General features: G+C 36.9%; 5 protein-coding genes across 10 annotated transcripts; 1 reads left to right on the plus strand and 4 right to left on the minus strand.

Annotated features, from left to right (window-relative positions):
* Positions 1-22,732: 22,732 nt before the first annotated feature.
* LOC131163516 (uncharacterized) lies at positions 22,733-25,424 on the minus strand. Its single transcript, XM_058120108.1, has 4 exons — positions 24,704-25,424; positions 24,320-24,549; positions 23,725-23,998; positions 22,733-23,487 (listed from the first exon to the last, which is right to left on the minus strand). Exons 1-4 carry the CDS (start codon positions 25,422-25,424, stop codon positions 22,733-22,735), a joined length of 1,980 nt encoding a protein of 659 aa, XP_057976091.1.
* A 1,571-nt stretch (positions 25,425-26,995) lies between these two features.
* Positions 26,996-27,451, minus strand: LOC131163517 (uncharacterized). The gene has a single exon (XM_058120109.1). The coding sequence runs from the start codon at positions 27,449-27,451 to the stop codon at positions 26,996-26,998; it is 456 nt and encodes a 151-aa protein (XP_057976092.1).
* A 5,714-nt stretch (positions 27,452-33,165) lies between these two features.
* Positions 33,166-35,812, plus strand: LOC131164445 (DEAD-box ATP-dependent RNA helicase 47, mitochondrial). Of its 2 annotated transcripts, none has more exons than XM_058121629.1 (2): positions 33,166-33,305; positions 33,783-35,812. In XM_058121629.1, exon 2 carries the CDS (start codon positions 33,917-33,919, stop codon positions 35,597-35,599), a length of 1,683 nt encoding a protein of 560 aa, XP_057977612.1. In that variant the 5' UTR covers positions 33,166-33,305; positions 33,783-33,916; the 3' UTR covers positions 35,600-35,812. The 2 variants fall into 2 exon arrangements, with proteins under 2 accessions (XP_057977612.1, XP_057977613.1); XM_058121630.1 differs by having other exon boundaries at positions 33,184-33,305; positions 33,901-35,812.
* A 7,473-nt stretch (positions 35,813-43,285) lies between these two features.
* Positions 43,286-48,121, minus strand: LOC131163821 (bifunctional UDP-glucose 4-epimerase and UDP-xylose 4-epimerase 1). The gene is made up of 9 exons (XM_058120595.1): positions 47,603-48,121; positions 47,155-47,204; positions 46,688-46,823; positions 45,332-45,433; positions 44,950-45,177; positions 44,590-44,671; positions 43,983-44,065; positions 43,779-43,870; positions 43,286-43,665 (listed from the first exon to the last, which is right to left on the minus strand). Exons 1-9 carry the CDS (start codon positions 47,795-47,797, stop codon positions 43,581-43,583), a joined length of 1,053 nt encoding a protein of 350 aa, XP_057976578.1. The 5' UTR covers positions 47,798-48,121; the 3' UTR covers positions 43,286-43,580.
* Positions 48,122-51,584: 3,463 nt separating this feature from the next.
* Positions 51,585-60,076, minus strand: LOC131163822 (uncharacterized). Of its 5 annotated transcripts, none has more exons than XM_058120601.1 (10): positions 59,958-60,076; positions 59,154-59,338; positions 57,912-57,966; positions 57,514-57,571; positions 57,011-57,105; positions 56,801-56,904; positions 54,983-55,111; positions 53,116-54,191; positions 52,832-52,992; positions 51,585-51,953 (listed from the first exon to the last, which is right to left on the minus strand). In XM_058120601.1, the coding sequence occupies exons 2-9, from the start codon at positions 59,276-59,278 to the stop codon at positions 52,853-52,855; spliced, it is 1,782 nt and encodes a 593-aa protein (XP_057976584.1). In that variant the 5' UTR covers positions 59,279-59,338; positions 59,958-60,076; the 3' UTR covers positions 51,585-51,953; positions 52,832-52,852. The 5 variants fall into 5 exon arrangements, with proteins under 5 accessions (XP_057976584.1, XP_057976583.1, XP_057976581.1 ...); XM_058120600.1 differs by having other exon boundaries at positions 59,154-59,341; positions 59,958-60,063; XM_058120598.1 differs by having other exon boundaries at positions 52,832-54,191.
* Positions 60,077-71,579: the final 11,503 nt, after the last annotated feature.

Below are 71,579 nucleotides of genomic sequence, written 5' to 3' on the forward strand. Positions count from 1 at the left end.
TTCCATCATTCATACTGTTAATATCATACTATGTACAACAAAGCTGTAAAACTGTATACATATACATAACTGTGTTTTATCCCTGGAACTCTGTATGCTATGATTTGACCCCTCATGATAGGATTGTGCGGCCCTTAGGTGTGACTTAGTCTGGTCGGTCCTCCAAAAAAGTCATCATACTCTACACTACCTTAACCTGGCCAAACTGAATCCACTCCTAAGCTCGGGACTGGCTACTACCTCGTCAAACTGGCCCCCTCAACCTAGGGAACTGGGGAGCTGCATCCTCTCCGAGCATAGTTTGACGGGTTCCACACACTATCTAAGATATGTGGTTGTACTCTATCTGTATTAGCAATGGTATCGTGCTCTATATTTTGTACCTGTATCTGTCTGTAATCATTCCTCAGGGATCTAACACTATATATATACATATATACTCTTTTACTGTATTCATCATGTTTCCAAAATTATCATAACGCTATCTTTTTGTACTGTAAATTCTATAATCTCTATATTCTGTATCTGTAGCATCTTGATGCTATCTCTGTATATCTGTCTATAAAATATATATCTATATACTCTATCTGTACACTCTGAATGTTATGGTGATAGGAAACATGGCATACTGCAAATGCTATATATGCTGATCTGAGTAAAACTGTAATATACTATTCTGGATAAACATCTGTAATATACTGATCTGTATAAAATCATAACATACTGATCTGAGTAAACATTTGTATACATATATATATATATATCTATATATATCTATTTTGTGAAATTATTTGAATAAAAGCTATATATGTACGTATATCTATCTGTATAATCCTTGTGAATATCTTACTATATCTGTATGTTCTGTATAACTTCATATACTGAAAAAACTGTATAAAGTTCTACATCAAATATTATCTACTCAGGCCACACATACTTTAAGAACACATATTTTGAAAAACTACATAATAACTGGCATACATATATGTTGGTAAAATTTCTATTAACATATTCAAATTTTCTAGCATAGCATATTTCCCTTACCTTATCTCTAAAAAATTCCTACTATACTCTAGCCCTATACCTGCAGGGTTCTTCACTCAACACCTTGAAAACAACATCCCTCATAACAAAACATCAGTATTTTCCTACATACAACATTTCTTATAACTGGAGAGAAAGCAGATTCTGAATAAAACACCTTATCCTGAATTTGGGACGAATTTCAAACTTCTTCCACTGACGATCCGCTCCTGCAGACTTGCAGAGAACTTCGTCAAGAGCGTCGTGGTGGCCTCGGATCTTCAATCCGGCGAGCAACGGACCTGAAATCGAAGAAAGAAGGAGGAAGAAACGTTGAGAGAGAGAAAAAGGATTTCTTGCACTGAATTTTCATCAAAAATCTGGTTTTTCACTATTTATCATCGACGAGTCCTTAAGAAATTTCGTCGACGAACTTCCTTCCTCATCAACGAATTTCAAACTGCCCAAAAACCTCTCTCGGTATTTTCTCGTTAACTAAACCTGACCTCATCGACGAGCTCCTTTTGTATCCTCATCGACGAATCCCCTGTGTTCATCGATGAAGCCTACTGCCTCCTTCTATTTCTGTTTCTAATTCCCTCCCTCTTTACTATTTAAATATCATTATTCTTTGGGTCATTACACTCTCCCCTCCTTATAAAATTTCGTCCTCGAAATTTACTATTCATATAATTCATCATTCTTTAAAGACAAAACGGTCTACTTATTTTATTACCTGCTCTCACTTATGGTGGAGGAATACCGTGGTTACATTTTATGTTCTGGGAGATTACAAAAATAAAATTAAAAACTACTTACTAACTAAATAGTGCATGTACCTGCAAAAGAAACATTACCTAACTATTTACATTACCTAATTACTCTTGAAACAAATGTGGGTATTTCTTTTTAATTTCATCCTCAAGTTCCCATGAGGCTTCTTCTATAGTATGGTTCCTACACAAAATCTTCACTAGATGAATTTCTTTAGTATGCAGTTCTTGTGTCTTTTTGTTTAAAATTTGTACTGGCATCTCTTCATAAGCTAGTGAATCCTTGAGTTCTATCTCTGCATAGCTGATTATATGGGACGAATCTAGGACGTATTTCCTTAACATAACAACATGAAACATGTCATGAATTCCAGCCAAAGTTGGTGGCAAAGTTAGCTTATAGGCAACTGACCCTATTCTCTCTAGTATCTCAAAAGGGTCAATATACCTAGGGCTCAACTTGCTCTTCTTTCCAAACCTCATAACTCCTTTCAGAGGAGCTATTTTCAAAAATACTCGATCTCTCACATCAAACTCTAGTTCTCGATGGCGAGTGTCTGCGTAGCTTTTCTGCCGACTCTGTGTTGTACTGATTCTTTCTCTAATTAATCGGACCTTGTCGGACGCCTGTTGTATTATCTCTGGACCCAAAACTCGCCTTTCACCTACTTCATCCCAGAAAAGAGGAGAATGACATCTCCTGTCATATAATGCCTCGTAAGGTGTCATGCCGATGCTAGTCTGATAACTGTTATTGTAAGCAAACTCAACTAACAGCATAAACTGAATCCAACTGCCTCCAAAATCAAGCACACAAGCACGAAACATATCCTCTAGTGTCTGAATCATCCTCTCAGTCTGACCATTTGTATAGGGATGGAACGCAATGTTGAATGCTAACTATATACCCATAGCCTCTTAAAAGCTCGTCTAAAATCGTGAAGTGAACTGAGGATCTTGGTCGGAGACTATGGATACCGGCACACCATGAACATGAACTATCTCTTGAATATATATTTCTATCAATCTATCCATGTATTAACCGAATTTAATCGGAATGAAATGAGCGGTCTTCGTCAAACGATCAACAACCACCCAAATCGCATTCAACCCTTGCCGCGCTGGTGGTAATCTCATAACGAAATCCTTCGAAACGTGATCCCATTTCCACTTGGAAAAAAAAATGGCTGCAACTGCCCTGTTGGTCTCTAGTGCTCAGCTTTAACCTGCTGGCACGTCAAACACTACTATACAAATTCAACTATCTCTCTCTTCATTCCACTCCACCAGAAGTACTCCTACAAATACCGATACATTTTAGTGCTACCTGGATGTATAGTGTATAGGGATCTGTGAGCCTCCTCTAATATAGTTTTCCTAATCTCAGTATCTGCAGGAACACAGAGCTTAGTACGAAACCGTAGGGCTCCATCATCTGATATGCTGAATGTAATAATCTCAAAAATGGATATAGAAGATTAGTGGAGTGATTTCCAAAAAAATAAAATAAAATAAAGTTAATTAATTAATTAATTAATCGGATTTATAAGAAAAGAAAAAAAATTAAAATTTATTTTTATTTTTATTAATAAAATATATTATTATTAATTAAATATATATTATTATTATTATTATATTAATATATATAAATTTTACATCCTGAAGCTTGAAGCTTCAAGATGCATCTACAAGATCCGCAGACCCCCCCCCCTCTTTATTCCTTCTCTGTTGTACTCTGCGCAGAGACCTGTGCAGTCTCTCTCTCTCTCTCTCCTCAGTTACGTGGCGGATTCTCGTCCGATTGAGAATCAAAAGATATCGTTGAGCTCCATTCTCCGCTACCGTCATTTCTACGGGAGCGAATCGGTGGTAGGAGCGGCGTAAGCGTATCTCCTGGAATAAGCCAATTTTCCTTTTTTTTCTTTAATTTCTTGCAAATTATAAGCCCGATTGACGAACGGACACCACCACAAGAATTTAAGAATGATTCTCTACAACTCTAGTGGGACGAAATTCTCGTGGGGTCGTCATGGGCAAAATCCCAAATTTGGGGTACAGGGGTTATTAAGTGGCTTATTTTTAATTAATTAGGATTAATTTAGAAATGCTAAAATGTTGAGCATTTGGAGTTGAAGTAGAATTTTTAAAATTTAGGACCCGAGTGAGCGTCGCGGGTGTAATTTTGGGACTCATAGGCAAAATTCAGAAAATTAAGTGAGGGTGTTTAATATTAGTTTAATTGTTAGTTTGAGGTACATGGAGCCTAGGGAAGGCTAGATGGGTATTATTTTTGGAAAATGAATTAATTAATCTAGGGAAAATGTAAATTGCAGGAGTTGAGTTTCGGGCGCCAAGGGCTTAGGATCTGGGTGTTAACAAGACTCTTAGTAAGCCAGGTAAGTGGAATAAATTATAACAGTATTTTTAGAATTACCGTTTGAATTAATATATGAAAATGAGTATATTGTATTTTGGCTGAAAATTATTATGATATAAATATCAGATAAATTGTGTGGCATTTGAGTAATATTTATTTGTGATGCTTTGGAGTCTGAAATTAATATATTATAAATATTAGATAAAAATTGTGTGGCACATGACATGTGTTGAAAAATGTGGAATATAACGATGAGTATTTTCTGAGAAAATATTGAAATGAGAATGATTGATGTGATTAGTGGAAAATAATGAAATGTGGTATTTATATGTGAGTGGACATTATTTGCATGAGAAATGAGTTTGTACAAATTACTGATATGAGTATTTTTAAAAAATGTGAAAAATATGTGAAATATGATATATGTTATTACGAGATGATGAAATGTGCACATAAAATGATGAGAATATTTATATTGAACTGAATTGTCATATACTGTAATATGATTGATGAAATGCCAATACTGCATAATGATTGCGGGTATGTGGTAGTGAACCCTGATGGGTGGTTATGATATTGAGCACGGTACCATTGCTAGTGGTGTTAGTGCAACCACACAGACTCTTGGAGCGTGTGGCGTGACAGTCGACTGTGTCATTTTGTAAGGTTGTTGCTGGCCAGTCATACTACATACACGATATGTGATATGATATTTTGATCTAACCGGGTCGGCTAACCGCGATTAGATCCAACCTTTGGGCCGTACAACCTTGACCATGGGGGGAAACATGGAGTGGATAGAAAAATCCTCAAGGTGACCATGAGTTACAGACACGATGTTGGTATTTGATACCAAGGATACTCATGAGTCGGAAAGTAAAATGGAAACGGAAAATGAAAGAATGATAAAATTGGCTAAAATGAGAAATAAAAGAAAGAATGAAAATTGAGAAACAGAGAATGACAAAATTGAGAAACGGTATTGTGTGAGTTAAAAATATAATTAATTGAAGCGAAGTGAAACTCTCCGCCTGAAGGCTTACTGAGTAAGGCAGGCGCCCTGATAGGTATCAGATGTGGCTATTCCTGATTGCATAACGTGTTAGGGCAGAGGGAAGCAACCTGTATGGGCGGGTAATCTTCCCAATTCTCAAGAACTTCGTAAATAAAAATGTGTTGGAATGATTGGTTTGGAGAAATGGTTTTTAAGCTTATAAAAGCTTGTGTTGTATATCTATATGACTATGAGAATATATTTGCTAGTGTATTTTCTCAGATGAAAGGTTATTTTGAAAAGTAAAGCATGTTATAACTGGACTCATATGACCACACACTGCAAATAACTTATTCCTTCTTACTGAGATGTGTCTCAGCCAAATTATCTAAATTTTTCAGGGGATAAAGATAGGACAGGCGATAGAGTTTCGTGATCATAAGGAGCTGGGACCCTGACACGCAAGGTGAGTTTTTGGTGGACTAGGGAGGTGTGATTCCCTAAGGTTGTATTATTTTTGGGTATGAGATAGTATTGTGTATATGTGTATGTTGATACTCTGAGTATTGTATTTCGGATGATATAAATATACTGTCTTCCGTTGTTAGGTTATATAAATAAAATAACTTTTTACCCGGTACCCAGTGCGGGTCGGGTTGTATGAATGATAGTAGGATTGTTGACGTGGCCAATTTATGGGTGTTATTTATGACGAGTGAAAATTCATTTATTATTGGAAAAAAATGTACGAAAATCGGGGCGTCACAATTTGGTATCAAAGCCTAGGTTGCTAGGTACTGTAGACTTTAGTGGACAACGGAATACAATACTAGAGTATAGGAGTGGATTTTGAGGGGAATGGGAGATGGGTAGAATGAAATGTGAGTTAGTGATTGTTAGAGGATGAGGTGAGAATTTAGGATTCTATCTTACGACCTAGAGACAGGAGTATCGGGGTTGTTTCTGTATTTTTCTTGGAGTGACGATTTCAAGAAAATCATGGATACTATCGTTGGGTCTTATTTCTGAGTGGTAGGACTAAGTCTTAAATGGGGATTAGGGATGTGGATAGAAAAGTAATTTATGAGTTATAGTAGTGTATGGGTTGTGTGATAGTAATTGTACGCTGAGATTAGTTGTTTCCTTTGCAGGATGGATCCGAAAAACAACAACACGAATGCGAGAGGTGATGGAGTAGGGCCTTCCAGTATGGGTGGTGCAGACCCTGACGCAGTGTTGTGTAGCGTTACTCAGCAAGTGATGGCTAAGATGGCCAGGAGCTCGGGAGAGCGGAGCTGCACGATTGAGCAGTTCACACGTATGCAACCCCCGTATTTTGCTGGAGGAGTGGACCTACTAGTAGCAAAGAACTGGGTTCAGGACATAGAGGATATATTGACAGTCCTCTCATGTACAGATGAGTAGAGGGTGTTATTTGCTACATTTAAATTGACCGGGGAAGCAAAGCGCTGGTGGAGGTTAGTGAGATTACTTGAGGAGCAGAGGTTTGACCCTGTAGCGATGACGTGGAGTTGCTTCAGAGAGATTTTCTTCGAGCGGTGCTTTCCCGCTATGGTCAAGAGTGCGAAGGCATCAGAGTTTCTGTATCTGACACAGGGGTCTATGACGGTGCAACAGTACGCAGGGAGGTTTGTTGAGCTGATATTTTTCTACCCCAAAAGACTCACCCTTCTAACAGGACGATACTGTAGCCCCCTTCTATCTACAAGTCTGATCTGTTCGCCTAACTGGATCACTTGGAAAATGTAAATTTAATGAGATAAGTCGACGCTCAGTAAGACGAAATATGCTATTGCTAGTGTGTGGCAAATGAGTTACAATTATATAAAAGTCTGATTTTATATAATCATGTATAACTGCATCTATAAATATAGTACAAATAATATAAACCACCACCTATATCCATGTTGCTTAACTTATCCATATTTTAGGTTTCTACTCATAAATCTTCTAACGTATATAAGTATATTCTCTATTTTTATAAAACTATATAATAATAATAATAATAATAATAATAATAATAATAACTGAAAAAAAATCCCTAAATGGATAATTGTGTGTCATGATTTAACCCCTAATGATAGGGTTGTGCAGCCCGTAGACGGGATCTATCACTGGCTAGCCTACCAAGATAAACCACTATACTTCATCAGTCAGATCAGCCCTCCTCAACCCATATATGATGGGGATCTTGTCCACAAAATAGGCATGATTGACTTATCTACCACGTATTATCTGAATGCATGGTTGCACTCTGAACTGTATATAGCTACGGTACCGTACTCTGTAAACTGTATCTGTAATGGTCCATCAGCGTCTGATACTATATAATACATCTATATATACAACTATCTGTTTTACCATGATTCTGTTATAACTGTATTAACCATGACGCTATAGTAAACCGTAACTGTATTAATTGTATTTTTGAGATTAACTGTAAATTTGTATGCCATGATACTGCAAAACTGTATAATCATGGTATACTATAAAGCATGTTCCCTGTCTGTATATTCTGTAAAACATAATCCTGAAAACACTGTAAAACATGCTTCTGTATAAATACTGTAAAACATGATTTTGTATTGTATCCATATTCTCATGCCACATGGTAATTTAACACATTTTAAACATAACTGATAAAATGTATAAATTCATGCTCTGAATAATAACCTGGTAAAAACATATAATACAAAAAAAGAACCTTGTACAAAAAAGAAAAGGTTCATATGCCCCCACCTTTATTCCATCACCTGCACAAGCCTAGCCAAAGCCCCCCTACTCCTCCAAAATTCAAACTCAATTCCTCCAAATTCCCAAAATTTAAGTTTAATTGAATCTTAATCTTCTAGTTGAAGTCTAGATAGATTTCAATTTCTAAAAATAAAGCTTAATTGGGCTTTAGTTGTAAAGCTAAGAATTAAACCTTAATTTAAGTCTACTTTCATCGTTGGAACATCTAGTCTCACTTTAAAACATCCTAATCACTACTAATCTAAATTTTACTTTTTACCATGTGTTCTTTGGTAGGATAAGGCTACTTGGCTTAATGTGCTTCCTCTACGTACTCTAAGTGGTGGTCATCCCTTATTGGCTAAAATTTCTTTTTATCTTATTCACTAGGACACTTTTCCCAATCTCCCTAAAACCTCAATACTCTTCCTCCACATGCCCTAAATGGTGGTCACATCCTATTAGGAAAAATTTTCTTTCGTTTTATTCATTGGGGCACTTGTCTCATTTTTTCAAAACCCTAATGCCCAATCAATAAGCTTCTCCCAACACACTATCTCTCTTCCTCACTCTTTCACTTATAAATATTCTCTTTGAGGGTTAGGGTAAGGACACATACACACTTTTCAAAGTATTATCCTACTATTATCTTCTTCATTCTTCTCTCTACTTTCACTCCCAACACCCCCCCCCCCTCCCTCACTCTCCTAAATAGCTAGAGAAAAGAGTGAGAAAACAAAATATAGAAAAAAAAAAAGGAAAGTGGGAGAAAGATTATGTGTGGGAAGGAGATTTTTTTTTCTACTTAAAGTTCTCACTCTTCCACCTTTTCTAATTTCATTTTCGATGGATAAGAACATCATTTTTTTTTTTTATGCAAGAAGTGAGAGAAAGTGAAAAAAAAAAGAAAAAAAGAAAGTGAGACAAAGATTGAGTGATGGAAGGAGGATTTCTCCACAAAAGGGAGAAGATGAGTAAAGAGGATTGCAGGTATTGTTTTTTCTTCTCCTTTCTCTTTTATTTATTTCTTCCGTTATCTTGTTGGTTCCCCTCCTACACTTTTCTCGTTATCTTTTGTTCTTAAATATTATTGTCATGTTGATGTGAAAATGCCTATGAAATTTAAAAAAAAAAGACATGACCAAGACATGAAGTGAAGTGATTAAAAAGGTCTTCGTATCTTTTATCAATCACTTTATAATCTTGCATTAAGTTCATGTGCTTGAATTTTGGAGCTTAAGATGAGTTATTTTAAGGGCATTATAGTTTTATTTTTTTTAGGGTACATCTCATGCACTTGGACTTATTTCCCACCTAACCAAAAGATGCATAACCACCTCCTAATTTGACCAGAGTTTGACCATATCACATTTTCTCACCCCTTTGAGTTGTTTTACAAATAATATGCCATTTTAAATCTCTAAATATGCTTTTTGATGGTTTTGGTCGTGCACAATTTAGGTTCTTAAAACTAAAGTTATGGCTATTTGCATCGAAACTGACAGTATAGACTCATCTCTCATGGATAATTTTTGAGACTCAACTTTGGACTTGTATTGTGAACTCATATAATTGAATCACGTGACCTAACACCTATAATTTTGAAGCCCTATGAGTCTATGTCCAGGTGGTGGTACTTTTGCTTAAATTAAAGATTTGTGGAGTTGGGTATCGTGTATAGATGTTCAAATGGAGTTTATGTCCTTTTTTATTAAGTTCACATTTTGTCCTTGACCTTTAATTTTGGGATGATGAATTTGTTTTGTTTTAGACCATTTGAAACCACATTTGGTACCTAAGGTTCAAGGGAGTAACCTCCTTTTTTGAATAGAAGATTTATTTAAACTCTCTCCTTTTTCTAACATGGATCTCGATTAAAGTAATAATTAATCACTTAAAAAATTTTGACTTCTCTAATTTCCAAAGATAGATGTTTAAAAAGGGAGTCAAAACCTTTTTCATAGTTTCAATAAAAAAATGTATTTACCAAAATAGAAGGGACCCTAAACTTGAGATTTTGCTTAATCCATAAGCATAAACCATGGGATGAAAATAGGAGCCTAAAGCAAACTCAACCTCTAAATCACTTTATTTTTCTTTTTCAAAATATAATTTGAATGTCATATCCTTATCTTTTTATGTTTTCAATGAAAAACAAAAGAGAAGTTTTATTTCTAAATTAAAGCATTTAATATCACTTATTTCATTTCTATTGACTTGAGGAAGTATTGTTTTGATACATAGTGTGCACCTGACTAGTGTTAATGTGTGAATATTATTGTGTGATGACATGTATATATTATTAATGTCGTTACTATAATGGAGTTTATCGTATATGCGCATGTATTGGTAAGTGTATTGTGTGAGTTACATTATGTTATAGCTATTTGTTAGTATGTCATTATTATTAGTATAATTGTTGATATTTAGTTATTACTTTTATTGTTATTGGTTTCTAAAAAAACTATAAAAAGAGAATATTAAAAAACCTAAAAAAGGAAAAGTCATTCTTTTGTCGCTCTAATATATCTTATTAATGTATCATGTCTCTAATTGCATGACTTTGGTTCTCAAAATCTAATCCTAACTTATGATGAGATAAAGGAAAGATTTTATTGTATAGTATTTTCTCCCCCTTATCCCTAGGTATGATGAAATTTTTTAACTTCCGAAGACCGTATGGTTGAAGGGAATTATGGTCTAAATCAACGGATTAGATTAAATCAATCCAAGAACACCTAATTAGATGCTTGTTGGTTAGGAGCCTCCACCCAATAAAATGTTTTCAAAAAATCAAAAATTGTCTCAAAAGTCTTCTTTATTTTAAGCAAAAAGGTCAATGATGAAGTTCTAGATTTCAAAAAATCATGCATTCCATCAAAACATATTTCGAGACTCACTCTTTTCATTCACCTTCTTCAAAAATCAATAATACAAATCCGGTCCCCTTTTTCTAAACTTTGTTTTTTAAGTCGAATACAAACCCAATGTTTTTCAAACCAAATATTTATCATCATCACAATCATCACCGTCCTCATGTTTTCTTCAAAATTAGGGTTTTAATTTCAAACCCCCTTTAAAAGCTATATTCTGAGTTTCTAGAAGTTATATTAGAGTACTCATAGATAGTAATGCTTACTAGATGATCAGAAAGGGTGTTTTTCCTATCATTTTCATAATTTTAAAAAATTGGAAGAAACACACACACACACACACACACAATTGCGATTATTGTTCTATGAACGGGTGCCATTAAGGTTGCTGATTAGTTAACCATCACCAAGATGGTTAAATATTCACCTTCTCAACGCACAAATGTACTCCCAAGCTCGATCTCCGACTTTTGTAGACTTGGGATTTTTTAAAAAAAAAATTCCTATTTTTCAAAAAATAAGGTGGCAAATCCGTATTTTGTTTATGATTGTTTATTTATTCTTTTCCATTGTTTTCTAATTTGGGGATCACCATGCATATTTTCCTATGTCGATACCCTTGATAGAATTCGACGTTAACATGCATGATCCCTTCTATAGGCATTTAGGTTCTCCCTCTAAAAACTAAATTTTCTAAATTTCATTTTTAAAATTTCAATGGAGCCATCTGCGCTCATAGAGTTCTATGTAGATCCACCACTGTTAATAGAAAAAATATAAAAAAATAATAATAAAGATGGTTTAGAAAGTTACAATATATATATATATATATACTAGTAGAAGAAAAGCAGTCTAGTAAATATTAGGCAATTAAGTTAAAAGGCCTTCCATCTCCTTTGTTCTGCTCTTCTAATTAAGGAGAAAGAATGTCATAAAGTGTGGCTAAGTAAATTCAACTATACTCCCACACAAAGAGGAGATATGCTAATGGAAAATCTAAACATTCGTACAATATAAACTTGATTCCATATAAAGAAAAAGTTCTATTGAAAATTAATCAGCTATTTCTGGGATACTCAACGGAGCAATTCCACATAAGAGACATCTAATTCAAAAGGAATCAAACCAAGATCATGATTGACCTTAAAGTTCAATGCTATTGCTAGATTACCTTTTCAAGGTCATATGATATAGACGTTGACTTTTTTATAGTGAATATTGTCGCAGACTTTTTTATAGTGAATATTGTCACAACATGCTAGATAAGGGTTCCAAATGACGAGTAATAATAATATTATAAGTTCGATGAAGTCATCACTAACCTATTATTTTTCTAGGTACGGTTAGTTCACCTAATTACTTTTAGTTGATTGGCCTTTAGAGTAAACCCAAGTCAAAGAATCAGTAGTCTTGGTCTGCATTTATCAGAGTTGGGATTAAAAGTTCAGTCATGTAAGGGGAAGGTACTAGCACTCCCTGCACACCCGTTCTACAAATGATACCTAATTAACCATCAATTATCTCTAAATTGAATATAATGATCTTTAATTAATTCATTCAAAAATAAATAAATTTTAAAATTTTAAAATAAAATATAAAATATGAGTGATTTAGAAATATCTAATAAAGCTTCTAAATGAGGTGATCTTATTAGATAAACTCTGCTCAGAACGAATATAAATGAGGTCTGAAATACCTCTTTACCCTTTGTTTAATCATTAGGACGCACACACACAAAAATAAAATACATACGGATAATAAATTTATCAAATTTGATATTAAAAAAAAAAAAAGAGTCTTTCAAACATTCTCATAATTTTCCAAAATCCTTTTAGAATTTTATGAAAATTTTTCAACATTTTTTCTGTAATTTTTTGGGATTTTAAAAAACTTTTTCCTTCATTTTTGATATTTTTATTTTATCATTTTTTGCTATCCGAGTCAAAATAACTCAAATAATTTTTTATTTTTTTTATTTTTAAAATATTTTTCCTGATTTTTCTCATTTTTTACTTTTTTTAAAAAATTAAAATTAAAAAAGTAAATTAAAATGAATTTTAAAATTAAATAAATTGAATAGGCGGTTCAAAAGAGTCAAATCGGTTCAACCGGTCTAAACCGAGTCAACTCTAGTTGACCCGATCAAGTTGACTCGATTAGGAAAGGCTGGCTGCATGTCAGCCAGCAATGGCGATACGTACATGGCATCTATTCATTTTATTTTATTTTATTTTATTTTTAAATTTTCTGCAACAAGGTGACGTGAGTGTGACATCACCCGCCACGTGACAGAGCACGACTCGTCTTGGAGTTTGACACGGATCATTGTAAGTCTATTGAGTTGGCCTAGATTTCATATATCTTTGTAAATCCACACATTTTCTTTTATTAGAGTTTTGTTATATAAAGTCCGGTCAAAAATTCGTGTCTTTTGTCTTTATAGATTTATTACTTTAGGAATCCAAGAGACAGATATTCCTATCATCCTAAGTAACAAACTTATAAAGAGATGTAGCTATAGATACCCTATTTTTTTCGGGAATTATATACAAAAGATTGGGCAAATTTTCTTTTTATTTCAATATAGTAAGAAAATACAAAAAATAAAATAAAATACAAGGAAATTGAATTTTTTACATTGAAAATAAAAAAAATCTATAAAAATAAAAATAGTAAAAAGGGGAAGGCCAAATGCTTCAATTCCATGATGCCACCTGCGCATAGGCACAAAAGAGTAACAGTTAAGAAATCAAAAATAAAAAACTAATTGATATGATTGATCATCTTAAATTGGATAATTAATTTGATTAACCAACTTGTTTTAAGTTTGATTGATCAATCAAATTTAATCCAAATTGCTTTTCTTAGACCTATAAATAGAGGTCTTTTGAGGGTGAGAATGACACATAGACAGATAGACACAAGACAATTGAAAGTGGGAGCCAAAGAATTGAGAGTTTGAGAGATTTGTGAATCTGGAGAAAATTCAAGAATTCAAAGGAGCTTAGATAAAGGTTACGATATCAGAATTTAGAATAAGAGAAGTTGTAAGGAAGAGTTGCAAAATTTGAGGCTTAAAGATTGATAAGCAGAGGGCTAGAATCAAAGAAGTAGTGAAGGATTGATATCAAGCTAAAAGATTGGAGGAATTTGAAGATAAAGGTTGGTTCCTTTAATTTTAATTGTAAAAATTTAAATTCAAAGTTTTGTGATTTGAGTGCAAGTAAGAGTTTTAATTCAGACTGATTAGTCATCCGGATTCAAGATTTAGATCATTACTTCACATCCATACCTGATTACCCTAAGTCCTATAACCCTTATTTGACTACCCGAGATCCGACCCAATCAATTGATTCGAAGACCCAAGACTCAAGTCCAATTTAGACCTAGGTCCATTGACCATTGACCTTTGACCCTAGCCCATAATCCCATTTAATTAGACCCGAAACCTAATTGGGTCTGAGACAGCTCAACTTAATCATATAAAATTAGACCCATAACTCAATTGGGCCTAATACATTTCAAGCCCATTTAATCCAAGTCCATACCCATCAAATATGTATGACCCATCAAATCTAAACCAACTAACCCAATCTTAACTAACCTACCAAGTCAAAATCTTACCAACATTAGAACCCAGGTCAACCCTAATTCTTGTTTGGTTCATGAGAATTGCTAAGAAAATTCAAAGGAAAATCCAAAAAATAGAAAAATATAAAAAAAGAACCCAAAGTTCTCTTCTAATCCAAATTTGCAAAATAAAAAGATCTAAGATGAGATAAGGTATAATGAAAAAGAAAAAAAAAATAGACAGAAAGAAAGAATGAAAAGAATAAAAAGAGAAGAGAAGTAGATATGTGTGAGAAAGAGAGATATGAGGGAGAAAATAAAGTGTGATGGGAAAAGAAAAGAAAGGAAGAAGAAGAAAACAAAGAGAGATCTGAGAGAAAAAAAACAGAGTGAGAGAGAAAGAAGAAAGAGAGAGAAAACAGAAGAGAAAAGAGAGAAATGTAGGGAGATATGTAGGGAGTGTTAAAGCTTTATATACATTGTTGGCCCACAACCTAATAGCTTAACCTTTTAGGTAAAGTGGTAATCTAATATGGCATCAGAGCTCTGGTTACCAGGAGGTCCTGAGTTCTAATCTTGTCGTCCGTCTTTATTCTGTGACATAATTTGTCATCTGTTTATCTCTTCACGTGCTATCGGGCTGCACGTGCGGGGGAGTGTTAAAGCTTGATATACATTGTTGGCCCACAACCTAATAGCTTAATCTTTTAGGTAAAGTGGTAATCTAACATGGAGAACGAGAGAGAAAGAAGAAAGAAGGAGAGAGGAGAGCAAAAAGAGAACGCAAGAGAGAAAGAAGGAGAAAGGAGAAGGAAATGGAGAAAAGAGGAGAGAGAGAGAGAGAGAGAGAGAGAGAGAGAGAGAGAAGAAAACTTTTATACATGTGTTAATGGAACACGTGTCACTGTCTATATGTTGACTCGTGACACAACTAGGGTTGTGTCTTCAGAAGGCGACGTGGTGCAACTTTGGCCGTCCAATCTATGTTTTATTTGGACGATCAGATTAATGTCACGTGAGTAACTCATGTCAAATAGTAAGTAATATGTGTCAAATATCCAAAGCCAATCAGAAATTGCCACGTGGTGAGTGACATCAAGTTGTCTTGTTGGATACTCCTTCCTCATTAATAGGAACATCAATAGATAGTTTTTATTTTTTTATCATTATTATTGGCTTCCTTTTGATATGGTTTACCGGTTAAATAAAACATATATATATATATATATATATATATATATATATATATATTACTATAGGTTATGTGGAAGGAATTGATGCTAACCAAGGTTTTTGGCTATGCTCTTCCCAAAAACACTATTACCTCTTATCCCGAAAATATTTTACTAAAACGTGCCTTGAAGGAGTTCATACAAAGGATGAGGGAGAAAGCATCATCCCTCCCAATTACACCCTTTTTTTCCCAATGAATATTCATTATATTTTGGTTTATATTGTTTCATTAGTTTAGGAAATTTTTTGTTGCATTTTAATTGTGGATTATTAATTGGTTTAATAATAAAAGGGTTTTCTGCCTGCCCAAATCATATGACAGACATCCAACGGCTGTGATCAACTGCACTTCAATGCCCAATTCAGAGCAGAGCAGAGCAGAGGCAGAGATCAGCTTCATTTATGTATCAGATCAGCTTCATTTTTGTATCAGGGAATTATACAACCAGGCAGTCCCCTCCCCTACCCTCCCCTGTTCTGCATCTCCCCTGCTTCAACTCTACCACGCCAGTTAACAATGTCCACAAACCCAAACCCTCCATTGACAAAATATCCTTCCTTCTTCAAGGCCTTGATCGGCGATGCTTTCCGTCAACACCCGGCTCTCTTTCCGGTTAAAAAAAAAAAAATTAAGAAAGTTAGAGAGTTATTTTTACTAAAAATACTCATTTCCTCTCATTCTCAAAAGCAACAAACATAAAATCAAAACTTCATGATAATTGGTAAATAATACTATTTAAAACAATCATTACTAGTATTAATCAATAATGTATGAGTTCCCTAATTACTTGTCTCGGGCAATACAAAAAGTATATTTGTATCATTTTATGTCGGATCAAGATAAGATCAATGTAAACCGCACGATAAGGCTAGTAGGACCAATTAAGGGGCGTTCGTAAAATTAAGTGTTAAGTCTTGTATACTGAATTCAAATATGATTTTGTCAATCGATTCTAAATTAAACTTGAAGCAATCGCTTAATTTAATATCTAAATTTCTTTGACATCTAATATTTGAATATGTGTTGCTTTTTAGTTTTAACCTTTTTAATACTTAGGAGTTTATATATTTGATTAAATCAACAAGCAATTGAATAAATTAAACTTTTTAATTTAACATAAATAATATTTTCTTATAATATATTTAATTAATAGTTGTAAATAAAAAAATATAATTTATTGTTGTACAAATTTTTTTTTATTTAATCACTGGAGTGTTTAGGTTTTTTTTTTTTTTTTTGGTATCATTTTCAATTTTAATAAAGGATAAAGTCGAAAAAAGAGACCTCTGAATTCGAATTTAGTATGTTTCCATATCTAATTCTATATAGGAATTATAAGAAAATTGAGAGTTGTCACCAGATGCTCTGATGTCTAATCGATTCACTTATTCAGAGTTGTAATTTTTAATTAACCTTTTTAGATTTAAGATTATGTGAACGCAGAAATTAATAATAAATTTTTTTAACAATTTTTAATATTTTTAATTAATTTTGCCTTAAATTTTTGAAACTTCACACTCAAATTTCTGAATTTTCATGTTCTAAAACACTCATTAATATTTTTCAATTTTATATTTTCAAATTAAGGATTACAAAAAGAGTTATGATAAATTTTTTAAGTTGTGGAGATAATTAATTTTCTATTCTTATTTTTCAAATAATTATAAAATTATCACCTTATTTTTCTAATTTTATAAATTTACATAAAAAGTGAAAAATATCTTTTGTTTTCTATATTTTTAATTTCTTACATAGAATTTGAATTTTGGATTTAAATTTCACCCATCCATTAACCACATCTTCTTGTTAAAAAACAAGTTAATAATATGAAAAATTAAATTTTATTTGTTGATATGTTATAAATTTGATTTTCTTTTTTAATTTTTTGATTACCAAATTAAAAAATAAATAAATTATATATATTTTTTCTTTTTTTCTTTTTTAAAGGAGTAGAACAATCTTTCCATTCCTTCAAGATTCATCACTCTTTTAGCTTGCAAAATAGAACCAAATTCTCATTTATTCACCTCTTTCACCTCTCTCTCTCTCTAGGCTAAACATTGTTCTCAAAACCAAATAATTTTTATTGTACTTAGTGTAAAAAGAGTCTTTTTTTCTTTGATGTCAAAAATTATAACATAAATGCATTATAAAAGGCTAGCATGTTAATCAAAAGTCTTAAATAGCCAAATATGTAAAAACTCTCCTTTAATTTAGGTATGCTAATACAGATGGAGTTGGAGTTTTAATTTTGGGCTTGTTTGGTATCGTTGTTATTTTCTATTTTCTGTTTCTATTTTTCCACAGTGAAAAAACATACTATAAAAATATGGTTTTTTGGTTTCTGTCGCCGATTTTTCAGTTGTTTACCAAAAAATTGAAAATCAAATTTTAAGATTTTTAATTATTTTGTCAACCTGTTGCCAAAAATTTTAATGTCAAGAAATAATTTTTTTGGATTAAATTATTCTTTTTATATACTTTTAAATTAAAATCAAAATTAAATGATCATATGAATTTAAATATAATAAAAATACATAAATTTCAAAAAAAAAAAAAAACCAATTACAAAATACTTTTTCCTATTTTTCAATTGTCATGTTCAGTAAAATTTTTATTGTAATGTAAAACTTGAAAGTAGTACAACTAAGAAAATTAATTATAATAAATTTTATTTTTACTATAATAATTTTTAAACATGCATTATTTGTAATTGTTGCGGGATGAAAATAATGGGGATGCTACTTCGACTCCCGTTGATCTGAAAGAGGAAGAAAAGAAAGGCTTGGAGGACCCGGGGTGTACTCTGGGAGATCTCTCCGATGCCTAAGTAAGAGGAACGCTTTTAGGAAGGCTAAACGCAACAGTAGAATAGTATTTTGTCACTTACCTTTGACTTTTCTCCAACTCCCTAATTATAGGGGCTTGAGTTGACCGCCGGTTGGCTCGGATTTATTGCACGGAGGCGTAAATCGCTCTCCAGCAATAAATGTGTGCGTCTATCACTCGGTTATTAAGGGTGTCGGCGTGGATCTCTCCTCCTCTTTATTAGGTCGGAGCTAATCACTCGTCAGAATGTCAGGCCCGAAGAGAGTGCGAGATAAGCGTTGACCTGCCCTCATTAGTGTGATTTATTATGGGCATATCAGTTGTCCCCCCCTCAGTTTCAAATTTCTAGATAGAATTTTGAATAATGGTTTTATCTGCATCTTTCCCCTTAGAGGGTTTAACGCTCCATTGTGTTCCTCTCTTTTTCTTTTTTTTTTTTGGTAGAATAGTTGAGCAGCTCGTACCGAGCTGTTTTGCCGAGCTGTTTGTGCCGAGCTACTCGTACCGAGCTGTTTGTGCCGAGCTGTTTCATCCGAGTTCTTTGAAGAATTGATCGGGCCGAGTTGTTTTGCCGAGCTATTTGTGCCGAACTGTTTCGTCCGAGCCCTTTGAAGAATTGCTCGGGCCGAGCTGTTTGTGCTGAGCTGTTTCGTCCGAGCCCTTTGAAGAATTGCTCGGGCCGAGCTGTTTCGTCCGAGCTCTTTGAAGAATTGCTCGGGCCGAGCTGTTTTGCTGAGCTATTTGTGCCGAGCTATTTCGTCTGAGTTTTTTGAAGAATCACTCGGGCCGAGCTGTTTCGTCCAAGCTCTTTGAAGAATTGCTCAGACCGAGCTGTTTTGCATAGCTGTTTCGTCCGAGCCCTTTGAAGAATCGCTCGGGCCAAGCTGTTTCGTCCGAGCTCTTTGAAGAATTGCTCGGGCCGAGCTATTTTGCCAAGCTGTTTGTGCCAAGCTATTTCGTCCGAGCCCTTTGAAGAATTGCTCGGGTCGAGTTGTTTTTGCCGAGCTTTTTGAAGAGTTGCTCAGGCCGAGCTGTTTCTTCCGAGCTCTTTAAAGATTTGCCGAGCTGTTTCTTTCGAGCTCTTTGAAGAATTGCCCAGGCCGAGCTGTTCGACCTTTTCCCTGGAGTGAAGCTTGGACGACCTGTTCGTCCTGCTTTATGAAGGGGATTTGTCAATCTGTCCCATAGAGGGAAATTGGCTGTGCTCTTCGACTCCATGAAGGAAATTAGTCCGACCTGTCCCATGGAGGGAAATTAGCTAAGTTGCTCGACTCCATAAAGGAAATTAATCCGACCTGTCCCATGGAGGGAAATTGGCTAAGTTGCCCGACTCCATAAAGGGATTAGTCAGACCTGTCCCATGGAGGGAAATTGGCTGAGCTATCCAACCTGCTCGGCTGTTTGGCCTTATAAGTCATGCTCGTTAGTTGGGCCTTTGTGTCTATTAAGCCATGCTCCTTTGCTAGGCAATTCTGGCCTTACGAGTCGTGCTCTTCAGTTTGTCCTGTCCGCCTGATGAGTCGTGCTCATGTGTTGGTTGTTCTAGCCTCACGAGTCGTGCTCGTTAGTTTGGCCTATCCGCCTGATGAGTCGTGCTCATCTGTTGGTTGTCTTGGCCTCACGAGTCGTGCTCATCAGTTTGGCCTATCCTCCTGATGAGTCGTGCTCATCTGTTGGGTTGTTCTGGCATCACGAGTCGTGCTCGTCAGTTTGGCCTATCCGCCTGATGACTCATGCTCATCTATTGGGTTGTTCTGGCCTCACGAGTCGTGCTCGTCAGTTTGGCCTATTCTCCAGATGAGTCGTGCTCATCTGTTGGTTGTTTCACCTTTCCGAGGCGTCATTGCATGCTTCTGTCCTGCGAGAGATACATAAAAGCAGGTTTTAAATGCGTTCCACCTTGGGAAGTAGGATGGAGGAAAGTTCTCATTTATGGTCATCCGTCTAACGTTATGTCCGAGGCGATGTGTTTTTTCCGAGGTAGCGTTTGTCCTTGGGAAGTGGGTAGGAGGAAAGTTCTCATTTATGGTCATCCGTCTAACGTCGTGTCCGAGGCGATGCGTTCTTTCCGAGGTAGCATTTGTCTTTGGGAAGCTGCATCCGTGCCATTTGTCAGAGATTTTTTGTGTTCTTTTCCTCCCTCGAGACGCAATCTTTTTTGTAAATAGAAACTCTTGAGATTCCCGCCACAGGGATTCGTGCCCTCCTCTCTTTATAAAGGCCAGTGGATTCTTTCATTCCATACTCGTTTTCATTCTGAGAGGACTCCTTCTTTCTCTTCTCTTCTTCATTCCACAAGTCCCCCATTGGGTGCTAGGTACGCTTTCCCTCTCTATAGCATTTTTGTTTTGTTGTTCTTCATGTTCTTCATTGTTCTTGCGTTAGCTTCGTATGTTTGATCTTTTCTTGTAAGATGGCCTAGATGTTTGTGTGTGAAATTTTACTGTCTTGATCTGTCTTGACATCTTTTCCTCTTTGTTTTTGCTGGTGCTTGCTCGTTTGATCCTTAGGTTTAGGTATTGTTTCGTTTAGGCTTTGTTTTCCCTATAGAGTCTTCCTCACAGCCTTTAAGGGTTCCTACTACAGTTCGGAGAGCTCGTTGTGACCTCACCTCGTTCGACCTGCAGAACGTTCGTCATTTTTTTTGCTATACTATTAAATATTATTGTTAGGTTGCCATCTGCTTCTGAGTCATCTCTTGATCAAAACTCCGAGGAGCTCTGCCTCTATACCGATTATCTAGATTTGGGTCTTAGGCTTCCTTTTCCCTCTTTTGTCTTTAACGTATTACGTTTTTACCGCATAGCACCTTCTCAACTCGTCCCGAACTCTTATCTTTCGCTCACCTGTTTTGCCTTGCTTCTGCTCCGCTTGGGCCATCAGCCTACAGTTCCTCTTTTTAGAAGTTGTTTCCAAATGCAATCTTATTTTGTGGAGAAGGAGTTATATCATTTCAACTCTCTACCAAGCTATAAACTTTTCTCACCATGCAGTTCTTCCATCCATAACTGGAAGACTCGTTACTTCTTTGCCTCGGGAGAGTTGAATTACACGGGCTCTTTTGTCTAGTCTTCTCCTCTTGATGGTAACGTTGTCTATCTTTTTTTTCACCCTCTTTTGCAAGGCTTACTAGTAGGTTATCCGTCTAACTCATCTTTTCTTCTTTCACCCCTTTTTCCTTTGTAGTTCGGGTGCGCCATCTCCTCCCCAGACTTTCCCTCGAAGAGCAGGCCATCTTGAAAGAACTTCGTGTCCTCGGTGAACAGGGTATTATCCCTCATGAGGAGCTGCTCGAAGAGTGTGTCCTCGTGCAGTGGGGGATCAGCCCCGTTTCCTCAAGTCATTCCTCCCCCTAATTATGTATATGTGTATGTTTAGATATTGTCTCTAGTGTTGGTGTTCTTACTCCTTTTCTCTTTTATCCTTGCAGATATGGACTTCACTAGGTATGAATCTCTTATGGGAGAAGCTAGGAAGCAAAGGGTGAGTAGGAGTAGGAAGAAGAGAAGGGAGATCGAAGGAGAATCCTCTCAAAGGGATACACCTGCGGTAGGTGATTCTGGCGCCCTTACTGATGAGGTCCATGCTGCTCCTCCTCCAACCCCGCATGCCCAAATTGAAGCGATTTTTCACAAGCCGACCCGTTCTGCCTCTGCTCTCCGTCGTGCTGTGCACGCTGAGGATTTTGTGCAGGCCCAGTGCACCCTTCCTGACGCTCTCTCAGTGAAGATTCGCCATACCTCGTACCAGGTATCTACTTAACTGGCTTTATTCTTCTGGACTTATACATAGTCTTGCTAACTATTCCTACTTTGTATTCTTCCACAGCTGGCGACGATGGCTCTAGCCCAGGAGGAGAAGGTTGCGGAGATGTACCGGCAGACACTCGATGCCCGAGAGAAGTATGTTCTTGCTTAGAACGAACTACACGAGGCCGAGGTCCGCGAGCGGGCTCTACAAGTAGAGGTCGATCGCCTTCGTAGGGAGGAACTACCTGCCAGAGAAGCTGCTGCTGCTGCTACTGCTTCCCGAACTGCAGTAAAGGAGTATAAAGACTCCAACCAGTTCGTTATTGATACCTCCAAAGCTTATCGAGTGGGATTCAGGAGATGCCGGGATCAAGTAAGGACCAAACATCCTGAGCTTCCTCTTGATGGTGTAAGCTCTCATGGTTATGGCAACGAGAGCCCTGAGTCTATGGAAGATCTAGAGGAGGATGAAGAAGGGGAGGAGGAGGAAGTTGGTGAAAGGAGTAAAGCCAACTAGTTTGTAGGAACCGAACTTGTATTTTAAATTTTTCAAACTTTATTGATGTAGCGCAACTTTTGTAATGGATACTTTTATTACAGCGCTGCAAAAAGCGGATTTTTTAGAATAGTATTTTTTTAGCATTCCCGAGTTCCATGTGTTCTTAATTTCTTTCCCCCCTACATCTTCTAACTTGTATGTCCCTGGTTTTATCTCTATTGTGACCCTGTAAGGGCCCTCCCAGTTGGGCTTTAACTTGTGCGACCCTGACTCAGATGGGTTGTTTCGTGTCTTCCTCAGGACTAAGTCTCCTGCCTGGAAATTCCGTACTTTGACGCGATTGTTGTAGAACTTTGCTACCCTTTGCTGGTACGCTGCAACTTTTAAACTCGCCTGATCCTGTCTCTCTTCCAGCAGGTCTATTTCTGATCTGAGTTCCTTATTGTTGGTCTGCTCGTTGAAGTACTGTCTTCGCCAAGAGGGTATCCCTACCTCTGCTAGGATGATTGCCTCTGCGCCAAAAACAAGCATGAAAGGGGTTTCACCTGTTGCTGCTCTCTTGGTGGTGTGATATGCCCATATAAGGGAAGGGAGTTCCTCTGCCCATCTACCTTGCATGGATTCGAGTCGCGTCCTCAGTCCATGCAGTATCGTCTGATTCATGTTCTCTACCTGTCCATTGCTCTGGGGGTGCGCCACTGACGCGAAGAGGAGCTTAATTAGGTCCGAACAGAACTTTTTGTAGCAGTCGTTGTCGAACCGCTTCCCGTGGTCTGTAACTATCGCCCAGGGGATGCCGTAACGGCAAACCACTGATGTACACACGAAGCGTGTAATGTTCTGCTCTGTTATGGTGGCTAGAGGTTCAGCCTCTACCCACTTAGTGAAATAATCTATTGCTACCAATAAAAACCTTCTTTGACCTGTCGCTTGCAGTAGAGGTCCAAGAATGTCTATTCCCCACTATGCGAAAGGGCAGGGACTGGTTAAAAGGGAGAGTAAATTAGAGGGTACGTGTGGTACAGCTGCACATCGTTGACATCTGTCACATTTCTTGACGAGCTTGACCGCGTCTTTCTTCATTGTAGGCCAGTAAAACCCCTGCCGCATGGCTTTGTGAGCTAGGGCCCTACTGGCAAGGTGGTTTCCGCACACTCCTTCGTGGATTTCTCTTAGTACGTATGTCCCTTCCTCATCGTTTAGACAACGAAGGTAGGGCAGTGTTAGAGATCGTCTGTACAGCTCCCGGCCTATCAGCGTATACCTTGCCGCTTTCCTTCTCACTTTTCGAGCTTCCTTATTGTCTTCTGGTAAGGATCCGTCCTGGAGAAAAAGGAACAAAGGCGCCCTCCAATCATTCTTGTTGATTTCGGACTTTACTGAGTTAACTTTGTCTTCCTTGTATGATGGTTTCCCTATTCGCTCCAGATAAATAGCGTCTTTCCATTCCGCCTCGGTCACTGAGGCCAATTTCACGAGTGCGTCGGCCTTTTTGTTTTCTGCCCTCGGTACGTGTTCTATATCGAACCGAACAAATACTTTCTCGTATTCTTAGGCCTTAACGAGATATTTCTTCATTCTTGGATCCCTAGCTTCAAATTCTCCTTTCAGTTGCTCTACCACCAACTGAGAATCACTCAATACCTTGATTTGTGCCACCCCTAATACTTCTGCCAAGCGCAGGCTTGCTAGCAAAGCTTCATACTCCGCATCGTTGTTGGTTGCTGTGAACTCAAGCTTCAGTTCGAAAAGGGTTTCAGTGCCATCAGGGGCCGAAAGGATGAATCCAGCTCCCCCTCCAGCAGCGTTAGATGACCCATCAACATGTAGTGTCCATACGTCTGACTTAGTGGATGAGTCGGAGAACCTTTCTGCTGTAAAATCAGCGAGCACCTAGGCCTTGGCTGCGGGCCTTGGTTGATATTGTATGTCGAACTCACTTAACTCAATTGACCATTTAGTCATTCTTCCCGAACTCTTCGGCTGCTGTAGAATTTGTCTCATCGGGAGGTTTGTTAACACTATTACTTTGTGGGCCTGAAAGTAAGGCCTCAATTTTTCGCACTGCACAAACGATGGAGAACGCAGCTTTTTCGGCTTTGCAGTAGTTCTTTTCGGCTCCGCTGAGCACCTTGCTAGTGTAGTAGATGGGTTGATGCTTCCTGCCTTCTTCCCGAACCAAGACAGAGCTGACGGCACTTTCTGTGGATGCTATATAAAGGTAAAGGTCTTCCCCATTCTTTGCTTTCGTTAAGAGTGGAGGGGATCTGAGGTACTGTTTGAGTAATTCAAAGGCTTTGGCCTGCTCCTCCCCCCATTTGAATCCTCCCTTCTTCTGTAGTGACTTGAAGAAAGGTAAGCCTTTGTCCCCTGAGCAAGAGATAAACCTGCTGAGGGACGCTATCCTCCCTGTCAAAATTTGGATCTCCTTTTTTGTCCGTGGGGCCTCCATCTCCAGTAGCACTCTTATTTTATCTGGGTTTGCTTCTATACCTCTACGAGTCACCATAAAGCCCAGGAATTTTCCTACAGAAACACTGAACACACACTTCGATGGGTTCAGCTTCATGTGGTACTGTCGAAGGAGTTCAAATGTTTCCCTCAAGTCTTTGCAATGTTGCTCCGCTACCAAGCTTTTCACCAGCATGTCGTCCACGTACGCCTCCATTGTTTTTCCAAGCTGGTCTTTAAAAATCCTATTCACCAATCTCTGATATGTGGCTCCTGTATTTTTTAGCCTGAAGGGCATCACCCGATAACAATACAGACCCCTTTCGGTGATGAAAGACGTTTTTTCTTCGTCTGCTCAACTCATGGGGATTTGGTTGTATCCTGAGTAGGCGTCCATGAAGCTGAGGAGCTCGTGCCCTGAGGTTGAATTTACTAGCTAGTCGATTCGGGGAAGAGGGAAGCTGTCTTTTGGGCACGCCTTATTCAAGTCAGTGAAGTCTATGCAAGTGCGCCATTTTTCGTTATGCTTTCTTACTAGAACCACGTTACTCAACCACTCCGGGTAGTCTACCTCCCTGATGAAGTTGGCTTGTACCAACTTCGTCACTTCTTCATCGATTATTCTGATCCAATCCATTGCAAAGCTCCTCTTTTTCTGCTTCACAGGTCTATGGTTGGGATCGACCTGCAGCCTGTGCTCTATGACTGCAGCGTCGATGCCAGGCATGTCTGCAGCCGACCATGCGAACAAATCAGTGAATTCGTTTAATAGTTCGGTCAGCTCCGCTTTCAAGGTTTCGGGCAATTGATCCCTGATCTGTATACTCCTCTCTTGGTGGCCCTTCAATGGTATGTGCTTGATATCTTCATCTACCGTACTAATCTGAGGATACTCTCCCCTCACTTCTAGATCTTCCACCGTTAGAGCTTCCCTAGCCTCCATCTTCCCTTTCAGGGCCATTACAGAGCAACTCCGAGCCACGGCCTGATCTCCCTTTGCAAACCCTATCCCTTGTGGTGTAGGGAATTTGATTTTAAGATGGTATGTTGACGTTATAGCCCGAACTGCGTTAAGGAAAGGGCGACCCAAGATGACATTGTATACCGAAGGTCTGTCGACCATCAGGAATTCTGTCAATGTTGTTACCTGCTGCGGGGTCGTCCCTATTGTTACTGGTAACGTGATTGTACCCAAGGGGTGAACAGTGTCTCCTCCGAATCCTACCAAGGGGGTCGAGACCTGCTTGAGTCGTTCCTTGCCGATCTTCATTCAAACTAGGACTGACCAAAACATGATGTTGGCCGAGCTACCGTTGTCTATCAATATGCGTCTGACCATGTAATTGGCCACAAGTAGAGAGAGCACCAAAGCGTCATCATGTGGTTGCTGCACTCCTTCTTCGTCTCCACTGTCAAAGATTATGACGTCATTTTTCTGTTTCGTTTGCTACTGGTTTCCCCCTTTTCCATCATCAGCACCTGTTTAGCATAACTTTTGCGTGCACTCCCGCTATCTCCTCCACTAGCGGATCCTCCGAAGATCACCGCAATTTCCCCAATGACTTGCTCTTCCTTCTCTTTTGCGCCATGCCTTCTCTGCTCGAGTGGTTCCCTTTGTGGATTTTCTTTCTTTATAAATCTTGACAGATGTCCCCTTCTAATTAGGACTTCAATTTCTTTCTTCAATTGAATGCATTCTTCTATGTCGTGGCCGTGATCCCTATGGAATGCGCAGAATTTGGACATGTTCCGCTTATGTAGAGGCATTCGCATAGGTTCAAGCCACGAGATGTAGTCTTTCCTTTTGATCTGCATTAGTAACTCTGAGCGCAGTACATTTAGGGGTGTGTAGGTGGAAAACTTGTTGTGCTATCCTTTCATCCTTTGACCCACGTGTAGCACACTAGTCTCGTGTCTTTTTGCGGATCTATGGGGATCTCCTCTTTCCCTGCTACTGTTTTTCCTTTTCCGCTTGAGGCGACTTCCTCTCGTATCCATGTCTACCGGTGACTTTTTCCCCAGTGAGTATAAGAAGCTTCCAGGCTGGAGAGCCGTTGTCAGGGCTGCTAGTGCAACTCCCATGTCTAAGTTGCGAATCTCTAGAGTTGCCGTGTTGAAGCGATGCATAAAATCTTTTAGAGTCTCATGCTCTCCTTGCGCCATACTCATGAGATGGCCAGTTGTTTTAGCAACCCTCCTGCTGCTAAGGAAGTGGCTGGTGAAGAGTTGTTCCATGTCTGAGAAGGAACCGATGGATTCGGGTCGTAGTGTGCGGTACCAATCTCTAGCAGTACCCTTAAGGGTGGTTGCAAAAGCTCGACACATGATTGCGTCTGGAGCTCCTTGCAACTGCATCAATATTTTAAAATTATCTAGGTGATCAATTGGGTCTGATAAGCCTTCGTACCGGTCAAAAGTAGGCATCTTGAATCTACTTGGCAATGGAGCCTGTTAGGAATATACGAACAAATTCCCGAAACCTGTGAGAAACAAATTGAGAAAGAATGACACCAAAGAAAAAATTCAATCACACGCACAAGACAATATTTACGTGGTTCGGTAATTTTGCCTACGTCCACGGAGTTGCAGGGATTTCAATATTATCAGGAAGGAAGCACAGAGAGTGCGGCGATACAATTCTCTCGCTCTCGCTGTCTCTCAAGAATACAACCACACAAACCCTAATCACCCGAAAGCACCCTTTTTTATGTTGCGCCTAGCGTTCCGTTCTGAATGGGCTCCAAAAATTTTCCCCAGGGGCCACGAGTACGGCTTCGCTCCATGGACTAAGCCTTAGGATAGAAATCTCTAATTAAACGGAGGTCGGGTCGTCATCCAAATTAAGACACAACTAGGCTCCACAAAAGCCCAACAGAGCCTCTATGATTTCTTTATTGAATGGGGGCTCCGAAGGCCTCATGGATGCTTTCCCATAGTAGGGTTTGGTTCTGCCCTCTTTCATCATCTTCTCTATATGATCTATCTTTTTTATTCTTTCTTCAAGCTCCGTGGATCTTTGTTGATTGACGTCCACGCTATTTGCATCTTCTACCTTCTTGTTGGGTTAGGTTTTCTCCACTGGTTTGTTAGCTTGCTTGTCTGCGCTAAGATTCTCCTGCGGTTGGGGGAGGACGTGCCCTTCTTGGCTCTTCTGTTGTAAGAGTTGGTTGAGCATGTCCTTCATTTCCTTCTGGAAAGCGAGGAACGCTTCCCTACTAACACTTGATGACTCTGTCGGCGTGGATTGGATGGATTGGGATGGTTCTTTTGTAGCAGGGAACGAGGTAGAATTGCGCGAGTTTGGCACTGCTGGAATGTTGAAAGTCGAGAGTAAGATAGTATCGCCTCCTAAAAGTAGGTTCCCACAGACGGTGCCAACTGTTACAGGATGAAAATAATGGGGATGCTCCTTCGACTCCCGTTGACCTGAAAGAGGAAGAGAAGAAAGGCTTGGAGGACCCGGGGTGTACTCCGGGAGACCTCTTCGATGCCTAAGTAAGAGGAACGCTTTTAGGAAGGCTAAACGCAATAATAGAATAGTGTTTTGTCACTTACCTTTACCTTTTCTCCAACTCCCTTCTTATAGGGGCTTGAGTTGACCGCCGATTGGCTCGGATTTATTGCACGGGGGCGTAAATCGCTCTCCAGCAATAAATATGTGCGTCTATCACTCAGTTATTAAGAGTGTCGATGTGGATCTCTCCTCCTCTTTATTAGGTCGGAGCTAATCACTCGTCAGAATGTCAGGCCCGGAGAGAGTGCGAGATAAACATTGACCTGCCTTCATTAGTGTGATTTATTATGGGCATATCAGTAATATTATTATTTTAATTATATTTTTATAATATTTTGATTTAAAATGAAAACAAACTTTTTTAAAAAAAATTAGGTTTTAATTTGTATTAATTTTATAAATGTTAACCAAATAGGTTGCTGGCTTTTAATTTTAAATTTTTATTTCTGATTTTTTATTTTTATTTTTATTTTTATTTTTTTTAATTTTTAACAATGATACCAAATGCCCTTAAATATTACCTCAATATGGTAGAGAGGTAACCACCCAATATGCACTTGCAAAAAAGTCAATTTTATTGCAAAGCCCATTTAAGGGTACACACCAAAATGCCCAAATCAAGCCCAAATGGACTATTTAATAAATGCATAAAAGCTGCCCTTGTAATAGGGGAAATGCCATCATTGCCCAAAGAAAACAATTATTTTTATTTTTTAATAAGTTACATGACAATTTTATCTTTTTACTTTTAATTTTACAAGAGAGAAAGTAAATATAAAGAGAAGAGTTAAATTCATTGTGAAAAAAAAAAAAGGCATTAATAATATGTGTAGAGTGTAAGTAGCATTTCCTTATTATAAATAAAGTAAAATTTGCAATAACTTCATTTGAGTGGATTTGGATTTTGTTGAATTTAGATAAACATTACATTTAGGAGCATGATATTTTTGGATCTTACCTTTAGATTTGGATAAATTTTAATCTAATTTTGTACTGCGTTTTATCCAAATCCAATAAAACTTCAAATCTAAAACCTCTTCAAATATAAGAAAAATGTATAATCAAATTATATTGAGGTTTTTTCTATCAAACCCACACATATCCAATTCCAAGCAATGAAATTCATCATTCCAAATACCATTTAAAGTTTCTCAACGTAGATCTCATGCTCAAATTTTGAAAAGCGTAGGAAAAATGATATAAAATAAGAGATGAGTTATTGTGTAATCTAATAATTTGTTTGAGAAAAAATATTGCATGCCACAAGTCCTAACATCACGATCCATGTGGCAAGATGTGGCTGATGAAGTTTCATGGGCTCTACCTCCTATCACATGGGGTCATGATGGTCATACCCGTCATTCTGTTTAACATTACTTTTTGTTTGATGTGTAAAAATATAATAGAATGAAATGAAATTGACCTTTATAATTTTAAATTTTCTTTGTATAATTTTTCATTCTATGATATTTTACCGTAATTTACAATCCAAAAATTTTCAATTAATCAATCTCTACGGTTAAATCATGCCTAAACTACAATGAGTAAAACATGGTTACCAGCAAGATACACAATGAGTAATCGTGACTCTAGATAATTTTACAGATGACTAAATAATCTTAGAAAAGAAAAGAGCTTAACTAATGAGACTCAACCATTCAAAAATAAAATAAAATAGGTGTACTTGATGATTTTGTAATTCTTTTGGCGCTTAACACTAATTTTGTTAATAATAAAATAGGATAATTTTGTAGATATAATTTAAATAATTATTATCATGGTCATAAAAAAAGTTTGCCTATTATCCTATCTCTTTCAAGTTAACCAAACATAATTATTAGAATTGGTGTATTCCCAAGAGGGGGGGTGATTTGGAATTTTAAACTTTTCTCTTAGGTAGAACTAAATGTTAGCTGAGTATTACAACCTAGGGTCTTTCTATCCAGTTTCAAATACGTCGATAAATATAATATGCAAAAATTTAAATCAAGTGCATCATTCACATAATAACATACACGTGCGGTAAATATAAAGTGCGACAATATACACAAACACACGATATGTTATCAGGGTCCGGCCAACTATGCCTTCGTCCCCGCCTCTAGCTCGTAAGTCCAAGGATTCCACTAATTGCTCACGTAAGGGTGGAGCGGCACCGATTACAACCAGATCAATTAGCACAGGGTTGACCTCAACCTTAACCAGGTCAATTAGCGGGGCTGATCTCAACCTACACGCCTTAACAGGATGGCGCACCTAACTTTCCTAACCGGGTCTAAGCCAATTCGGAACTATTCCAGGGCTATTCTCCTCTTCAGGCCCGTGCCTGAAAATACAACAGATGTGTATTACAATTAAATGGTACAGTGATTGTGCTTTCGTGTAAAACAGATATGTACCCAAATACGCGCAATTACATACACCACAAATGATATTATATGTAAGCTCAGTGTGGTCCAATATTTCAACTCTCAGATATATATATATATATATATATATATATATATATATTTACTATTAGTATAACAAGTGCGTGAGAGTATCAATCAAACAATCTTTGTATCACAAGATATTCAGGCAAGATGTTCACACAAAGATACTAACCAAACAATATATATATATATATATATATATATATATATATATATGTTTCAATGAGCGGGTTTTCTCAATCGTATGATGCTCTAGTAATGTATGTGTTTGGTTTGCAAAAAGATATTCAATCTTTGTATTCAACAAAGGATATCTGAGTGAATGAATATTGCAACAAAGATCACTATTCATAAACAAATATCTCTTCAAATTTATTTTTCAATATAAAGCTCAATAGATATTTGAAAGTGATTATGAAAAAATTTTGCAACCAAAATATTATACGATCTTCTCAAGATATTGAAATGGATATACAACCTCAGAAGATCAAATAAAAGTTTTCTTAGGAGAGACTTATTAACAAAATCTTCTAAGAATACTTAGGTTTAGCTCTCAATAAAATCGTGTCAACCAAACAGAACAAGGAGAGTAAACCTTTCCAAACAAATACTCAATCAACTTACAAAGAGTTTGAGCAACAAGAGAAGGTAAGTATGAGTGGTTGGGGCTTAGATATGAGTATTATAGGATTTGAAAATTTCTGATAATTTCTCATAATCAGAGTGGCTAATCTATCTCTAATTTGCACAAATGATCTCATATATATAGACATGGGAAGAGATATGACCGTTAAAGACCTATTGGGTATTATTACGAAAGTTTAATGACATTTCAAATATTTTAACCCTATTTAAAAAATGTTTAGCCGCGGTAAAAATCAGGGCAACCCGAGAGGTCCGATCGACCAGAACAAGTTCGGTCGACCAGGACTTATATGGTTCGGTCGACCAGAGCATTTTTGAACTGAGTGGTTGGTGGACCGAAAGTGGGCGATTTCCCATTTCTCCGAGGTTCGGTCGACCTGACCATTTTGAACTGGCTAGTTCAGTCAACCAGACCGTTGAGATTTTTCTTGAGGACCCTCGATCGACCAAGTAGTTGGAGTACAATTTTTGCTCGGTTGACCAGGTGGTCAATTTGTTGACCAGAGAGGGTTTCGGTCGATCAGGGGGTTTTGAACTACACAGGTTCGGTCGACCAAGGCCTTGGTCAACTGTTGACCTAGGCTGTTTCGGTCGACCAGGGCAAAATGAACTGCCTTGGTCGGTCGACCAAAAGTGCACCAAGTGTGCATTGCGGTCCAGTTTCGAAACATACAAACTCTATTCAAGTGCCTAATACATGTAAGTGTAAAGGTGAGTGTCCTAAGGTCACTTGGGGTCCAATTAAAGACACTAAAAAGAAGGGAAAACCCTAAGGTCCTTCTAAGGTCATTTTTCATTTATGGTTTGTTTGAACTTATGTATTATCATGCATGTGATGTGTGTGAGTTTATTACAAACCAAAGCCCTAATTACTATTACAGACCAATTTTCACAAATGAAATATATTACAATACTGAATATAAATTGGTTTTTAAGCTTTACTTGCTTTGTGCTCATCTTGATCTTAACAATTTTAGTTCCTACACAAAACCTCAAACACTCATTAGACACAATTAGTATTTGTCATAATCAAAACTGGACGTGACCAATAAGGTCAATAATAATAATAATAATAATAATAATAATAATGATTAATAAATAACTAAATATTCAATTACGATAATTCAAACTTTCAAAAAAGTGATATTTTATATTTTAATATTAAAATTTAAATTTGAAGTATATTTTTAAAATTCAGCACATTATTTAACAAAATTTGAATACCAAAATTTTAATTTGATGATTCCTTTAAAAATATGAGTTCTTGTTTTCAATAAATAAATTTGAGGTCTTATTTTTTAGAATTTTTTATTTTTATTATTTATTTTCAATTTTTTTAAAAAAAATCTTAAAATAAAGGTGCAACAATTTCTTTAAAATTTTATTAAAAATACAAATATTTTCTTTACCCTATGTTTAATAACTTTAACTGAAATCTTAAATTAAAATTTGTTTAATTTTAAAATAAAAATGAAAACATACAAATCAAAATCCGATGCTCATCGTTTCCTCTCATCGACTCATCTCCAGTGCCTCCCACCGGCCACCACTGAAGCGGACTGTCACTTACCCTTCTCCCTTCCCGGAGGTCTCTCTCTCTCTCTCTCTCTCTCTCTCTCTCTCTCTCTGTGCGCGCGCATGTGTGGAGCTAGGGTTTACAGTAACGTTGGTCTTGTAAACGTTATGGTTTGATAATGCTGATAATCCATTGAGGAGTGCGATTAAGTCTTAGGTACTATCGCTTGATGGTCTGCTGAATGGCTTCTCCTCTAGGGCTTATCAGAAAATTCCCCTCATTGCTCTGCCCCACGGAAAATGAATTTCGTATTTCATGTTCTGCAGTACAGACGGAGTTCTGATTACGAACCTGTTTTTTGGTTTTCTACTTAAATGATCTTTTATCTTCTTCCGTTTTATTTTTTATTTTTTTAAAATCCGTTCTAGCTTACATACGGAATGCTCTTCTATTGTCTGGATGATTGAAAGCCCTAAAATTGTTTGTGGAATTGTGGCGCACCGGAATGCTCACCTTGTGTTTGTTTTTATGCATTTGAAAAAATTGCAGCTTCAGAATCAATCCTTGTCCCAAAAACTAGAAGCTTTTCGCTCCCTTTGCTTTCCTATGATGCTGCTGCTTGGATGTTTGGGTTATGTATTGAACGATTGATAAAATAATAATTCAGGAAAACCTACAAAAAGATGGCGGCAATAGCCTCAACACGGTTGCTACTTCTTGTTGGTGATTCTTTACCATTAAGAAAGTTATCAAACATCTGCAGAATATCACGGTTCCACAGCAGCATACATTTTCTCAGCCGGGTCGATCGTGAACATGGGCCTCTCACTCTAGCAAGCCTTGGATTCAAAAGCGAGTTCCAAACAACATACAGGAAGAGAACAAGTGAGCGTCAGCAGCTGAATTCACCTGTTGAAGCTCCCAAAAGCAAAATGAAATTGGTTAGAAGCAATGCAGTGAATGCTATTGCTACGAAAAAATTGCTGGAAATAGAGGCAGCACCATTTTCTGCAAAATCATTTTCTGAGCTTGGCCTTCCACCTCTGTTGATAGAGAGGTTAGAGAAGGAAGGCTTCACAGTTCCAACTGATGTTCAGTCTGCAGCAATTCCCCCGATTTTATTGAATCATGATGTTGTGATCCAGTCCTACACAGGTTCAGGGAAAACTTTGGCTTATCTGCTTCCAATACTTTCTGAGGTTGGTCCACTGAAGGGTAAGTCTCTCAATGGCGGTGATGAACCTGGGAATAAGACGGACATAGAAGCACTAATCGTGGCTCCCTCAAGGGAGCTGGGCATGCAAATTGTGAGGGAGGTTGAGAAGCTCTTGGGACCTGCTGACAAGAAACGGGTTCAGCAGCTTGTTGGGGGTGCAAACCGATCGAGGCAGGAAGAAGGCCTGAAGAAAAATAAGCCTTCCATTGTTGTTGGAACACCCGGGCGGATTGCAGAGATAAGTGCAGCTGGGAAGCTTCATACCCATGGCTGCCGTTACTTGGTCTTGGATGAAGTAGATGAGCTTCTTTCATTCAATTTCCGTCAGGATATGCAACGGATATTGGAACATGTAGGTAGAAGGCCCAGTGCAGGCCCCCATAGTTCAAAAGGTCCTCTTGCTAGGCGGGCTGAGCGCCAGACTATTATGGTGTCTGCAACAGTGCCATTTGCAGTGGTAAGGGCAGCCAGAAGCTGGGGGCAGGATCCACTTCTTGTCCAAGCCAAAAGTGTCACTCCTATTGAAGCTGTCAGTGCTGGGCCTGTTAATTTGTCAGGGACTTCTAACCCTGGGTCACAGTCGAGTTTGCAGGCTCAAGCAGTGGCAGAGAGCCTACCCCCAGTTTTGAAGCACTATTATTGTGTCACAAGGTTACAGCATAAGATTGATACCTTGAGGAGATGCATTCACGCACTTGATGCTAAGTTTGTGATAGCTTTCATGAATCATACTAAGCAGCTAAAGGATGCTGTCTTCAAGCTAGAGGCTCGTGGGATGAAGGCTGCAGAGCTACACGGGGATCTTGGCAAGCTTGGCAGATCAACGACTTTGAAGAAATTCAAGAATGGGGAGGTGCGAGTTCTGGTCACAAATGAGCTTTCAGCAAGAGGTTTGGATGTGGCAGAATGTGATCTTGTGGTTAATCTGGACTTACCCACAGATTCGATTCATTATGCACATCGAGCTGGCCGGACAGGTCGACTTGGCAGGAAAGGTGTTGTGGTCACCATATGTGAGGAACCAGAAGTGTTTGTTGTGAAGAAGCTGCAGAGGCAGCTTGGGGTACCCATCAAGGCTTGTGAGTTCACCGAGGGCAAAATAGTTGTCTCCAAAGAAGAAGAAGATGAAACATCAGAGGTCCCAAAGTAGGACCTTTAGTGGCTTCTCGCAGGACAACTTTCCTCAGTTTTTCCTTTCCTGATTATGGATAGGTAAGTTTTAGGGCTTTAGTCATTCCTGCAATGGTGAATGTATCCGAAGTTGCTACAATTCCTCAATACAATTTGCTCCCTATAATGCAGTTACAAATTTTTATTGAGAAATGAAATACAATAGATTACAGCTGCATGTATATTGGCACAATCGACCCGAGTGTGTTATCTATCAAGTACTAAATTATTTAGCTATTAGTGACGTAGTAAGTGGTAACCTAGATTACTATGAACAAATCATCCAAATTACCATTTAAGCAGTAAGATGGAATTTATATTTGAGATAATTGGGATGATATAAGCTTTGTCAAATTTTTTATTTTTTGCCTCTCCACTTGTCTTATGTTTGTCTTAATGTAGGCACAGATTTTGGACTTACCTTTGCCGAATGCAAGTGTTTCCCATAATGCTCAGGCTATGGTCAAAATGCTGCAACTTTGTTTTAGAAATGTTCTGCAGTTGATACCTAGCTGCTATATTAATGAAAGAATTCAGCAACTTACTTTCCTTTTTCCCTAGCTTAAAAGTCAAGTCGAGAAAGACACTAGCCTTGATGCATGAGCTAGCTTTCTGTAGGACTCGAGGAAGAAATAGGCACTAAAGAGCCAACTGATTCGCATAGAGGTTGAGCTGAGTACCCTTCAGCAATACAATTCAAATCCTACCATGCATTTATTTGTGGGTGGAAGTGAATTAGGAATGAGTTGTTTGCATTTATCATGAAATTGGCACATACTTGTAGAGATGATGCTAATAGCCCTGTTTCTCCAGGAATCAAACCAAGCTCAATTTATTACCCGTTAGCAAGTTTGAGCCCGAATAAGCTCATTAGCGAGGCTTGTTTTTTGTTTAACCCTAGATTGTTGATGCCATAGTTTTAGAATCTAGACCGATGACTGACCTGGTGAAGCCATCGGGTCAATCCGACTGGTCTAACCAGTGATGTCAATATGCTATACTATGTAATATGTATATATGCCTAATATTATATGCAACAATATTTTTTTGTTTAACCCTAGCGTGACAAACAACATTGTTGATGCCATGGTTTTAGAATCTAGACCGATGACTGACCTAGTGAAGCCATCGGGTCAGTCCGACTGGTCTAACCAGTGATGTCAATATGCTATACTATGTAATATGTATATATGCCTAACATTATATGCAACAATATTTCCTTGCAAAAATAATCTTACACCATTTACATATATAAATATTATAAAGATGTTAATTGGAATTACAAATTAGTTCATTGAAAGTAAAAAATAATGACTAATGGCCACCTTAATTAAATTTTTTAATTAATTTTCTTGTTTTTAGAAAATATCCTTTATAATTTATTATTTTATTTTTATTCAAAAATTATTAGCTGAAGTTGAAGTATTTGTTGTCCTAGTGTGTATTTATTTGGATAAAGGACACTAACCTCACCTAAGGTTTGACAAAAAGACAACCTCCCCTAAAGTTTCAAAAATTTCAAGAACCTCTCCTAAGGTTTTTAAAATTCCAAGAACCTCCCTTGAGGTTTGTCAAAAAGACACAAACTTTTACAAAAAAAATAAGTTTTTCAAAGAGAAGTTTGTGTTTTTTGCCAAATCTCACGGAATGTATGTGACATGTTTAAAACCTCATGAGAGGTTTGTGTCATTTTTGACAAATTTCAGGAGAGGTCCTTGAGATTTTTGAAACCTTAGAAGAAGTGTCTATCTTTTTGTCAAACCTCAGGGTAGGTGAATGTCTTTTGCCCTATTTATTTTATTATTTTATTTACTTTTCTATTTTATTGGATGAAGATGGAATTTATTAGCTTGGGAAAAGTAATTTAAAAGCATAATATATAAAATATGCTCCATTATTTAATGTAGCCAGCAAATTAACGTAGTGATAAGCCATATGCTCTCTCCTCCTATGCGTCCTAGGTTCAAGTTAGGCCTCCTCCAATCCTCTTAACATTTTTTCCCTTTCTAAAGTAAAGGACCAAGTTGACTCACCTTCAACCTTGGTTCAAACTGGTTCTGACCAGTTTGGACCAATTTGACCAAGTCGAACTTAGTTCAAGGTATTTTCTATTTTGGTGAGTTGATTGGACCGGCCTAGTGACCGATTTCGATTGAACTAGGGCAAACCAACCGTCTTGATCTCGATTTTCAAACCATGGTTGATGACAAAAAAAAAAAAAAGAGGAATCGCAACCTTTAAGATTAATAGAGTGGGAGGTTGATGAAGATTCCTAATCACCTTCTGAGATATGCAAGATGGGAATAGGCTTAGGAGGTCTTGGTGATCTCCGGGGGCTCTCTTTGATTCTTAAGTTAGTAAATAGGTTTGGAAGAATGAAAAAGGGAGAGGGAGTCTGGTTGAACTAGGTCAAACCAGCCGATTTGGTCTCGATTTTCAAACCATGGTTGATGCCAAAAAAAAAAAGAGTGCAACATTTAAGATTGATAGAATAGGAGGTTGATGAAGATTCATAGTCACCTTTTGAGATATGCAAGATGGGAATAGGCTTAGGAGGTCTTGGTGACCTCAGGGGTCTCTCTATTGCTTAAGTTAGTAAATAGGTCTAGAATAATGAAGAGAGAGAGAGAGAGAGGCCAAGATGTTGGGATCATATGTTGAGATCGGCGACCGATTAATTGATTTTTTCTTTTATCGACCCAAACATGCCAATATTGGCACACTCTCAAGATTCATATTGATCAATTGATCTCTACGTCCAGCCAGCTCACTAAGAAGGAAAATCGAACAATCATTAGAACAAGGTATACCCGAGCATCATCACGATATGTGTACATTTTTTCCCTGGTCTCTCTTTATCTCCTAGTTTCTTATTGATTAACTGTCGTTTAGATATGGTTTTCCCATTCAATATGTGGGTGGTTGAAAACTTCAATTGCTCATGATAGATTTTATGGGTAATTCTTACTTATTCCACTCTTCAAATAACTTGGGAAGGCTAGCCAAGGTAGTTTGAGGTTGATAATGCACATGACCCTCGTGTGTATTCAAGTGAACTTGCTTGAATAGGTCGGTATCACATGTGCCCTTCATGTGTGCTTGGATGAGTGATTGGGCAAGTTGGCTAGGTAGCTCAGTTGGGCAGCTCAACTGAGTAGGTTTGCTAGGTAGGTATTTCAGGTAGCTCGACTAGGTTGGTCAATAGCATACATGCCTTTCATATGCAGTTGGATGAGCTCGGTTGGGTAGGTTGGTGCTTGGTACCCCTACAAATGCCCCCGTTTGCTCTACTTGGTAAATTGAACCAAGTCGATGGAGGAAAAATTACTCCCCTCACATGCTCTCTTTAGCCGAGGTGCCATCGATCTCCTCCTTGACCTTAGACTTCTTTTAAATGAGGTTTTCTCCCCCTATGTGACTCTTGATGAGACACCTATCGGAGTATTCCTTTAACACCTATAGAGTTGCTTTCAAGAATGGCAAAAGCCAAGTCTTGCAAAATTTCCTAACTTGGACTTGATTGGCGTGAGCTCAGCAAGTTACTAGCAACAAAGTGACGATGACAATAGTGAGCAGGATTAAGTCCTTGTATTTCTTTTGATCTTGACCATTATGCAATTCTCTTCCCTTTTCTTTGTCCATTTTGTAATTCTATTTGCAAGATCAATGAAAGGAGCTTTTCGCCCCAACTTTTGAAAATTTTGTCAAAGTTTTGAATGGTTTCTTCTATTGGTTTTTTTGCCCCCTAGTCTAAGAGCCTATTTTATAAGTTTGCCCCCTCCTTTAGAAAGGTCTTCATGCCTTGTGTACTCAAAAGGTTTCCTCTAGATAACCTTGCCTCCACTTAGAAGGTCTTTATGCCTCGTGGGCTCAATAGATAGCCTTTGGCCAACATTACCTCCACTTGGAGGTCTTCATGCCTTTTGGGTTCAATAGGTTGCCTTTAGCTAACCTTGCATCCTCTTGGGAACTCTTGGGCTTAATTGGTTGCCTTTGGCTAATCTTGCCGCCACTTAGGAGCTCTATTGGGTAGGTCTATTGGGCAGTTTGACGAGGCAATTCTACTAGGCAACTTGGCTGGCTAGGTTTAATGGGTAGGTCTACTAGGCAAGCTCAACTAGACAAGTCTGCTAGACGGCTCAGCTGTGTAGGTTAATAGTCCAAATGCCCTCCGCATGCACTTGGATAAGCTCGGTTAGGCAAGTAAGTGCTTTGTACCCCTACAAACATAAATCTCTCTCTCTCTCTCTCTCTCTCTCTCTCTCTCTCTCTCCATATATATATAAATTTTCCTTTATATTAATTTCACCAAATATATGTTCAACAATATTGCAGGTATTGCATGATCTATTTTGTTGCTAGGTAATCCCCTATTTGTTGTGTGACTTAAATATCTTCTAATGATTATTATGGTCATATAAAGTTATTGTTCATGACTTAATTGAAAATGAGAAGATTAGTCTGACAACATAGGTTCAAGAAATTGGAATTTTGCCTAAGAATTTTTATTAAGACTTACACTTGAAAAGATAGAATCCCAAATTAACAATTTTATATTCCAAAGCAAGTAGAGTTCTTTACACAATAAATAAATAAATAAATCCCAAAAATATACCAATCAAGCAATCATTTGCATCATCAATAGTGATCAAACTGATTGATTGTATTTACGATGCTTCAAATCGATATCACATCTATATTTTTTAAGCTTCATTTTTTCCCCTTTTTTTTCAGGTTACTTTGGAAAACCAAAGGAATTACTTGATTAATAGAGTATGAGAAAATTGATCTACCCACTTGATCCACAGACACGAGGTGTCATCATTGTATAATTCTCTTACTGAGCTTGTAGCTTGATAAAGGAGCCCTAGATGCAATTGCAATGAAAGCAACAAAAGAGATTTTCAACAGAAACAATGGTGCACTACTAGAGTTAAGAAGTCCATTCAATCTTTTCTTTCTTTTTTTGATAATCGGGAACCTAATGTGGTCGAGGTCCTTAAGACCCTTACCTCCTTGTCAAATCCAAGAGCTCGCAACAACTAGCACTAGACAAATCAAAGGTGACCTAGTTGGGAACCAAACCCAAAGCCTCTTTCAGTACTTCATCTGCCCTTGTCATTGAGTCATGCCATAGTCGGCTAAGCTCATTCAATCTATTGGATGGCTGATACTATTACTGAAGAAAATGAAAAGAGGAGGTAACACACCAACTGTTGCACGTAATTAATGGATAAGCATTCAAAATACTTTTTGCAACCAAATTGGAGAAGGGAAACAAAAAGTTAATCCTTATGTAGCAGATAAAATTTTGGGTCTCTGGACACAATGTTACCAAAACCTTTCAAGAATTGGAACCAAAGCAACCTCAATGTAGCAATACTTGAGAGAGAGAGAGAGAGAGAGAGAGAGAGAGAGAGAGAGAGAGAGAGAGAGAGAGAGAGAGAGAGAAGCCTTGCAAGAATTGGTCTTGGCAATCACTATGTAAACTCGTAAATGTTCAAAGTGGAAATCCTTAAAGAATATTGAACCCACGACTAATGCTTACAATAATTCCAAGTAGTTGAAACTTGAATACACTCTACCACTTTGGTTCTTCTTTGATGATGGAGATACCACTGCTAGTGAGAGAGCAAAGAAAAGAGAGGAGAGAGCTACCATTGCCATTATGAGAGCAAAAACAAAAGAGAGGAGAGCCAAGACGAGGAAGAGGTTGGAAATATGCTAAGAAAACCTTTAAGTTCCACCTTGTAGAGGCAACCAGGGATGGGTGAACAAATGGTATAGGTAACAAGGTTTTGGTGATGTTTCAAATTACTTGAATAGTTTTTCATAACCTTTAAAATAATTTTATGGCAGCAGTTTTTGAATTGGTATTGCTGGGTTTTTTTTTTTTTTTTTTTTTCTATTTTTTATTTTAATTTATTCTTGAAATGGTAAGTATAATGTTTATGGTAGAATTTGACTGAGACTTGTATAAGGCTTGCTCCAAGCCTTACATCTCCATCCCATCACTCACTTTCCCTTCTTCTCTTTCTTCTCCTTTTCTTTTCTCCACCCATCTTCCTATTTTCTAGTTCTTGAATCTACTTATATTTTAAGTAGTTGCTTGATTGCTACAATTCCTCCAATCTTTTTCTTTAGTGCACCTATGAGGAAGAGTAACTTAGTTACTGTGAGGGTAGTAGAAGGGGTAGGGATAGACCTAAAATAACTTGAAAAGAGATGAGTAAGGATTTAATATCTTTGAATCTATCAAAAGAAATGGTTTATGATCGTATAAATTGACAGAAAATGATTCATACAGTCGATCCGACCTAGTGGGACTAAAATTTGGTTTTGTTGTTTGTTTGTTGTTGTATTTCCATCTATGTTGGATAACTAAATATTATAACTCCTATAAGCCTAGTATTTATCAATGCACACAAAACCAAGCCTGCACACGAAACCAAGCCTCCCAAGTAATCCCGGTGGTGCAGTGATTAGATGCATAGAAGTATTTTCTTTGTAAACATGAAATCAACTTCAACTTCTCATGCCTCAACTTTTAATAAGTATTTATATTTTATTTATTATTATTTTTATTCAAATTTATTTTCTCCTTCAATTATTTCTCCAACACTGAGGTACAAGACAATGCTGGCGCAGTGATCCACTAACATTTATCCACAGCACACATCACCACAGCCGCCGCAACTCTCTCCCTTCTTCCCTTGGGATCTCTCCTTCCATGTTTCAACTTCATCCACATACAAAGTTCCTCGAAACTTTTTTTCCAAAAGATGGGGCCTTGGCTTAGTGATGGTAGGCACTCCGAAGTATAGCTAACAACACCCTGTATCATTTCATAGACAAAAGCCAAAAGGCATATTCCAAGTTCCAGCATATGCTAATGCTCTACAGTCAATTTTTGTAAATATGAAAATTAACATAGGACCAATCACTAGATGCCATGTAGGCATCAAAGGGCATTCTTTACCTAATGGCTGGTGTCTGGGCTAATAAGAACGTGATACTGATAAAATTGTCAGCAAATCACCCTCAAACTTAGGTAGGAGGCAGGGGATGGAACAGATCCTTCTTGTCAACTCTGGGAAAGTCTATATTTAATCTTTTCCTAAAAAAATAATCAAAAATCAAATACTAGTCTAAAAAGAAAATAATCCTTAAAAACAACGTGCAAATAGATAAATAAATTTAAATTTTCAATGTTGGACTTCGTTATGTAGACATTCTATGTACTGCTGATTGAAAAATAGAAAAGAAAAAAGAGGGTTACGGTGGGGAGAGGTTGTCTGCGGGTCTGCTGTACTAGGTCATCACCCAACACTGAAGTGGGAGAGGCAATGGTCACTTGCATCAACCTGAAATGGGTCAACCTTATCCAGCAAATCGTCTGCCTTGTGTGGGAGCTTCCTACTGCCCAAACACCTCATATGGCACAACGTGAGAAGGCCTTGCTCTTCAATGGTCTCTTGCTTTGATATCAAGAGCTCATGGGTGTTTTGATCTTTCACCATTTCTCTTTTTCTTTTTGGAAAAACTCAACCTTGCTGCAAGCTAAAAGAGTAAACAAACAGCTGATGCCTTCAGCTACACTACTAAAGGCAGAAGATTAATCTACATTTTCTACAAGTTCTGAAGCAATAATGACATTCCAAAACACTTTTGTAAATATCAATTTATTGAACTTAAATGCATTTGCCCAATCTTGGACTACAGTAAATATAATATTTGCTAAGCGAGAACTAAAACCCAGCAATACACAACTAAATGGACCTGAAGTTGAGCAATAGATATTATTTTTCGGGGGAAGGGGGGGGGAGCTGTGACAAGTTGTACAACACCCCTCGACTCTATAAGTTAAAAATAGACCTATTCAATGTAGTTCCATTTGGAATTCTGAAACCCACTGCAATTTGAAGGGTCAAGTATAACTTGTTCTGTGCTTGTAAATATGTTCAAGGCTTGGACAAGTAACCCCATGGATTAATGCTTGCCCACTTCCATTGGTCCCTGCACATCTCCTCTATGCCATACTTTGCCCTGCAAAAAGGTATTTTTCAGGTTGTCAACATTGAGCGCGCCCTACTTATTACCAACTTAATACCATCCAACATTACTGTTTTGGATGGAAAAAGAAATGATTATGAACTTACCTCCAGCCAAGTTCTCTCTCAGCTTTCTCTGTAGAAGCATAAACAGCTGTAGCATCTCCTGGCCTTCTTGCACATAGTCTGATAGGGATTTCCTGAAAGATATTAATAGAAGCGAGTTTAGATGCGTACCAAGCTTTATGTTTGTGTTCAGGCACGCACGAAAGAAAGAGAGAGAGGAGAAACTAGAAATCCAAGGACAATCACCTTGCCAGATGCTTTCTCAAATGCAGCAACCATTTCAAGTACTGATGTACCATGTCCAGTTCCCAAGTTGTAGGCGGTACAGCCTAAAACAGGAAAAGTGTTCAAAACACCCAAATGATAGTGTATTTTATGAAAAATTCAACCTTGGGTTTTGAGGCTTGAAGTTTGGACCATTTGGGGGCATGGATTTTGAGGCTGCAGTTTGGATTTGTATGGTTTTGAAAGAAACTCAATACAATTTTATACTGCATTCTGCCCAAATCCATACAAATCTAAATTCAAGCCCCAAAGTCTATGCTCCCAAACATTACTTTAGTATTTTTGTATTTTATTCAAATCCACTTAAATCGAAATCCAAGTCCAAAATCCAAGCTCCCAAACATCGAGTATCATTCGAATTTATATGAGTATGGGCAAAACCCAGTACAAAATTCTTTCATCCAAGTTCACACAATTCAAATCTAAGGCATGAAATCCATGCCTACAAGCAGAGTGTAAAGGAAATGCTTCTTTCAAGCAGAAAATTTCACACTGCCATTCAAAGGTGAATAAGCAACAAAGGGTCCATTATAATGTGAAGTTATGTATGTATATGAGAAGTAGTCACCTATATTTTCTGTCTTGAAAAGCTTCCGAAGAGCCGCAATATGGCCATCTGCTAAATCCATAACATGAATGTAGTCCCGGATCTGTTATTTAAATAAACAATCAGAGCATACAAGGCATAGAAGTTATGCATCTGGCTTTTATAACTTAAGGGGATCAAACCAGAAAGTTATGAATTGTCAGATTGTAAAAAAGATAAAAAATCATGGTCAGCAAAGCATATTATATGGCCGACATCAAGCATACCCACAATTCATGAGGACAAAACTACAAAATGGACGTCATTCAATGATGAGATTTTATCCTATCCATCTTTATATGCATCTTCTGAGGAAAAAAAAAATTTAAAATGTAAACTTACCGCTGTACCATCCTCTGTGGGATAATCATAACCATACACATTAAGCTCAGGCAATCTACCAACAGCTACCTGTTGTATGTAGGGCATGAGATTGTTCGGGATGCCCTTAGGGTCCTCACCGATTTTACCACTCTCATGAGCTCCAACAGGATTGAAGTACCTCAGTAAAATAATTCTCCAATCTGGTTCTGCTCTCTGAATATCTCGAGCAATTTCTTCAAGAAAAAGCTAGCAAGACAAAAATAAACAAAATATTAGGCAGTAAAGGAAATTGAACAACATCAAACCCAAAACCAGCTATTCCCACTCCAAGGCATTTGTTAAACTTTCAAAATCAAACTAAAGTCAGAATCGCTGAAAAAAAATCTCCTAGAATCCACACCTTAGTCCGCCCATACGGATTCATAGCCATTAACTCAAAATCTTCATCACACGGAATTTCTTCAGGTTGGCCGTAGACAGTTGCAGATGATGAGAAAACCATCTGTAACACACAAAATTTCATTCGTACATCATCAGTCAACAAAGCACAAAGATGTACTATGAAACCAATATAATAGGCATTTGGTGTATATAACCCTATAATCTAGCAGTTAGCAAGTAAGATTGTCTAGGAGTTGCTTTTCCTCTACGGCAGAAACAATTTTCAAATAATCTTTTTGTACTTGTTTGAACTAGTGCAATTCATCGTCCCCATGCCTCTATTATGTTTATTCTTTTCTATGCAATGACCAAAAAATATTAGCAATTAGCATCAAAAGGCAGTCTTCCAGTTCCAGGTAATACTAATTGGGATGTTTGTATTTGTAGATGCCCTCTTTAATCTTGGTCAATCACATAATAAAACATCAGTATGGTTTGCAATCAATCATTAATTAAATGTTTTACTAACCTTTAATCTCACAAGTTTTGTAGGTGCTGCACGTGGGCTTGGGATTGATCACAAGACATGTGGCGGGTCTCTCAATCAATCACAGGTCCTAGGATGTCACAGAGAAATTTGATTTGACGGACTCAAGTCAGGGTCCATTAAGGGCGGCCCAACCCCACGCAATCCTTCCTTAGCTAGCTCAAGTCTCACTCACGGGTCACAACACGTGGCATTTCTTTATTATTTTTCTTTCTAACTGCGTGCCGTTATACCATTAGATGCGTCAAATTGTCTTTTTCCCATTGGTCAAAACTTTATACACAACCATGATCATCCATAGATGGACCACAGCCTCACTCCTAATTAGCACTACAAATATCATCCTTCTCATTCCATTTGAAGGATCTTTTGACCCTCACTTCTTACTAAAGACTTTATCTCTCTAGAGTCTAACCTAGAGCTTCTCTCTCTATACCCTCGTCATCTCTAGGTTATCCACCTGCCACTCGACACTTGAGCTCATAAGGATTGCCCGGTTCTCCTTTCTTGACAAGCTCTACAACATTGCATTACTTGCATGCAACATTGTCTCCTATCTACATACAAGAACCCGCATATACAGTATCTAATAGATGTTATTCATCAAGAAGGAGAAAATCATAAAAAATACATAATGAAATAATGAGCATTTAAAAACATCAATCAATGGCAATTCAACAAGAACCAGAAGGCAAGAAATTTGGGCAAATCCTCTTTCAGAGGGGTTATTTTTCTCATTTGTTGATAGTACAAATAGCAATCTCAATGATAAAAATTGGGCCAAAATAGGCAAATCAATTAATATCAATTAATATAACAAAAACCCACCTTCTTACATCTATATTTTGCCATGACCTCATAAAGATTAATCGTACCGATCAAATTGTTATCAAAATAACGACGAGGATTGATAACACTCTCCCCAACAGCTTTAAGGCCGGCAAAGTGGATCACAGCATCGAATCTGTATCATTTGTTCAACCCAAAAAAGAATTCCACAGCAGAAATCAGAGGATCTCATATGAACACAGTTCAAGAAGAACGTCCCAAAATCAATTAAGGGCGAGATTGGAAACTCCATTTGGATCAAATTGTCTTTTTTTTTTTTTTTCTGAATTATATATGCATAGAATTTTAAGATATACAAGCAAAATTTAGTTTGCACGGGACATCAATCACAGCCTAAATTATTCAAGAACAGGAATCAGTCCTTAACCAGAGTAACTGTTCAGCCAAAATCCACATTATCAAGTTCATAATGTGAGTTGAAACATCATCCTGAAAAATTCACATACTTTGTTTGCGAAAACAGCTTCTCCAAATCATCCTTACTTCTCAGATCACCCTGCAACCGAACCAAACCAACAAAATTAATTAAACCCAAACTAAAACCCTAACCCTGCGTTTGGAAGCATGGATTTGGGAATCGGATTTGAATTTGTGTAGATTTGAATAAAATAGAGTACAAATATTTAGTTCCATCTAAATCCACACAAATCCAAATGAAAGTCTCAAAATCCATGCTCCCAAACACTACTTAATACGTTCAGGTCGTTCCCCAGGAAAAAAAAAAAAAATGAGGAACACCCACAAAGCGGAACACAAGATCCAAACTTTTCTTTCTGGGTTCCCAAGTTTTCTCGGCAACCAAACAGGACGCTGAAACAAAGCAATTAAACTGGAGAGAGAGAGAGAGAGAGAGAGAGAGAGAGAGAGAGGAAGCAAGAATCGGGGATCACGTACGATAGTGAATTGGAGGTTCTTAGAGAGTTGGGGACCAACTAGAAGCCGAACTCGTTGGACCGCCTCCGCGACGGAGTTGTCGAGGTTGTCGATGATCGAAACCTTGAACCCCTCGTTCAGTAGCTGAACCACGGTGTGAGTGCCGATGAAACCGGCTCCTCCGGTCACCAGTATGGTCTGCTCCGCCGACGCCATTGCCGCAACAGAAAAATGATGAGAGAGAGAGAGAGTATTTTAGTATTTCGGAAAGCAGAGATAGTGTGCTTGAGCAAATCAAGGAAGACTTGTTTGGGCCTCCGAGTCGATAAGTACGCAGAGGAGAGAGAGAGAGAGAGAGAGAGAGAGAGAGAGATGAGGAGGAGGAGGAATCGGAGATTTTAATAATGGGGTTTGTTTTGTTCGTTCGACAAGTTGCGTGTTGGCGCGCTTTATTGCAGTTAATATTTTGAAGGGTGAGGGAGATGACAATCCACGCGCATGAAGGCGCGTGGTGACATTTCGCTTAAAAGTCTTTTGTCTGTCTTTCTAAATCAAACCTTAAGGCCGTCTTAAGTACGCGCAAGCATGCTTTAGTGATTTTGGTAATGTTGGGGGCGCCCGCTGGAACTGACTCGGATAAGGACCCAGCAATAATTTGGTGCCGGCTGGCCCATGGCTAGGCCCACCACGTGGCATTCGTCATCCTTCAATTGTAGCTAGCCACGTCACCAAAATTAATCTACCCGAGCTAAAACATTAAAAAAAACAAAAAAACAATTTTAATACGTAAAGTGTAAAATTTTATATATATATATATATATATATATATATATATAATTTATGCTATTTATTGTCTTATATATTACAAATAGATAGAATTAATTTAGTTTAGGATTCCTTCGGTTAAAAAATTAATATTTAAGCTAATATTTAAAGTGAGGGAGAAGTCACTAGGCTAATGTATTTTTTAAAAATATTTTATCATGACAATATATTATTGTAGCCTATTGTTATATTGTGATTGACATTTAATTTTTGAGTATATATTGATTCAATCACATGTTAAGATTTTAGATAATAATCAAGATAACAGATCGAAGCAATATATCTTTATTAATATAAAAATTATTCAAATCTTTGATTGAGGAAATTTCAATTAGGAGAGAGAGAGAGAGAGATAAACTTAAACCTAAATCTTTCCTTTTGATGAGTAACATGATTCTCCCCATTAATATTTTAGTTGTTAAAAAGTTAAGGGGTAATTTCCTTATTCCATTGCTAGGGGTGGCAAAATACGTCAAAACCCGATGGGTGACCCACCCACCCATTTAAATCGGGTTTGGATTTAATACAGCTGATCCGTTCATAAATGGGTCAGCCCGGACCCAACCTGTTTATTAATAGGGTTAGGCGCGTTTAGGTCAAGTCACCTAGTTTATGACCCGTTTAAAAATAAAATGGAGTGTTTTTTTTTAATATATATATATATATCATTTTATATGAAATGTTTAAAAATTTTTAAAATAAATAAATTATATTTTTTAAATGGGTTATTAAACGGATGAGTTTGGATTCACATAATAATCGCCCATTAATAAACGGTCTACCTAAACCCAAACCTAACTAACCTCGACCCGTTAATGACCTGCTCGAACCCAGCCTGTTAACCTGTTTGGCCACCCTTGCCTATGACATACACATTACCTACTAATAAGAATTCTCATTTGTTAAACTAAAGAAGATAAAAAATAAATAAATAAATAAAGAGGATATTGTTTTGCATTAGTTTTGCAAATAGAAATGTTTAAAAATTACAAAACTCAATGGATTATTTTTGGCTTTAATTGCGTGAAAAATCAAAATTTTACATATTTTACAAAATTGGGCTTTATCTACCATTACTATGCCAATCCATAAAAAAAAAAAAAAAAAAAAAAAAAAACAATTTTAAAACTAAGTTTAATTCATGTCCTCGCACAAGTATACTTTGTCTCACAATAAATTTTTTTTTCTTTTTTGTATTGAATTATTTCACATCTACTATACAATTTTTCCTTTATTCTTATCTCTAACCTCTTATATCTGAATCATGTTACACATTCCCATCAAACATCCTAAGGTGTATTCGAATTATCCCATCATACATCCTAAGGTGTATTAGAATTAGATGATAAAAGGATGCAGTAGATCTTTCCTTTAACATAGGCTTCACTTAAAACAAAAGGAATATTAAAATATATTTCTTATAATTAGCCTCATTAATGAGTAATTAGACAATGACAGACTCCATCTCTATTTGTAAACCAATGATCCAAGGGAAAGGTAAGCCATTCAACCCCTTACTATTGCATTCCTTCTTCTTTCTTAAGACTCTTATCGACTTAATTGTTTAAGGATTCTCCTAGAGCTTTGCCTCTTGACACCTTATTTACTTCGATTTGCATGTGATTCCCTTGCACTTTCATTTGCAGTCGTCATATAGATCAAAATATGAATAAAAATTTGTCTCATCTATGGGAAACATGGACATAAAATCATGACTTGCTCCCATTTCCATTGTAATAGCCATGGTGAATCAATTTCCTAAGCAACAATGGTTACTACTAAAACTACTCTTCCCTTAGGCAAGCCCTCTAACTTGCCACTAAATTCCATTTTAGTCCACATTTGTGGTTGACGTACTGAGTATATGCCTTCTAGATCAATAAATCATCTCCATAAATTTCATCATATGTTCTTTGGCATGCCAGTATGTCTTTACACAATACTTCATACATTATCATTAGGATATGGTTGGATAGCAGCTTCGGTTGTGTAGAAAACTTGAAATCAAACCTAAAAATTAGGAAACTTGTTAAGATGGTCTTTGTTAGAGTGCCATTTGAAAAATTTCATGAATGATTTGAATTAAAGGGAGCTTCTTGGGTTGGGGAAGCACCATCATCATGCTCCCTAGATCCAAAACAAGTGAGGGTACCATCAATATTATTCCTAGTCAACAAGTGGACCTGGTGTGGTGGCTTGAGGTGGGATGGTGACAATAGGTGCATGGAAATTTTGATGGAAGAGTCATAAGTATGAGTCCATTGTGTTTTCATTGTCTTCAGCATGGGACTTCTTGTAGTGTCCTTTTTTCTTTTGCTAAGTAGCATTACACCTTCAATCACTCCTCACTAGTGGAATCATAAAATGTAAAAGTGGTTTTATGAATCAAGGCAAAGTATCGTTACTTACAAATGGGATGAAAAGGAAATGATGCAAGAATGAGTATACGATATCCTTGCTTCAAGAATGATGCGATGGAACATCATTAAGGATATAATTTATAGGGGCAATCATATAATTACTAAGGAGAGGTCTAGGTTAGAATGTGAAAAATTATAATAAAAAGTGGCTAATGAAGAGGGGGTGCTTGTTGGGTTCCAATGAACTTCCATAGGATGGACTAGGGAGCATATAAGACTTTGACCAATAAAAGAATTTAAATAGCTTGATGATATAAAACATGTAGTCGAAGAGAATTAAAGGGGTATATGCGTATGGATGACGCGCAACAAGCATTTAAGCCAATCAAGGAAATTTTACAAAAGTTGAACTACTCTTAGTGAACCCTGTTCCAAATACACCAAATTAAATCTCTTTAAAATATGTTGAGACCAAATATGAATTGGGTATCCCATAACCCCGAACATGCATTCAATGGGTTCAACCTTTACAAAGATTATTACATTAAAAGTCAATAAACGAACAATTATTGCTTAAATGCAACTAAATCTAGTATTTATTATATATAATCGAAGGAGAGAAAGGAATAAGCATGAAATTTAGAACATTGCTCTATTTGTGAACAAGCTATTTTTTTTGTAAATAGCACTATCTCGAGATAAATTCTTGAGCGTTATAATGACATGGATCCACGTCTAACACTTATCCCCCATTTATTGCACAAATTCTGGTGGATAAGCACGAGACATGGGAAAAAAAAATTAAATGAAATGGAATAAAAAAAATTAATTTTTTTTTTTTATTAAAACACAACCAACCTATATATGTCAAGTCTTACAGCCTTCGCTCACACTCAATTGATGAGATACACCTATCAACACAGTATAGCATGAAAAGAAAATCAAAATATCTATATATTCACACCCAACCAAAAAAATGAAAATACCTATATATTTACACCCAATCTATAGCACTTAAACTGGAATTTCAACCAAATCCGTTAAAATGTCCTCACAGTGCCTATCTCTATTATCCAGCCAAGGTGCAGCAAAATGTCTCCACTTCATGATCCAGTTGATCTTCTCTTCTAAATTTCAAAATCGCTATACTGGCCTACCGAATGCATCAGCATGTCAAAATTTTTACACTGCCAAGAGACAAATAAGAGGAAAAAATATATATATTAGGGGAGGTTGGACTAACAATAGAGAAACAGTTCAAGACATGATCATAGGAGAAGAAACAGTAGAGTCAATCATTTAAGGACAATTAGTTCATTAACTAATGAATTTTCAGTAAAAACCACCTTGGGCACAGAGCCCTCATTAGATAGCACACTGCCAATGCATTTGAAGAAAAATACACTTTCCTGAGATGGAAAACAGGCATTTAGGACTTACACTATGTTTGGAGAGGCGTTAGATTTGGATTTGTATTGCATTTCGATAAGATGTAATATAGAATTATATTGAAATTTGTCTAAATCCACCCAAATCCAATCCATGATCCCAAACACCGCATTAGGGTCCTTGCTTTCTTTCTGCGTGAGGGGAAGTGCATGTGCATGCACTTGTCTGCATGCTTGTGTTGTGCATCGATGTATATGCAAGGAACAAAATAGCATGCCAAATCCAGCAACATATCCAGCAGAATTTATTATTATAAGGATGCAACTACCAAAAAAAACCATCTGTGATATTATAAAAATGAATAAACAAGTTAGGTAAAACTACTGAGATAATAATGTCACTAAAACATACTCATGCCTTGAAAGAAGCATAGATCCTACACATACCTTGTCATCTCTTATCCCCAAGCTAATTTCCATGAATACTCTTTTTATTTTTAAATAATAATTATAATAAAATATCTATGCACATTCACTTATCAAAGAATCACTATAACTGAAAAATCAAAATCCTATAGCAAGTTGGAGTTCAACAGTTTGGTGTATCTTTTTCCTTCCTAGCAACTTTATTGACAACTAATAGAGGATGAAGGGATGAAAAATATTAAAACACTAACCAATTCAATCATCTCTGAGGATCAACACCGTATGCCAAGACTAACATCTGAAGATGCACTGGCAGAAGCTGAGATGCAATATTTAGCATTTCCGGGACCCCACTCCAGATCAAACGCATGTTCCAAGTTTCTTCCCACAGATTCAACAGCAAGTGAAGTTTCTGGTTTACAAAGCAAACCATGATTTACATTAACAAATTCAGCCTTGTGAACATCTTCCCTGCTAGAATTACAAGAGATTGTCAGTGCAAGCATGGGGGTATTATCAGCATGGTTGGCATTACCAGGTTTTTTGCGAGTTCGCTTCCTTATAATAGATGGAATATTTTTGAAACTCAGCGCTGAATTCCTTAGTATAGATTCTGGACTGACACCATTAGGAGAGATACGGTGTGCAGTGTTAGGTGGAGTTGAACAGCAAAATGAACTGCCTAGGCCCCCACTTGGAAGACTACCATTTCCCAAAGCATAAGCCCAGTCCTTAAGCTGGTATGGTTCATAAGCAAGACAACCGCTATTTACATCACCTGAATGCAGGGAAGTTTCACTGACTTTGTGTCTCTTGCCTACTTGACCATTGTCCTCGACAAATCCAAAAATTGATACACTTGAAGAGGGACTCTCCAATTTGGTCCCAAGTTTTAAGTTGATCATGTCGGAGCCACAGCTGCCAGGCCCCTTGGGAGATCCAAATATTCTCCCAGAAGTTAAAGAAAGAGCAACCTCAGAAGGAAAACAATTTTTTCTGGTGGAAGTAGATCTATCCAAGGAAACATCATTAGAAAAGTCTAACATGGGCTCATAGCAAGCATTGTTTCTGCATGGTTTACTAGTCAAGCCACTAGTCTTAGCATCTTCTTCATCAAAGTGGAACCCATCTAGTGGAGTTACAATATCATTAGTCTCTCCTTTTGAAGACACGCCAGTTCCTAAAGAAATTGATTTTGATTCTAAACAACCTTCCCTGCTACTGGCATTTCCAAGAACCAAGTCAGTTGAACAAGTGTCAAAACTACAACCTGACCTTATTTCCTGATCAATAGAGACTGTTTCACCAATGTTCTGTCCCAAAATATGTCTTGATTCTAACTGGCTCTCAGCTCCATTAGCATTTCCAAGAACCAGATCAGTTGAACAAGAATTAAGACTATATTCAGAGCCTCCATCCAGAGTGAGAGACACCGTCTCCCCTGCACCCTGTCTCAAAACTTTAACCTCTGCACATTCTGGTCTTGTTTCACAGTTGAACATCTTGCAAGGAGTAGCACCATGCATATCCATAGCAGCACTGCGAGGTAAATACGAATCCAACCTCTTCTTCACTGAGCAATTCCAGTGATTTTTTATTGCATTGTCAGTCCTGTCAATTGCCAAAAGATTTAAATTATGAAAAGGTTATATCACATCAACAAAAAAAGCAAAAATAACTTCTTTTGACAAACAAATAGATTTAAATTATGAAAAGGTTATATCACATCAACAAAAAGCAAAAATAACTTCTTTTGACAAACAATTACATACAACCATTTCATGTACAGAGTGGATGCATTCAGTAAATGTCAGAATTTTACAATAAGCATCACAACCTATCAGTCAATAAAATAAGCAGGCAGATAAAACTTCCTACTTGATGATCCCTTCTCAGTAGATTCAGGAGATCACCAATTTGACATATAGATTTCCAATCTACAACATCTATTATATTTTGGATGAACACCCAAAATTTTAAAATAGGATATAGCTATTCAAAGAAAACCACACCCTACTCAACAAACACAAATAGAAACAATATCAAAACTCTAGAATCCCAAAGATTTAACTTCCACCCAAAATTTGCAGACTTGAGACAAAAGCCTTGTCTTTCAGGATTTGGTTCAATAATCAGTACATAAACCATCATAAGTTAGATCAGGACAAAAATACCTACATTAAGTTGAAATTACTGTTTTCCTCATTTAACCTAAAAGTTAAGAAAGGGCTCTCCCGCAATGGGTTAGATCATGCTGTGTCAGGAAATCTGCATTTTCATGCAGTTGTGAATTCAGAGTTGGTCTAATGGATAAAAGTCATCATTCATGGGAATGATCGATATATGAATTTATTGAATCCCTAAAAAGAAGTGGCATTAATCATCAATACAACATTGCATACCTTCCAGGTAGAAACCTGGCAATTTCTGCCCACTTATTCCCATAAATGTTATGGTAAAAGCAAAGAACTGACTCCTCTTCTTTAGTCCATGCGTCTTTCTTTATAGCTGGGTCCAAATGATTGTGCCACCTGAAAAATCATTTGCTGGACATCAGAATTCTTGTACCATCTTTATCACTTAAATGGGGAGACCCATTGTTAATGCAAAATATTTTATTGCAAAATTGTATTGCATTTTGGAAATTTTTTAGCACATCCATCTGATCTTATCTGAAAAGTCTCAAGACACTGTACAGCCTGTTCTGGACACTACAAAACACACTGCATTGAAAATATCAAAAAAGGAAATAAAAGAAATTCTTGACACATACTACACAAGTAAAATTTTCAGGCGCAAGGCATACTGTTCTTTCTGACATAAAAAAGGCATAAAACAAAATGCCTTGCCCAAAATTGGGCTCATCTAACTCGATGAGAATAAAGAGGATTAAAGATGGTGAAAGAAAGAAATAAAAAGAAGAACAGAGAGAGAGAACAGCAGGAACCAGAGAGAGAGAGAGAGAGAGAAGGAAGCTGCAATCTGATTCAAACAATATCAGTACATACACTAGCAAGTCCAGCGCTTAAACCACTAATACAACTAACACATATTTACAAATAAGACCCAACTAAACACATAATTACAAATACTAAAAGAAGTCTCTAAAAAAGTACAAAGAGGTCCTCCATACACATCTTTCCTAAACTTTCTTAAGCCTATGCCTAAAATCCATGTGCTAAATGGGTGGCCTAGGGGGTATAGGTGGTCCTCCATCAATTATTCATTTACCTTTTTTTACCACTTCAACCCAAGAAAATAAAAAACAATAATGATGCGTATGGTAGTAATAGGAATTTTTTTTGGGGGGAGGGGAGGCAGAGAGGCTATATAAAGTCATAAACAAAGTGGATCAAGAGCACAAAGTAAGAGGACACTTCAAATTCAAAGTCCTTTATTTTTTGAGGGATCTACTAGAGGCTAATTAGGCCTCAGCTACACAATGGGAGGTAGCCCAGCCCATCTCCCATCCCATTCCATAACCATACCCTTTCTTAGTTCTCACCCCTTCTCAAGGTTAGAAAGTAAAACCTCCAACATGGAAATCTCAAGCTCCATCTCCTTTCTCCACTACCATATGTGCTCCATGCGCTTTCATGCATACTTACAAATGAAAATTATGCAGCTAGTTTCAATCCTTCACCCCAGAAAATATTATGCACAATATTTAAGGGCAGACTTTTAAGGAATTAAAAGCAAAAACAGCACAAATTATATTTTGATGCTAGGAACAAAAAGGGTATGGAGAGGTAAAAATTTTGTTTAATTATTGATATGAACCTACTCACAGTTTTAATACTTTTATTCTTACTACAAGGCCCATTACCTCTTTAATGTACGGTGAGGGAAGGGGATATTGTTTAATTTATGACTTAAACCTATTAACTTTGCAGTTTTAACACCTTTATTCTTAATAAAGCCCCTTTACCTCTTTAATCTCTCTCTCTCTCTCTCTCTCAGCTGAAATTTTGAAGGACATCTAAAATTCCATGTCTGTTATCTTCCTTTTTTTGGTAGGTACTTTGATATTTCAAAACAAAATTCACAGGTATCATGATTTAAGAGAAATGGTAGAATTTCAAAGCATGATAATTACCCAGACCCGTGAAACTTCCCAAAGTTAAAACACTCTTACACAATTCTTCAGACCTCAAATTATCCAACTACCAAAATATCTTGTCAGAGATTGTACGAATAAAATAGAAACTAACACGACCAACCTTTCACGGCATTGCTTGCCTATGCGACCTGGTAAGTACTTTGCAATAACTGACCATCTCTTACAACCATATTTTTTTACCAACTCAATTATAGAATTATCCTCCTGAAAAAAACAGGGAACAGATCACAATCACACATCAGTAACATAATGAGGAACATACATCCATTCTATCTCCTAGCACTGAAAACTAGTAGGTTTTGAACACTACCTCCTTTGTCCATGGTCCTTTAACAAGATCAGGATTGAGAACCTTCCGCCAGCGATGCAAACACTGAACATCTGACCGTGTGTGAAAATATTTAGCTGTGCAAGACATAAACTAATCAAATGAAGACCATTAAAAAGGAAAGGAGTACTTAGCTGTTCATATCCAGTTTCTAGGCATATGTTGTCAAATTGTTTCCATTTTACGAATCATCATGAAGGGAAAAGAATTCAAAAGAACCATCATTCTATAATCATAAAAAAGGAAAAAATAAAACTGCCCAGAATAAGTAACTAGACTATCAAACAAACCACTAATACAAACCCAGGTCACTCGGGGTCATAATCAAACCTAACTAACTGGAAACCAACAAATGGCTGACAATAACCAATCTTGAAGACATTTTTCGTCAAAAAAGACCCAGTTGACCCTAAAAACCAAATTGATATTGGAGAAACCACAAGCATAAAGCACAAAAAAAAAAAAAGGCAAAGTAGCAGTTTTACCTATTTTCTTCCAATTCTTCCCATTGAACTTCTTGACTACATCAGTTAAAAGATTGTCCTGTCCATCAATAAAGAGCCAAAAAGTAAGAAACCATGCTGTTACAAGAAATGAAGAAGCTTGAGCAACTACAGGATCCAACTAACAAGAAGGAATAAAGTTCATCCAACAATAGATGAGCCAGGAAACTCAGGATTTCTAAAGATATGCACTGCTTGAATCATTTTAATGAACAGCTTCACAACAATTCAACCAGAAAACGTCAAAGGCCAATCAACCAATCTCCAGTTGACACTTCAAGGTTCAAATAGCTATGGACACCAATTAAGCTATTACTAATGCTTAGTATGATCAGGGTAATAAAAAACTAAAATACAACCAATAACCTCCAACTACCAACCTCTTCCTCTGTCCAGCCTCCCTTTGTTGAACGTCGGGTGGGACCAGTCATCCTCCTACAGAAAATAATAGCCAACATCATATTCACAAATCCAAATACAATTTTATGCAGGAAATAGTAAAATTGAAAAACAGAAATATTCTTTCAAAGGCTTAGGTCATCAGGTCATGACTACTTGGGAGAAGTTGAGGGAAAGTCATCAAAGACAGTTTGGCTGTCTGCATTCAAGAACAATATTGCAACTAATGTTACCTAGAACGTGGAATGGGAACAGGACCGCGGTAAGGAACATACTCTACAATGCGGAACGTTAGGGGTACACTTAATTAGATATAGTCATGAAAAAAGTGTATCCGCACTTATATATTTTGGAGAGGATGTTGATCTGTTTTGAAATCTAGAAGAGACTTTCTGTTGTGTAATAGACTAATAACAGCAGAAATAGAACAAAAATATCATAATTCCACACTTTTACCTAATAAAAAATTGTGTCATATGAACAATATTGAATTAGAACTTTGGATTGTTAGATTTAGTGTTCGGGAACAAAAATGTCCCTCATTTTGGAATGTTTGTACCAATATGTGGTTCGCCTAGTGTTAGCATTTTCAAATAACTATGATTGCAACTATATGATAAAAAGATTAAATTCAATATAAAGGCACCAAAAAGGGACAATAGGAAGACCAAGCAGAAAACAGGCCAAACAATGTCATGAAAATTAATGAGAGAACAGATGACATGGCCAACTCCAAGCGCTCAGGCTATAGAGTATAAAGATTTATCGTATGTTTGGTGCACAAGAACATAATGGGATGAAATTGGTCTTATATTTTTTTACATATCTCCCATGTAATTTTATATTCCCTCTGGCTCTCAATCCATTCCACTAAGTCATTAGTTCAATTGCATATGGGAAAATATAACCAAAAGATGGAAACTGATTACAGCAATAATGGATTCTCTATTTTTGCATGCAAATAGTGCCGAATGACCCACAAATGTCTTAATTAAGCATACAGAAAACCACTGATGCTTCATTGGACATGTTTCTGATATCTAAAATTCTGTAAGAAGAGATAAACAAAAATAAGGAACCAACTACAAGAATATCCCATGAGCTAAGAACTTCCAAGTTCCAGCTGTCAATACATTTAAAACACAAATATATATTCACAAAAAAAAATATATGTGCTTAAAAGGCATACCATTGAACAAAGGCTGATCAAGAAAAAAACATACCGTTGAACAGAGACAGTTGCCGGAGTAGCTGTATCAGAACAGCTGTTGGAGAATGTAGAACAAATAGAGACTCCAGCTTCTTGGGATTCATCCACCTTTAACTCCTCCTTTTTAACCACACCCATGGCCTACACCAAATCCGTTTCGCAATTCCAATCACTAAAACTAAGCAGAAGCCTTCAATCCTGCTGCAAGCAATACCAACATAGATCTTACCAAAAAATCGAACCCAATTGACTCAAAGTGCACAACAATCCCATCTGTAAATCCGCCTAATTGCCCGTTCAAATGCTAACAAAATGCAGGAAGCAAAAGAAAACACAATAGAATTACAGAAATCCTGTGCTCGCAAACCGCGTCACCAAAACCCTCCATTCAACCGAGCTAAGATCAGTTATTCAAGTTAGTTAAACGGAGGCCTTCATTTTTCAAGAACCAAGACACATGAGTTTCAAAATCTCTAAATTTCATTTTCTTTACTAGGCCAGTATTCTCAGTTTTCAAACCTCGCTTTCATTTACATATATATATTTCGCAAAAGACCAACTATTTCTCCTCGGTTTTCCGGCAACCAAACAGTTTCTGAAAAAGAACAATGCCAGAAATCAAAACGAACAACGAAACGACCTCTAGGGCTCCTCACATCCGCATCCTCATTCATAATTCCATAAACAAAAGTACAAAACACCGTAACCGCCGACCACAACAAAACAGAGAAGAAGACGACGACGATGGAAAGAATCAAAAAATGTGATAACACAGGAGAAGCTATGAATCACAGAGATTCGCACAAGCGAAACTAACCTTGCATTCGAAGCCGCGGATGAGACCTGGAGATGGATGCAGATTAGGTTACAGAGAGAGAGAGAGAGAGAGAGAGAGAGCGGGAAAGCGAGTGAGGTTAAAAATGGGGGGGAGGTGCGGAAGAGACTTGAATGGGGAAGTGTAACTGGTGAGTTCGATTTGCGGCCCTTTTAAAAGGCCTCTTTAAAACTTCCGTTACAAGGTATTGCTTCGCTGTTTTAACGGCGAAATTAACGGCCTCCCCTTCCCCCCATAACCATAGCGTCTGTTCTCTCAAACCTCCGTAGTGGTTTGTGTAAGGTGATCTAGGCTTGGATCCAGCAGATCCCCGCCCATTTATTATTTCTTAGCTTTTATTTGTTTTAATGACAAAAATAGAATTTATTGTTTTAATATTAACTATTTGGGTGTTTTTTTTTTGTCATTTTATTTTTCATTAGGGGTAGACTTGGAAAAAAGAAAAAAGGCTTCTGAATTTCCTATTTACTGAAGTAAAGAAAATTTAGAGCCCTTGTAAGTGTACAAGGTTAGTTTAGTTGGTCTCCTCCCAAATGGGTTTGCATAAGGAATGAAAAGACCCAATTCTCCTTTTCTCTTTCCTCTTTCCTCATTGTGTGGTACTTCTCGTTAGGATTTTTTAGTCTTTTGAATGATTAGTCTAGTTTAAGATGGAACTAAATAACTTTAATAGTTTATTAAAATTACTATTATAAATTTTAGTCACAGAAACAAATACACGATATTAGTTAGACATTCTAATGATTAAACTTTGTGACATTTGTGTTTCAGATCTTAAACTTAAAATAACAGGAAAGGTATGAATCCATTTAATTATAGAAAATTTATCTTATAATTTTAAATTTTCAAAGAATTAATAAAAAAGAATTATTTATTTTTTAGTTTTCTAAGATTCTATTTAAAAAAAAAAAGAAAATAAGATATTTTTATAGGTGTGTAAAATATTTTTTATTTTTTATTTTTAAATTTAAAATAATAATTAAATTTTGTTTTTATTTTTTTTCAAAATTATAAAATAAATTAGAAATATTCAAAATAACAAAAACATTAGAAATTTAGAAAGTAAACTATCATTTTTACATAAATTTGAAAATTGAAAAATTCATGGAAAAAAATGAAAAATTCATGGAAAAAAAAAACTATTTTCCACAATAAATTGTGTCAAAACTTGTTATTTTTTCTTTCCAATACAAATGTTGCAAACTAAAGAACAAGCTGTTTTTTTTTTTTACAAAAAAAATAAGAAATAAATATTATTTTTCACTACTAGCAACCGCTATAGAATGACACGTGTACTATCTCTAATAAGATAGTCTAGGCTTTGTAGGGTTTCACTAAAAATTATTAGAAAAAAAAAGGTACTATTTTCCACAATTAATTGACAATAAGGGATGTAGTGTCATACAAACGATCTCGTTTTAATAAGGTAGCCTAGGTTTATGTGAGGTTTCAATGAACTAAAAAACTATCATTTTCTTTTATTGAACCGGCTCTATACTTGTTTTATGAAAATGTCCTCCCTTATGTTGTCTTGGGGAGCATAAATTTCAAAATTTAAATTTGAATTTGAGTGAATTTAGATAAATTTCAATATAATTTTATATACAAAGTGAAAAGACCATTGCTCAATGGATAAAAGTTATTATAGGGATAACAGGTTGATCTTCCTCGTATCCAAATCTAATACAATTTTGATTCCAAAACCTCTCCAAATATAGGGTTAATGGTTTTATTTATGTTGTCCTTTCGCTTATTTGAAGGAATATTGATGTAGGACTTCTAAGTAGTTCTAGTCCAACGATTGACCTTTTTTTGTAGCACACACACAATATCACAATTTAAGGGAAGAATTGATTTAATCAAGCATGAACATCATAAACATATTATAATGATGACAAGTTGTTGAGATTTTGAAATCGTGTATGATTTGTTTTAAAAGCTCTTAGTTGATCTTATTCAAGCAATCAAGTTCACTTTAAAAGATGTTATATTAGAAGTCTTGGATCACAAGTCCTAGAATACAAATCAAATATTTATAAGCACAATACTAGCAAGTATGTTCATATTGAAAATTTAGGAGGATTCAAAGAGAATGAACAAGGTTTTCAATCAAGGATTCAAGTAGAGTTTCAAGGCTTACAAGGGAATTTTAGGGGCTATTTTAGATGGTCACATACAAGAAATTGAAACGAGCTTACCAAGAGGTTCGGAATGACAAACACCAAGGCACATGAGTACCACGAACAAGCTTATTGATCCTTAGGAATCTTGAGACAAGAATGAAGCTTGAGGAAGGCTGTGATCGTGAGCTATGAAAGAGAAATGGGGTATGGAGTGTTGATGATGACGATGATGTGGTCGCAGTCTCTCGCCACTCAATCTCTGGGGAGATGAAACATAGCCTCACACTACTCAATCACAATGAGAGAAACAAGATTCACAAGCTCAAGCAAAGGCTTCTTTAAATTCATAATGCAAAGACCCCTTTTACTATACAAGTGATGACATATTTATGTCCTTACATGAGTATGCACATGACTCGCACATAGATTCTTAAGAGATTAAAGATAATACAAAAATAGAATAAAACATTTAATACATAGATAATGAGGTTCCTAGGAAATAGTTTGTCATAGGAAATAAGTGCCTAGGAACTAGAATAATTATGATAGTGGTACTCAATCACAAGGAGAGGAACAAGTTTCACAAGCTCAAGCAAAGGTTTCTTTTAATTCATAATGCAAAGACGTCTTTTACAATACAAGTGATGGTGTATTTATAGCCTTACATGAGTATGCACATGGCTTGCACATGAATTCTTAAGAGATTAAAGAAAATACAAAAATAAAATAAAACATTTAAAACATAGATAATGAGGTTCCTATGAAATAATTTGTCATAGGAAATAAGTGCCTAGGAACTAGAATAATTATGATAGTGGAGTCTAGGAACTTAAAATGAAATGAATGATTTTTGAAAGACCAAGACTATTTGACGTACAAGTTGTCATCCTCTTTTCAAGCTAGCTTCCAAAAGAAGCTCCAATTGTGAGTCTCCCTATGTAGTGGCTAAATTCAAGGGAGGGGGGAGGGCTGATTTTGGTCCATTATTTCATGGATCTTCAATTGGTTTTCAATTTTATGCTCCAAAGCTTAAGTCATTTATTTCATTTTTCAAGCTCATCTAATGTAAAAGTTCATTAAGTGATCATTTGGGCTTGAACTTCAAAGTACCTGCAAAAAAAGATCACATCTGATATACCTCAAATTAATACTCATAAAAAGGAAAAGAGTTACGAATTATTGGCCTTACAAGGTTTAATATCTTGTTTTGATGCTAACAAACAAGTAAAACTTAACATGCTTTGTTTAAGTCATGTATTTTTCAGGACTCCATGATGAATGCAAGGTTAAAGAATTCATGAATGTTTGTACTTCAAAGAAGGATGATTATATAAAAGCTTGAGGCATGGATTAAAACTTGAAGATCATGAGAGCATTGATATTAAATAAAAAGCTTCAAGAATGAAAGCCCAAGTGATCAATATGGAAAGCTCAAAGAAAGATGAAGCAAGCATAAAGACCTCAAGGAATTCAAGGATTGAAAATTTGAAAGAGTCTAAGAAATTTCATGTAAGTACTTCAAAGAATTTCAATATGGATGCATGAAGCTTTTAGGTTAATTTCTTGGACCTAGATACCTTTGAACCTACTTGGAAAATATTTTATAAGGTCAAAGATTGTTTCAAAAAGATTAGAATCATTTTTGGAATGAAAAGCACCAAAAAGATGATTTCTCAAATACTGTCAATTTTCTACATCAGCATTGATGTACATTTTTCTCCATCAAACAATCTTTATTTTTAAATGTGTTCAACATAAAAGTTAGCTTTCATTTGACACCAAGAACGTCAAATTTGGAGTTACACATAAAAAGTTATGATCAAACGACTAAAGGGTGCTCGAAACTGACAGCCTAACAAACGACTGTCAAGAGCTGGACAGCCGACTGCTAGTGCACTTTGAGACGTCTGTTCGTGTTTGGACAACCGACTGCCACCTTACTTTCCCTTTGGTTTAACTGGACATACGACTACCAAAAATGGACAGTCATCTGTCACGTGGTTGTTTTGAATTTTTTCATAACGGTCAAATTTTTAAATGAGGTTGCTTGGAGCTCAAAATTTGTGAAAACTTGGGGAATACTCCAAGTCACTTGGAGATCAAGTTATATACCTTTCAAAGTCTATAAATAGGCCTTAAATATCATTGAATCAATGGCACAAAGAATTCAATTCAGCAAAAATTCAAAATCTCTCTCAATTGCTCTCAAATTCTCAAGGCTCTCTCTTACTCTCAACTTGCATGAATTCAGCTGAGTTTTTGCTGATCTTCTTCCATCGGAATTGTGCTACAAATTCTAAATCTTTCAATCATTGAAAGAATTAATCGGTGATATACTTCATTGAACTTCAAGTTAAATTTCATATTGTTATTTACTTTGAAGTATGTTATAGTTCTGAATTGTTGTACTAATCAGCTGTTTGTGTGAACAATTCTTTCTACACAAATATTTGATTTATTTCTTGTAAATTGATGATTCCAAGGATTGTTTGGATCGTTGGCTAAGTAAGGGGATATTTCTTAGAGAGGCGGGCTCTAGCCTAGTTAAGGAGTGACCGGACGAGGGGACATCATTTGGAGAATGCGGACTCTAGCCTTAACCAAGGAGTGTTGTAAAGGTATTGTTTCGCCCATCAAGGAATAGGTTTAGTAAATCCTTTGGTGGTTTTCCAAAGGTGAGGACGTAAGCTGGGTATAAGCCGAACCTCGTAAAAATCTCCATCTCACTCTTTCTTTCCCTACTCTTTATTTTCAGTACATATTTAAATTACGTGGATGGTTTAAATTGAAAATCATATATACTACGTATATTTGGGAATCAAGTAAACTTAAAGTTTAATTTTGATTTGAGTTGCAGAAACCAAAAGGGAGTATGTTGGTTAAACCATATCTTGCGAAAACCATACGGGAGTACGTTACTTGGTTAACATCCCAAAGATAAATTAACTGAGAGTTTATTTGAATTCTGAATATTAGGAAGAGTGTGGATATTGTGTTGATTGGATTTCATATTACACAAGAGTGTTGAATATTGCATAATTTCACTAATCTAACAATGTTGCAGTTAACTTAAACTTGGCAAATAAATTGGTTGTTTGGTTTGGAGATTATTCTTAATTGATTGGTTGTTTAATTGTGTTGTTGATTGGATAAATGAAACTAAGTTCTTGTGTGATTGAAAAATTAAACAAACAATTCAAGAATTGGTTAAAAGAAATAAAAAGAAGTCTAAATGATTCTTAAAAGGAATTAAAAGAAATTTTTTAAATCCAATTCACCCCCCCCCCCCATCTTGGGACTACACCTTGTTTTTCACGAATCAACCATAAAAACACCTCTATGTAACCAATGGAAAGCTTTAAAACATATACATTCATGGTTACGAGACTACAATAAAAGCCCCATATAAATACTTATAAAAGCCTTGTAACTCCTATAAGCGCAATAATGCACCGACTAATACCACACCAATGAAGGGTCAACTTCCACCACTATAAAGGAGGGCTTGGAGAAGAGGTAAGGATCTCACTCATACTCACTCTTTCTATTGTCGCAATTTAAAATCTCTCATTAGTCCCTTACTTAAGCATCAAAGTGATCCTCCAGGGTACACCCCGGGTCCTCCAAGCCATTCTTATTTTATCCCTTTCAAGTGGTCGTGATCAAGGAACACCTCCGCAGGTCATTCGATTTTTAGGTAGCAACAGTTGGCGCCATCTGTGGGAACTATTTTGAGAGGCTTTTTCGATCATTAATCATGGTTACATCACACAATTCAAGTTTAGAACCGGCAATGGGTGACCAATTACCCCAATCCAAACATTTTGCACCAGGTGACACTTCCCACCTAACGAGAGGAGAAGGAGGACATGTTCACTCTGATCCTACAACAGGAAGGGGATCATAAGGAACCGACTCCTTATCCTAACCAAGTAGAACCCAAGTTAAATGATAAAGTTGCAATTCCACTAGAAGTCACTGACAGGGCTTATGACCCAGCAAAGAAGTTGGAGTACGTGAATAGCATGGGAATTTATGAACAACGGTCACACAAATTAGAAGAAAAATTCAAAAAAAATTTGATTAATTGGAGAAAATAATGAAGGAAGCTTGTAGCAACCCTTCCATTAGGGAGTCCTCAGTCAAATCCTCATATCTGCCTTTCACTAAAGAGGCAATAGATGTTCCCCTACCTTGCAAGTTTAAAATGACATATATAGATGGGTATGATGGCTTGTCCAATCATGCTGATCACTTGAACACCTTTAGAGTGCTAATGCAATTGCAAGGCACACTAGATGCAATAATGTGTCAAGCATTTGCAGCCACTTTAAAAGAAAATGCAGAGGCATAGTATCGAACCTTGAAGCTTGGTTCCATTGGATCTTTTTCCAAAATGGAACAGCAATTCGTTGGACACTTCATCAGCAGTCGGAAGATTGCAAAAACTTTGGCTCATTTTATGAGCCTTGTTCAAGGAGAAAGGGAGCCGTTAAAGAAATCCATGCATCATTTTGTCAATGCAACCCTACAGATTTGAAACTTAGATCACGAAGTGGCAATAGCAGCCATGACAATGGCTCTCTGGCCAAAGGATTTCCTAAATTCACTAGGAAAGAAGCCCCTAGTCAACATGGGAGAACTAATGACACGTGCCCAAAAATACATCAACTTAGAAGAGTTTATGACCAAAAGAAGGAGTCAAACCAACTTGAAAATGAATAACCCAACTGATGAGTACCACTCATAAGGCCTGAAGACCCTCAGCAAAATTGCCCAACTAATAAGCACTGCTCATGACGCAAAGCAAGGACTGAACGCTGCTCGACTGATTGGCCCAACTAATAAGCACTGCTTATGAGGCTCGAAGATCGGCCCAACAGATGGGCACTGCTCATGAGGCCCAAAGATCAACCATTTGATGAGCACCACTCATGAGGACCGAAGACCGACCCAATTGATGAGAACTGCTTATGAGGCCTAAAGATCAACTATTTGATGAGCACCACTCATGAGGCCTAAAGACTGGCCTAAAAAATGAGCACTGCTCATCAGGCACAAAGATTAGCCATTTGATGAGTGCAGCTCATAAGGCAAAATAAGGATCAAACACTGCTCAGCAAAGTGACCCAATTGATTAGCACAACTCATAAGGCCCGAACAGCTGCTCGGATCTTTGACATTTGCTCATATGTAAAAAAAATGTCGAAAAAATGTAGTTGAACAACTACTTTGATCAATTGACAGCTGCTCAGATAAAATGAAAGCGGCTTGGATGAGCCACAAACAACTCCAAAAGAAGCCAAAAACTAGCAAGGATAGATCAAATTAGCTTGGACAAGCCAAACACAGCTTAGACAGAAGCCATTAGTTGATAGGATTGGATCTAAGCGGCTTGTATGGAGCCGAAAAGGTTCGGTGGGATGGATCTAAGCGGTTTGGACGAAGTTCAAGCAAGGTAACAAATGACTAGGTTAGCCAAAGACAGCTAGTGTGAGCCGAAAATGGCTTGGATAGAAGTTGTGAGCCATTGTGTACATATCAAGTCGGCTTGGAAGAAGCCGAAGGATGTTGGCAGGGCGATTGAACAATAGAAAAGACAGCTTGTAATGAGCCAAAGTGGCGGCTTGGCAATTTCTTAAGACATCTGAACTTTGGTAATTAAATCCCAAAATTCGAATTCTGAAGGGGGGGGGGGGGGCAACTGATATACCCCAAATTAATACTCATGAAGAGAAAAAAAGTAACGAATCAACTATAGAAACACCTCTATGTAAACAATGGGGAGCTTTAAAACATACATTCATGGTTACAATACTACCATAAAAACCCCATAAAAATACTCATAAAAACCTTGTAACCCCTGTAAGCACAATAATGCACCAATTAATACCAGATTAATGATGAGTCAACTCCCACCACCATAAAAGAGGGTTTGGAGAAGAGGTAAGGATCTCACTCATACTTTTCTACTGTTCTAAATTAAAGTCTCTCATTAGTCCCTTAGTCATCATAGTGATCCCTCGGGATACACCTCGGGTCCTCCAAGACATTCTTAGTTTATCACCTTCAAGTGGTCGTGATCAAGGAGCGTCTTCAAAAGTCGTTCAATTTTCAAGTAGCAACAACATCCAATGGTGGACTTCGGGTGGTCATCCACATGTAACAATATCCACGAAAGATACTCGAGGTGTATGTTGATCCCCATCAAACATTCTATCACATTTTTTATATATTTTTGAAGATGTGATATTTGTGTTACCTCCCTCACATTTTGTTAGCTTTGGGGGCTACATTGTAGGCACCCTAATTTTTACCAGGTCATTTCAGAGGCCCTAAGTCAAAATTTTGAAGGTTAGGATTGTGTTGATTAATTAACTATTCCTAAGTTCCTGAGTTGATAGATTGCAATGGGTTTACTTAACCATGTTCACAAGTGTGCCTAACCAAGTGTTTTAAAATCATACCATTGGAAGTTTAAATAAGGTTGAGAATTTCTAAAAAACATTACCTTGTCAAAATTGGTTGATCAATTTTTTTTTTTTTATATTCATTAAGGATTAGGAGCACTAAGTTGATTACCCACTTAATCATATTCTTAAGTGTTCCATTATCTTAAGACTATGTTGTGAAATTCAAGTGGTGATCAATTGAAAATTGGTTTTTGAATTTTAATATACAATTAATGGTCCGAGCATGAATTGAAAATTTTCATTAAGGGAGGCACGTGCCCAAGTCATGGAGGTATAATACAATACAAAGGGATGATGGAATAGAAGGAGAAGCTGTCAGTACAAATACATAAAGAGAAATACATACAAGAAATGCAAAAAAATAGGAAAATAAAAATACAAATAAAAATCTTCTGAGCTTGCAGCATAATCTCGGAGGTCCCCTCTTCACTTGAAAGAATAATAATAAAAATAAGTTGTTAAAATAAAAAAAAATTAAACATGTGTGTGATATAAGAGTTGTTAAAAGATTTCCCCCCCTCCTCACTGCCCGAATATTCATTAAATGAATTGCGAGAATAGGGGGAACAAATTTCAATGGGAATAAATTTCTGTTGGAGTGAAAGAGAGCAGTCGAGCGCCAATTGACCCTGCCCAAACTCGCATAGACCTGCAACGGGAGAAAATAGAGCATTAGAGAGAAATTAAGGGAGGAAAAAAGGGCAATCAGAATAGCAATTTGAGGGGGGGGGGGAGGAGAGCAATTAGCACAAAGAGTAGAACAGAGCAATTATGTAACAACTTCAAATTTTCTGCTATGTATATATATATTTCAAATACTATTAATACTCCATAGAACATAGTCAAAGTCAATCCAGACCCATATATACCGAGAAATTACTTGTTTATACATACATGTCATCTAAGCAGCGAAAACTATAATGTACTTAACTTATACACAATACCAGAGTTTCATTGTTTCTACATATACACATATATCTCAAAAATTTATCCTACCACCAACCTCTGGTACTTACCTTGAAACTGAAACCCTTGCTAAAAATCTGATTTTTGTGTATATATAGACTACTAGCCACGTGGCTTTGTCGACGAGACACGTGTACTCGTCGACGAGTCGAAGAAGGGTGTTCGTCGACGAAGATAGTGAGTTCGTCAGCGAACCCTTAATTAATGGTCTGATTTTTTTGCTCTTGATATCTTCTCGTCAATGAGATACGTGTACTTCGTCAACGAGATCTAGAAGGACGTTCTTCGACGAGAACCCTGGGTTCGTCAACGAATTCCTGCTAACGCTCCTTAATATAATTCTTTTTTCCTTCTTTTCTTTTCCTTTATTATTTCATTGTTATTATTTTTCTGGGTCTCTACATTCTCCCCTCCTTATAAAAATTTCGTCCTCGAAATTTGTTATTCATCTTTTATACCAAATCCCTAAAGATAAACGTTAAAATTTTATTAATAACCCTCATTTATGGCGGAGGAATACCATAGTTACATTTACGGTCTTGGGAGATTACAATAACTTACCAAAATTCTCCCAAAACCCACTATAATCCAAAACAAAATTTATACATATATTGCCCTGCACTGCATAAAATAAAATCGAAACAATACTGACCTTACTTGAACTATTACTTTTTCATTTTTCTAACTAATGTTGATCCCCACTGAACAAATGTGGGTACTTCTGTCGTATCTCCTCCTCTAGCTCCTACAAAACTTCCTCCACTGCACGATTCCTCCACAATACCTTTACTAGTAGAATTTTCTTGGTACGCAACTCCTATTCCTTCCTATCCATAACCTGCACTGGTATTTCTTCATATGTTAAAGTATCTTTAAGCTCCAACTCTTCATAGATGATCATATGGGAGGGATTTGAGACATATTTCCTCAGCATAGATACATGGAATACGTCATAAATCCTAGATAATGCTGGTGGTAAAGCTAATCTGTAGGATTTTCATGGTTATTAGGTTTTTCTAAACCTAGATTTTGTGTTAGATGAAAATATACTGAAGTTTGAATTGATTAAACTAAGGTGTTGTGATTTTAGAGTTTGGGTTTTCGAACACCACAAGCATGGGTTGAGGATCCCAACGGGTATTTCCTCAGGAGCTCAGGTAACATTGATAAATAATTAGTAGTTTAGAATTTTATGGATAAAAGAGATATGTGAGCCTGGGGAAAAGACGAGTATAGTTATTCTGAGTTTGAGTTGATTGAATTAGGATATGTACATTATTTCAGGGCTCTGAGTTTGGTACGCCACGGGTGTGAGGATAGAGCTGGAGTCGGGCCTCCCAGTCAGTTAGGTAAGGGAAATATATCATGCCAGTTAAATTAGAAATTATTACCATTGAAATATAGTATAAGAATAGGGGTTTTTACAGAAAAAATTATACAATTTTATAAATTACAATACATGGGTCTTATTTATTTAATTGTGTGGCATAAGTAAATATCAATTTAGTACATAATTTACACAACTTTCAAAATATCATGATTTACAGTGTATATATATATACAGAAAGATGTTTTACAGAATTTACAAAATACCATGATATATAGATTACAGAACCATAACATTCAGATATTACAGTCTATTCATATATTACAGTTTATTTAGATCAATATTTATAGTGTCATGGTTAATTTAGTTGAAACAGAATCATGGTAAATAGTAAAATATATATACAATAGTATTATATAGTATTAGATCGTGATGGATCAGATCATATTTCAGAGCATGGTATCGTAGCTATTTCAGTTCAGAGTACAACCACATATCTCAGATAGTGTGTGGATTTTATGAGTAGTTGATCGTGCCCTGGGAGAGATTGTAGGCTCCCCGGTAGTCCATGTTAAGGCGACTGGTCTGATGATAGAGGTTTCAGTTGATTATCATGGTAGGCCAACTAGTGTTAAGTCCTACTTATGGGCCGCACAATCCTGTCATGAGGGGTCAAATCATGACAATTATCCATCCAGGGAAGTTTTCATAGTTA

The sequence above is a fragment of the Malania oleifera genome, chromosome 9 (assembly GCF_029873635.1).
Source record: "Malania oleifera isolate guangnan ecotype guangnan chromosome 9, ASM2987363v1, whole genome shotgun sequence".
Taxonomy (NCBI): Eukaryota; Viridiplantae; Streptophyta; class Magnoliopsida; order Santalales; family Ximeniaceae; genus Malania; species Malania oleifera.

Excerpts from the sequence above, each read along its gene's own strand:
- LOC131163822 (XM_058120598.1), bottom strand. The coding sequence starts at position 59,278 with ATGGGTGTGGTTAAAAAGGAGGAGTTAAAGGTGGATGAATCCCAAGAA. Across the intron at positions 56,905-57,010 it reads AAGGACCATGGACAAAGGAG|GAGGATAATTCTATAATTGA; the intron begins GTAGTGTTCAAA and ends TGTTTTTTTCAG. Across the intron at positions 55,112-56,800 it reads GGCAAGCAATGCCGTGAAAG|GTGGCACAATCATTTGGACC; the intron begins GTTGGTCGTGTT and ends ATGATTTTTCAG.
- LOC131163821 (XM_058120595.1), bottom strand. The coding sequence starts at position 47,797 with ATGGCGTCGGCGGAGCAGACCATACTGGTGACCGGAGGAGCCGGTTTC. Across the intron at positions 47,205-47,602 it reads AGAACCTCCAATTCACTATC|GGTGATCTGAGAAGTAAGGA; the intron begins GTACGTGATCCC and ends GTTCGGTTGCAG. Across the intron at positions 45,178-45,331 it reads ATCCGTATGGGCGGACTAAG|CTTTTTCTTGAAGAAATTGC; the intron begins GTGTGGATTCTA and ends TTGTCTTGCTAG.
- LOC131163516 (XM_058120108.1), bottom strand. The coding sequence starts at position 25,424 with ATGCCCTTCAGGCTAAAAAATACAGGAGCCACATATCAGAGATTGGTG. Across the intron at positions 24,550-24,703 it reads CTTACTTTCAGGCCCACAAA|CAGAAAGGTTCTCCGACTCA; the intron begins GTAATAGTGTTA and ends CTGATTTTACAG. Across the intron at positions 23,999-24,319 it reads TAGGGGTGGCACAAATCAAG|GACGGATCCTTACCAGAAGA; the intron begins GTATTGAGTGAT and ends CTTTTTCTCCAG.
- LOC131163517 (XM_058120109.1), bottom strand. The coding sequence starts at position 27,451 with ATGTGTCGAGCTTTTGCAACCACCCTTAAGGGTACTGCTAGAGATTGG.
- LOC131164445 (XM_058121629.1), top strand. The coding sequence starts at position 33,917 with ATGGCGGCAATAGCCTCAACACGGTTGCTACTTCTTGTTGGTGATTCT.